At 45.3% G+C, this 69,045-nt stretch overlaps 2 protein-coding genes across 3 annotated transcripts; both read right to left on the reverse strand.

Annotated features, from left to right (window-relative positions):
• Positions 1–10,844: 10,844 nt before the first annotated feature.
• On the reverse strand, positions 10,845–39,601 carry mmp14b (matrix metallopeptidase 14b (membrane-inserted)). The gene is made up of 10 exons (XM_024009756.2): positions 39,019–39,601; positions 19,947–20,095; positions 19,641–19,763; positions 19,096–19,403; positions 18,513–18,674; positions 18,173–18,339; positions 16,129–16,267; positions 15,464–15,614; positions 12,733–12,848; positions 10,845–12,544 (listed from the first exon to the last, which is right to left on the reverse strand). The coding sequence occupies exons 1-10, from the start codon at positions 39,115–39,117 to the stop codon at positions 12,165–12,167; spliced, it is 1,794 nt and encodes a 597-aa protein (XP_023865524.1). The 5' UTR covers positions 39,118–39,601; the 3' UTR covers positions 10,845–12,164.
• A 3,395-nt stretch (positions 39,602–42,996) lies between these two features.
• Positions 42,997–59,928, reverse strand: LOC111979286 (sal-like protein 2). 2 transcript variants are annotated; one of them, XM_070449065.1, is made up of 3 exons: positions 59,862–59,928; positions 44,833–48,581; positions 42,997–44,446 (listed from the first exon to the last, which is right to left on the reverse strand). In XM_070449065.1, exons 2-3 carry the CDS (start codon positions 48,250–48,252, stop codon positions 44,099–44,101), a joined length of 3,768 nt encoding a protein of 1,255 aa, XP_070305166.1. In that variant the 5' UTR covers positions 48,253–48,581; positions 59,862–59,928; the 3' UTR covers positions 42,997–44,098. The 2 variants fall into 2 exon arrangements, with proteins under 2 accessions (XP_070305166.1, XP_023865489.1); XM_024009721.2 differs by lacking the exon at positions 59,862–59,928 and adding an exon at positions 53,791–54,032.
• Between the last annotated feature and the right edge of the window lie 9,117 nt (positions 59,929–69,045).

The following is a 69,045-nucleotide window of genomic DNA, read 5'->3' on the forward strand; positions in this document are numbered from 1 at the left end:
TGCAATTAATTGCAATTCATCTGATCACTCTTCATAACATTCTGGAGTATATGCAAATTGCCATCATACAAACTGAGGCAGCAGACTTTGTGAAAATTAATATTTGTGTCATTCTCAAAACTTTTGACCACGACTGTATTATCCTACAGGTCAATCTCGTCAGTAAAAGGACACGAAGAAAGTGAAAGAGAGAGGTTAAGGTTGAGAGGAAGTTCTGAGCGAGCAGCCACATCAGAGGAGCCAGGGGCTCCTGTCAGTTTTATGTTCCTGTGGAAACAACATCTCCACTTCACTGATCCTCAACACTGGGGCCCCACAATGGTGCATGCTCAGCCGCCTCCTGTACTCCCTGTTCACCCATGACTGTGTGGCCATGCACGCCTCCAACTCAATCATCAAGTTTGCTGACGACACAACAGTAGTGGGCTTGATTAATAACAACGACGAGACAGCCTACAGGGAGGAGGTGAGGGCACTCGGAGTGTGGTGTCAGGAAAACAACCTCTCGCTCAACGTCAACAAAACAAGGGAGATAATCGTGGACTTCAGGAAACAGCAGAGGGAGCACCCTCCTATCCACATCGACAGGACCGCAGTGGAGAAGGTGGAAAGTTTTAAGATCCTCGGCGTACACATCACAGCCAAACTGAAATGGTCCACCCACACAGACAGTGTGGTGCAGAAGGCGCAACAGCGCCTCTTCAACCTCAGGAGGCTAAATAAATTTGGCTTGTCACCTAAAACCCTCACAAACATTTCCAGATGCACAATTGAGAGCATCCAGTCGGGCTGTATCACCGCCTGATATGGCAACTACACCGACCTCAACCGCAAGGCTCTCCAGAGGGTGGTGCGGTCTGCACAACGCATCACCGGGGGCAGACTACCTGCCCTCCAAGACACCTACAGCACCTGATGTCACAGGAAGGCCATAAAGATCAAAGGACAACAACCACCCGAGCCACTGCCTGTTCACCCCGCTACCATCCAGAAGGCGAGGTCAGTACAGGTGCATCAAAGCAGGGACCGAGAGACTGAAAAACAGCTTCTATCTCAAGGCCATCAGACTGTTAAACAGACATCACTAACAGAGGCTTCCTACATACAGACTCAATCATTGGCCACTTTAAAAAAACTGATCACTAGTCACTTTAATGTTTACATATCTTACATTACTCATCTCATATGTATATAATGTATTTTAAACCATCTATTGCATCTTGCCTATGCCGCTCGGCCATCGCTCATCCATATGTATCCGTTTGTATGACGGCAATTTGCATATACTCCAGAATGTTGGGGCGGTATGCAACCTGAAGTACGTCTAGGGTGGCAAGTAAGTTGGAGGTGATTTGATCCTTGACTATTCTCTCAAAGCACTTCATGATGACAGAAGTGAGTGCTACGGGGCAATAGTCATTTCGTTCAGTTATCTTTGCCTTCTTTGGTACAGGAACAATGGTGGCCATCTTGAAGCATGTGGGGACAGCAGCTGGGATTGGGAGCGATTGAATATGTTCGTATAGGGCTCTGGAGTGAATTAGATGAAGATAGGCTGATGAAGGTGAGTAATGAAAAGGGAATAGTAATGGAAAGGTTTTCTGGCGTAAATGTGCCTTTTACTTTTTTACTGAACGCAAAAAGCTCTATATGAGAAATGTCATTGTGAGTCAATTGAGAGGCTGCTATGGAAACTTATGTCAATCTCTCCCTTACTCACACCCAATTCCCTCTATCTCTATCCCACCCTTCCTCTTTGTCTTTAGTGCATCGTGAAGTGCCAATCCTCGCGACTTCTTTCAGGCCTTGACGTTCTTCCTACTGAGCTCAGCAGAGCTCCTCTATAATTACAGCTCTCTGGTCGCTGAGCGGAAAATTTTTGTGCCCTGATGCAACTCTGTGCCGGGCGGCTCAAGTGAACTGGGCCGACCCTCCTGTCTCCGGCACCCCGGCCCAGCCGGCACACTCTATGAAGAAACCCACTTTAGAAATTAGAGAATTGTGTTTGACACATCTTTAAAAGAAGTAGTTACCTAAAGGAACAGTGTTTACCTCGATTAACAACCCTGCCTTGTGTGTTCATTTATGTGTGAAGACTAAAGGGTGTACATAATTACCAATATTAGCAGATGAGTGTATTTGAAAGTAGCAGTAGAGAAAGAGTTGACATTGTGTGTGTCTGAGTAATGCATTGTGGGTGTTGACAATTTGTAGTTGTTTTGACTAGAACGAATACAGATTTTGTCCGATTTGACTTCGTAACAGGTTAGGAGAATTAAGATAGCTGKTTAGGATAATTAGGTTAAGGTTAGCTAAAATGCAAAATAAAAATCAACTTATGACTTTAATTTGACAAAAGCTGTATCCCTTCTATCCATGACATGTGCCTGGAGCCTGTTGTATGAGACAGTAGTTACAGTGAGCCCGGGAGAGTTTGGCAAAGTAAACCTCTTTGTGGAGAGAGGGAGTGAAGAGGACAAGGAAATAGTTCCGCTGGCCAAGTAGGCTAAGTGCTACAGGATAGAGCGCCGGCCGGCCTCGAGGACGAAATGGATACTTGGCTATTTTCGCTCTGTGGGTTGCCAGTAGGCTCACTCGGTTTAGTTCCCTGAGCACAGCAACTTTCTGGTGTGGGAAGAAGGAGCTCAAATGCATGGCTCTCTGGTTGTAGCTAGGTCTAGCAGAACCTCTGCCCACCTCTGTCTGGGGTATACTCTGGTTAGTACAGGCCCCTCCAGTCCTCCCTGGAGACTGAGCTGAGCCAGGTCAGTCCATGCTGATGACTGGGCAGTAAAAACACAGTTTAGGCTCTGTAAGCAGCCTACCCGGCTCAATGAAACCACATGGCCCTTTGTGTTCAGACCAGCTCTCACAGGAACATAAAACTGACAGGAGCCCCTGGCTCCTCTGATGTGGCTGCTCAGAACTTCCTCTCAACCTCAACCAATCTCTTTCGCTTTCTCCGTGTCCTCTTACTGAYGAGATTGACCTGTAGGACAATACAGTCGTGGCCAAAAGTTTTGAGAATGACAAATATTAATTTTCACAAAGTCTGCTGCCTCAGTTTGTATGATGGCAATTTGCATATACTCCAGAATGTTATGAAGAGTGATCAGATGAATGGCAATTAATTGCAAAGTCCCTCTTTGCCATGCAAATGAACTGAATCCCCCAAAAAACATTTGCACTGCATTTCAGCCCTGCCACAAAAGGACCAGCTGACATCATGTCAGTGATTCTCTCGTTAACACAGGTGTGAGTGTTGACGAGGACAAGGCTGGAGATCACTCTGTCATGCTGATTGAGTTCGAATAACAGACTGGAAGCTTCAAAAGGAGGGTGGTGCTTGGAATCATTGTTCTTCCTCTGTCATCCATGGTTACCTGCAAGGAAACACGTGCCATCATCATTGCTTTGCACTAAAGGGCTTCACAAGCAAGGATATTGCTGCCAGTAAGATTGCACCTAAATCAACCATTTATCGTATCATCAAGAACTTCAAGGAGAGCGGTTCAATTGTGAAGAAGGCTTCAGGGCGCCAAAGAAAGTCCAGCAAGCGCCACGACCATCTCCTAAAGTTGATTCAGCTGCGGGATCGGGGCACCACCAGTACAGTTCTTGCTCAGGAATGGCAGCAGGCAGGTGTGAGTGCATCTGCATGCACAGTGAGGCGAAGACKTTTGGAGGATGGCCTTGTATCAAGAAGGGCCGCAAAGAAGCCACTTCTCTCCAGGGAAAACATCAGGGACAGACTGATATTCTGCAAAAGGTACAGGGATTGGACTGCTGAGGACTGGGGTGAAGTAATTTTCTCTGATGAATCCCCTTTCCGATTGTTTGGGGCATCCGGAAAAAAGCTTGTCCGGAGAAGACATGGTGAGCGCTACCATCAGTCCTGTGTCATGCCAACATTAAAGCATCCTGAGACCATTCATGTGTGGGGTTGCTTCTCAGCCAAGGGAGTGGACTCACTCACAATTTTGCCTAAGAACACAGCCATGAATACAGAATGGTACCAACACATCCTCCGAGAGCAACTTCTCCCAACCATCCAGGAACAGTTTGGTGACGAACAATGCCTTTTCCAGCATGATGGAGCACCTTGCTATAAGGCAAAAGTGATAACTAAGTTGCTCGGGGAACAAAACATCGATATTTTGGGTCCATGGCCAGGAAACTCCCCAGACCTTAATCCCATTGAGAACTTGTGGTCAACCCTCAAGAGGTGGGTGGAAAAACAAAAMCCCACAAATTCTGACAAACTGTAAGAATKGGCTGCCATCAGTCAGGATGTGKCCCAGAAGTTAATTGACAGCATGCCAGGGCGGATTGCAGAGGTCTTGAAAAAGAAGGGTCAACACTGCTAATATTGACTCTTTGCATCAACTTCATGTAATTGTCAATAAAAGCCTTTGACACTTATGAAATGCTTGTAATTATACTTAATTATTCCATAGTAACATCTGACAAAAATATCTAAAGACACTGAGGCAGCAGACTTTGTGAAAAGTAATATTTGTTTAATTCTCAAAACTTATGGCCACGACTGTACAGAGATAAGGAGCAGACAACTTGAAAGACAGTGATATCTGGGTAATCGGTTGTCTTTGCCATATATGCACAAGAGATCTAATGCACAAAAACGACATTTTCACTGTGTGTATGCACTCACTCTATACCTATTACCCTCTCGGCCTCCTGTTCTTTGTCTCTCCCCCACAACTTAGTGATGAGAACCAGATGTAGGCTATTGCATTAAAGTGGAGGTGGAGGAGACAGAATAACTGACTGAGCACAAGGTTGTAGGGCAGTTCGTTAACTAACGAGAGCGAGTGAGAGAGSTGGAAGGGTGGTAGAAACAGCATGAGGTGAAAAGGGGTCTCTCTGCCCTCTCATATGGTCTAGACTAACATTGTGTGTATATTTAGCTGCCAGGTTCAAAGTGCCAGTCGTCCAGACCAGGCCCAGATTGAAGCAGGGGGGTTTCCTAACGGATGTGACTTGGTCAGAACGAAGGTGGCTGGGGTTTGGGGGAGGAGGGAAGGAGAGAGAGTCTGATTCAGCAGCTCCTGATGGGAAGTCTCTTCCTGCCTAGTTTGGGGGGAAAAGCACAATGAGGTTATRAGAGTAGAACCTGTAGAATAACCTGTATTATTTGTACACTATACTTTTGGCTATGAAAGATCTCAACACACACTAGTCAAAGTGCAGACAGACTTACATAGCATAGCACATTAATGCAGCTGTTTCACCCATACCAAGATAGCTGTGTGCAGATTCAGCACTGGTGGGAGAGAGACATACTGTACCACAAAGGAAGACAGAGAAACTATTAGAAATAAAACAGTTGGTAAGGAGATATGAAGTTCTTGAGTTGGAGGAAAAAAAGGAAGATTAGCACATCTGCAAGAGCACATAACATAACAGTACATACATAAAATGATAGGCCACAACACACACACATACATACATAAAATGTAGGCCTCACACACATACATACCATACATAAATTGTAGGCCACACACACACACATACATACATAACATAAAATGTAGGCCACACACACACACATACATACATAAAATGTAGGCCTCCACCACACATACATACATAACATAAAATGTAGGCCACACACACACACACATACATACATAAATGTAGGCCACACACACACACACATACATACATACAATGTAGGCCACAACACACACAACATAACATACATACAATGTAGGCCACACACACACACACACATACATACATACAATGTAGGCCACACACACACACATACATACATACAAATGTAGGCCACAACACACACACATACATACATACAGATGTAGCACAACACACACACATACATACATACATAAAATGTAGGCCCACACACACACATACATACATACAATGTAGGCCACACACACACACACACATACATACACATACAATGTAGGCCACACACAACACACAAACATACATACAAATGTAGGCCACACACACACACACACATACATACATACAATGTAGGACACACACACATACATACATAACATGTAGGCCACACAACACCACATAATACATACAATGTAGGCCACACACACATACATACATAAAATGTAGCCACACACACATCATACATACATAAAATGTAGGCCACACACACACACATACATACATAAATGTAGGCCACACACACATACATACATAAAATGTAGGCCACACACACACACATACATACATAAATGTAGGCCACACCACACACACATACATACATAAAATGTAGGCCACAACACACATACATACATACATAAAAATGTAGGCCACACACACACACATACATACATAAAATGTAGGCCCACAGACACATACATACATACATAAAATGTAGGCCACACACACAATACATACATACATAAAATGTAGGCCACACACACACACACATACATACATAAAATGTAGGCCACACACACACACATACATACATAAAATGTTAGGCCTCTTAGCGAGCGAAAGAGTACAATTTTTCACAAGTTATATTTCCAGTGAAACTAATAGAATACTTAATAGAAGAATTGGAAGAGAAATGAAGCGAGACAAAAGGAGTGAATATTAGACATCTCATCTGTCTTTCCCCTCCTCTTTCCACCCTTTTTCTTTTCCATTGAATCCAGCTACACACCACCATACAACACTGTATGAGCACCGAGAAAATGCCATACAAACAAGTGTAGGTGTCTTTGTTTCTGTATGTACAMGCGTATTTGTGTCAGTGTGTCTGTGTGTGAATGAATTTGTGTGGTGTTGGAGTGTGATAAAGTTTCTTTGGTGTATTAGAGCTTGTGCAGGATATGACTTGGCTATTTGAAATTGAAGCCATATGTAGCCTATATACTTACTCACTACCAAGGGATTTTGCCCTGTGTAAGTACTGGAATACATTGAATAAGTAAAATGGTTGGGGGTACTGGAGGAGAGGTTTGGAATACACTGTAAAACAGTAAATTCTATGAGTTATATCTTAGCATCGTTTACAGTAATGCAGGGCTACTGAAGTACTATTTGAGAAGRTTTGGTCACACACATTTCCAAGGTRSCAAAGGTCAGAATGGATATTGTCATTTATCGGCGTAGTAACAAAGCCCCACCTCACAACCCAAACTGCCCACTGGGAACACACTGGTTGAATCAATGTTTCAATGAAATTACGTTGAACTGACATCTGTGCCCAGTGGGTGTTCAAACTGTTCACACCCCTTTTGTTGGCGGAGAGAAAATGTTGCCGTTTTAAAGCTAATTTCCTGCAATTCTACACATTTTGCCATGTCTTATTTGTGTTCATATCATACCATGGATCGAAGCCCGTCTGAGTTCCTAAAAAAATAAAAATGTATTATTATTGTTTGTTTTTTTGTAGGGACCGACGGTCCATATTGACCCGGGTTTGGATCCAGACCGTGGTCCGCCTGTTGAGTATTGCTGCGGTAATGGTTCATGAGTAGGGCCTTGAGTTTTCCTGACCAATTGACTTGACCAAAACAACTTCAGTTCCTAGCTGTAGTCTACAACTCGGGCCTGAGTTTTTCCTGGTCCAGTCTTGTGGTCAGCAAAAACTCTGTGTCCTATTCATGTTTTGTCTGGCCAGACTGTGATGTCACACTGTGGGCAGACAGAGTGTGACTTCCTCATCACCAAGGTCCATTAATTAGCAGGTCAGTTGCACGGCAACTAAAACAGCCACAGGAAGTCTCTCCTGGAGAGATAGAGAGACTGGGAAAATAGAGGGGAAGCAAAATTAAAGGGACAGCAGAGGGGGTGCATATGATATGGGTTGGTGTTGGACTGCAAGAAATGTAGGCTCCATAGAGAAGGAAGAGTATGTTTTCATCTGTTCATCATCAAATTGGAAAGAGGTGAAGAGAGAGATGAGAGATGGATGAGGAACGAGGGGCTGGGAGTGAAGGAGGCATTGAGCGGAGTGGTCTTTGTTAAGACTTGTGAATAAAGTGAGTCATTTGGCAGAGAGGAAAGAAACTGTCTCCAGTTACACAGAGGAAGAGAGACAGAGGTAGAAGAAGAGAGAGAGAGAGKGGGAGTTGTGGGGAGGAATATGCTGAGGTTGTTTTTCATTCTGCAGAATTAGCTGGGAGAAGAGAATGTGCACGCATACACACACACACACACACAAACACACACACACAAATGCATGAACACACACGTCTGACAAGTTAGCAAAGCATGAAGGACCAGACACATACTGTGTTTTATGTGTTTTATATCCTCCATGCCTTGCTACCTTGTCAGACGTGTGTGCATGCATTTGTGTGTGTGTGTGTTTGTGTGTGTGTGTATGCATGCACATTCTCTTTTCTCAGCTCATTCTGCAGTTAGTATAGCAAGACACAGTCATAAACTGAACACACACAATGGAAATCCCCCCTCCAATCCCCCATCCTGTTGTCCTGCTGAGTGTCTGGCAGTTCAGATGCAGTCGGAATTCCAGATGTCGTGACTTAACCCTCCCTCCCCCTCCCAACCGCCTCGTGACTTAACCCTCCCTCCCTCCTCCCAACCGCTCGTGACTTAACCCTCCCTCCCCCTCCAACCGCCTCGTGACTAACACCTCCCTCCCTCCCAACCCGCCTCGTGACTTAACCCTCCCTCCCCCTCCCAACCGCCTCGTGACTTTAACCCTCCTCCCCCTCCCAACCGCTCGTGACTTAACCCCCCCCTCCCTCCCAACCGCCTCCGTGACTTAACCCCCCTCCCTCCCAACCGATGAGCCTCGTGACTTCCTCCCTAACGATGCTCGTACTACCCTCCCTCCCTCCCAACCGAGTGAGCCTCGTGACTTAACCTCTCCCCCTCCCAACGCCTCGTGACTACCCTCCCCCCCTCCAACCGGCTCGTGACTTAACCCTCCCTCCCCTCCAACCGCCTCGTGACTTAACCCTCCCTCCCCTCCACACGCGCCTCGTGACTTAACCCTCCCTCCCCCTCCCAACCGCCTCGTGACTTAACCCTCCTCCCCCTCCCAACCGCCTCGTGATTAACCCTCCTCCCCCTCCAACCGCGTGAGCTCGTGACTTAACCCTCCTCCCCCTCCCAACCGAGTGAGTCGTGACTTAACCCCCCCTCCCCTCCCAACCGAGTGAGCCTCGTGACTTAACCCTCCCTCCCCCTCCCAACCGAGTGAGCCTCGTGACTTCCCCCTCCCCCTCCCAACCGAGTGAGCCTCGTGACTTAACCCTCCCTCCCCCTCCCAACCGAGTGAGCCTCGTGACTTAACACCTCCCTCCCCCCCCAACCGAGTGAGCCTCGTGATCTAACCCTCCCTCCCTCCCAACCGAGTGAGCCTCGTGACTTAACCCTCCTCCCCCTCCCAACCGAGTGAGCCTCGTGACTTAACCCTCCCTCCCCCTCCCAACCGAGTGAGCCTCGTGACTTAACCCCCTCCCCCTCCCAACCGAGTGAGCCTCGTGACTTAACCCTCCCTCCCCTCCCAACCGAGTGAGCCTCGTGACTTAACCTCCCTCCCCCTCCCAACCGAGTGAGCCTCGTGACTTAACCCTCCCTCCCCCTCCCAACCGAGTGAGCCTCGTCTGACTTAACCCTCCCTCCCCCTCCCAACCGAGTGAGCCTCGTGACTTAACCCTCCTCCCCCTCCCAACCGAGTGAGCCTCGTGACTTAACCCTCCTCCCCCTCCAACCGAGTGGCCTGTGACTTAACCCTCCCTCCCCTCCCAACCGAGTGAGCCTCGTGACTTAACCCTCCCTCCCCCTCCCAACCGAGTGAGCCTCGTGACTTAACCCTCCCCCCCCTCCAACCGAGTGAGCCTCGTGACTTAACCCTCCCTCCCCCTCCCAACCGAGTGAGCCTCGTGACTTAACCTCCCTCCCCTCCCAACCGAGTGAGCCTCGTGACTTAACCCTCCCTCCCCTCCCAACCGAGTGAGCCTCGTGACTTAACTCCTCCCCTCCCAACCGAGTGAGCCTCGTGACTTAACCCTCCCTCCCCTCCCAACGAGTGAGCCTCGTACTTAACCCTCCCTCCCCATCCCACCGAGTGAGCCTCGTTGAACTCTCTCCAGGCCAAAACTCAACTTCACAACATACTGTAGCAGATGGAAAGGCTGGTCAACCTAAATCGTTTTAACACAATAGGAAAATACAGTACCTCATCAGTGTAATTGCGCCATTCTTTAAGCATAAGAATATCTTATGTCAACTAGTCATTTCCTCTGTCTTTCTGCCCTCTCCCATGCACCTCAGCTGTTTGTCAAAGGCCCATTAGCTGAGAGGAAACGCCTTAGCCTGTTGCTTTGAGATTTGATTACTTGCTTTATTGGCTCATATAACACACGTATAACACACACACACACACACACACACACACACACACACACACACACACACACACACACACACAAGCCAACATGTTTTTCTGCTGTGAATGCCAAAGGGTTTACACAATCCTCTTCATTCCTGGTTTCACTTAATCCTTGGACGTCGCCTTTATTTTCCAACCCAGTCTCAGGCCTGCCAGTTTCCAAGCACCAATGGAGCTTTTGGGGAGCAAGAACCCTGGAGGTAAAGGAAGAGTGAGTATGGGACCAGTTGCGGTATGATAATAAGGCGGATAAGGAAGTGCTATGTGGACAGTTTGTTAAGAGGTAATTGGTGAATGCAATACCAAGGTGATAATGAGCTTCAGTTAAGATTTTGCTTGTGTATGTTTTTACAAAGTCATTTGTTAAAGTGCCTCTGAGTGTGAGTGTGCGTGCATGTGCATGCCTGTGACTGACCACTTAGCGCTGAAAACCAAAATAAATAACAGATATAGCTAGAACTTTTCAAAACATTTTATTTGAAAGAAAAGTATAAAAGTGAAAAAGACAGGCACAATCTTATTCAAATAGTTCCGATAGTTATCATTATTATCATAAAAATTAATATAATTATTATTGTTTTAACTACTAGTAAACCCTCTCATCCCTGAAAAAAAAACAGCACCATGAATTGAGAACTGTAAACAAGTGCATTGACAAAAAGGAGTCATTTCCATATCTTCAATTTATTGCATTGAGACGGAAAAACAAGCAAGTTTCAAAAATAATATCCCCATCCCATTCACTTTCCCCTAAAATGAATATAAAATTAAGGCCACTTTCAAAATGCAGTTCCCTGTCCAGCAGGACATTTAATGACAATGTACACAGACACATTCTATACATGGAGAACAACAATAACAACAGTAATAGACATAATAATAATGACAACATCCTCGATAATAATAATCATAATAATAATCATTAAAACACTGCAAGACATAAAGGAATATTAATGACACGGACAAATTGCTCAGCTTTCAAATTAGTGTTATATATGCTTCCAATGGACACTGTTAGTTTATCATTTCCCTTTTTTATGTTCAATACTGGCTCTCTGAAATCGAGATATCAAATTGTGGTAAGGATGGACTGGGGGCACACATTGACTGCAGCACTTTTTGTGTTTCATTAAATGTTTAGTGAATAGACTTATCTGATATATACCCYCTCTCTTTAGACAGTTCATAGTTCATGTGATATAACTGAGATATAGCAGACAACGCTTAATGGGTAGAAGGCTTTGACAGAATCTAGCGTCATGTACTATCATGGAGCAGAACATTACATGACATGAAATGATGCTGATTGCATTCTTTAACACAATAGACACTAAAATGGGCAGATGGAGGCACTGAACGTAATTATGTTCAAAGCTGAAATTCGCAAGGACACAAACACTGACGACATCCACTAAAAAAAGGACATTTAAAAAGGCTAAACAAACAGCGATGAGCTGGAGTCAACAACCACAGAGAGAAYGAGAGAGAAAGGAGGGAAGAGCAGAGGGGGCAGAAATGGAAGAAAAGAGTGGGAGTGGAAGAGCAAAAGGAATCTCTTCCATGTTTAAGTTGGTAGTGGTAGGAATATTTTAGCTATAGCTAACAAGTATATCTTGCTCTGGCTAACCCTCATTCACGGTCCACAGACTTTAATTCTCTCTCTTTTTATCTCCACTAGCATTACTCTCTATTTGCTCTCTTCTCTCCCCTACAGTCCCTCTCAACTCATCAACCTCCTCTCTCTCCTCCCTTTCTCTCCTCTCCCTCTCCTCCCCTTCTACACCTTGTCCAGTAGGGAGCGTTGGCAGTACAGGAGACGGCGTGGGGTGCCATACCTGCGGAAGAASAGCAGTGCCCCCAGAGTGAGAATCACACACACCAACAGCATGAGGGGAACCACCACTGCCGCCGCACCCGCCCCTCCACCAGATCCTCCTTCCTCCTCCACCTCGATGATGATTACTTCTGTCTCATCTCTATCCTCCTCTCTGTCTTCCCGGTCATGTCCTCCACCCCCCCTTCCTCCGTCGGTCTTGGGGTCYTCCTCTGGACAGCCCATCCAGTCTTTAAGAGCAGACTTGGGGAATCCAGGCTCAACACGAAGCTTCTGGTTGTTGAACTTCCAATACTTATTGGCTTTGTAGAAGTAGGTGTGTCCTGAGAGCCAAAAACAGTGGCGAGATAAAGATGTCAAATAAGAAATACAAACTTGGGATAACTTTATCCATTGAAAAAAAAMACACAAAAAAACACCATTGGTTTTCTTTAGATTAGGACATAAAAAAAGACACACTGCACGCTTGCATGCACCCATGCACAGACACAAAAACACACGGGATGGTTACCTTGGTCTCTGCTCATGAAGCCAGCTTTAATATTGTCTGGGACGCCCTGCCACACATTGATTGGTTTGGGGTATTCAGGGTCCACAGAGCGTGAGTCCTCATTGTAACGATAGTACCTAACATGGGGAGAGACAGACATGTTTCAGTTTAACATGAGTGCATCTGCATATCTCCAAACCTCTGGTCTGTGTTGACACACACCTACAGGTCTATTGTTCATCCAAAGATGGGGCTGCTCAGCTGGTATGGTCTGAGTTATGAGATGTAAGCTAGGTGGGCCAATGAAAGACAAAGCCTCCCGGACACAGAATTATGTTATGTTTCTTTTAGCTAAGCCTCTTAATTAACTGAGTTCAGCAGGATAACCATGTGCAATGGATAGTATAATTGTAGCATTTCTGTGTTTCTCAACTCAATGTCAGAGACCTCTTACAAGCAAAGGTGGCAGTATTTATTTGGGGAATTAGCAAGCATCTTTTGGCCAAATAGCAATTCATGACAGAGAAATATGATGTTCCCTTTCAGTCAGTCAACTTCAGTACAACATACTATGGGGAGTCGCATGCTCGCGACTTCGGTTGAAGGATCCACAATCACACCTGACAATGAAATGCATGCCTCGCTGGAAGCCCCGCCTTGGTCAGGTGATAAGCGTGAGGCTCGGATTCATTCCTTCAATTATTTYGCTCTTCCCCTCAGTGTGAACAGGAACGATTCACGCAACTAAAACAAACAATGGGAAAACGAGACTATCTGACGTTGAACCAACTAAACTGTCCCATAGGGGTAGAGCGTGCTCAACCCGTGGACGTTGGGTGGAGAAGTTCGTACTTGTTCTCACAAGTTTCCTAATCAAAAACAAATAGTTATTCTTCAATTTGCTATCGCAATGAGTAAGATGGATAAGAAAGCAACCGAGGCAACGATGGCTAAGCCGGGTTCGGGGTTGAGATCATGCCCCCAGGCATACGGTTATAGTATTTCTCTAAAAGATACTAGGATTACCGATGGCGACTTTCCTTTCCCAAATGCTGGTACCTCGGCTGGGACCAAGGTGCAGGAAGCAGAGAGAGACTTGGGGCTGTGGTCAGAACAGGTGGAACTAGCATCCCACAGGGAGATAGTGACATTGCTGCTTACATATATGGCCCATGTTCAGATGATGACTTGGTGTCTCTGGACGGCTCCAGGGATCTCGCGGGTGACAAAGAGGACTTCGTTCTGGGACAGCCAACTCCTCACGCTACGGGAGTAGCGGTGGAAAACTTAGTATACAGCGCATCGTTCATAGAACTGTGCCGCAGGGCGCCTATACGTTTGGAGGTGAAGTGGGCGTGTTCACCCCCGCAGCAGAAGTCATGAAGGTTCGGTGGGAAGCACCACCTATCCCTTTTTCTGGATTTCATCGAAGAATTGACAACAACCTAGTCCAACCCGCATTCAGCTAAGCTGATGCTGCATGGGTGTGCCCCCTTCATGGATCTGGAAGGGCTGGAGGGGACAGGGCTGGTGCACACGCCTCAGGTGGATGGCAAGCTAGCTGGCTAACCTATCCCCATTGACTAACTAGGTCGTGGCTAATGCAAATCCTACGCTCCCTAACAAGCACTGTAGCTTTTCGGCTGCTCAGCTGGAGAAGGTGTATAGGAGAGAGGGGGTGGCTGCCCGTTCACTGTTGTCTATTACTATGCTGCAGGTCTACCAGGCCGAGATGCTGGAGGAGCGGGGCATGGCTTTGGCCCCAGGTGAGTCCCACGCAGAGCTCCTGGATGATATCCGTGTTACGGTCTACTTCATTCTGCACGTGTCCCGGAGCACCGTTCTAGCGCCCGGGAAGAGAATGGGAGCTACTGTGGTGGCACATTGTCATCTTTGGCTGACGTTCTCGCAGGTGCCGGAGAGGGACAGACAGATGTACCTCAATGAGCTGATTTCTCCTACAGGGTTGTTCGGTTCGGCCCTAGAGGATATGCAGGCCCGGTTCGAGGCCAAAAATAAGCAGGAAGAGTGCCAGTCTGCCTGACACAAGCGCCGCCCCACTTCCAGAGGCGAGGTAAGAGATGGTCCTGCTGGAAGGTGATAGCCCCCATGCACCTAGCTTGGGGATGGCACGAGATCGGGTCCTCACTTACCAGCCTCCCCAAAAACCTGTGGTCACAAGAGTACCACTAAGTGGCACTGCCAATTTGGGTACGTCACGGATGGACGAAGCCCTCGAAGCCAGAGTCGACCGGGCTTCAGGCAAATGTTTGCAGCTAAACACATTTTTTCAACCCCATTGTTTTTGGGTTTGATGTGTGTTGTGTATTCCACATGTGAGTTCAATAAAACATGTCCCTCCTCCACATTCAGACACAAGGTTGTCAAGAGTGGTGGAGATAAAAGAAAATATTWAAAAAATAACCTATTTCTCCAAGTCCACGCTTTATGGGAGACTCGCTGCCTCCTCCGACTAATGGCGCTCATGCGCAGTGTCGCCCTGGGTAATGTGAACAATGATGTCGGAGTACAGGCTATACAGGCTATAACTCACATGATTGTAGATTCTTCAACCAAATTTGCGAGAGTGCAAATGCTATATCTCGTTTCCCTTCTTCAGGGAACAGTAGTTAATGTCATAATGTTACATTTTCAACGTTCTTTGGTTTAGTGTATACATTCCCACTCCACTCAGTCATGTCATGTTGATGTATTCAAACACACAGAGACATTCAGATGTAAAGAGACTTACTTGTTTCCTCTGAAGAAGTATGTCTTGCCAGTGGGGGTGTAGAAGAGGGCGGCATCTATTTTGTCTTTGGGTAGACCACTGCCCATCTCCTTTAGAGACTTGGGATAACCATCCTCAAGAATAGACTCCTTGAAAACCCAGTGCCTGTCTCCTACACAGAGAGAGAAAGAATCTGAATGAGTGGTTTTCCTCAGTCAGAATTACAATGTCTTCTATATATCCATATATCTTCTTCATGGACACTCTTACTGACAGTTGTGGCTGCTTCACGTGATGTATTGTTGTCTCTACCTTCTTGCCTTTGCTGTTGTCTGTGCACAATAATGTTTGTACCATGTTTTGTGCTTCTACCATGTTGTGCTGCTGCCATGTTGTGTTGCGACCATGTTGTTGTCATGTGGTGTTGCTATCATGCTGTGTTGTCATGTGTTGCTGCCATGCTATTTTGATGCCCATCATGATGTGGGTTTTGTCCTATATATGTTTTTTTAAATCCCAGCCCCCGTCCCCGCAGGAGGCCTTTTGCCTTTTGGTAGGCTGTCATTGTAAATAAGAATTTGTTCTTAACTGACATGCCTAGTTAAATAAATGTTAAATAAAATAAAGGTCTATAGAATAGTATTATGCAGGGGTGGTAATAGAGTAAAGAGTAAGGACAGATTTACCCTTGAAAAATACAAAGTTCCCATCATCCCTTTCATAAGCAGCATTGATGTTTGATGGCAGGCCTCTCCAGAAATGGCCTATTGGCATTGGGTATCCGTCCAGAACTGCGTTGTTACGGACTCTCCAGAACCACTTATCCTAGAGGAGAGAGAGACATGGATAATACCTGTACAAACTAAATATACAGTACCAGTCAAAAGTTTGGAAAGGGTTTTTCTTAATTTTTACAATTTTCTACATTGTAGAATAATAGTGAAGACATCCAAACTATGAAATAACACATGGAATCATGTAGTAACCAAAAAAAGTGTTAAACAAATCAAAATATATTTTATATTCTTCAAAGATGCCACCATTTGCCTTGATGACAGCTTTGCACACTCTTGGCATTCTCTCAACCAGCTTCACCTGGAATGCTTTTCCAACAGTCTTGAAGGAGTTCCCACATATGCTGAGCACTTGTTGACTGCTTTTCTTTCACTTCCCACTCATCCCAAACCATCTCAATTGGGTTGAGGTCGGGTGATTGTGGAGGCCATGACATCTCATGCAGCCCTCCATCACTCTCCTTCTTGGTCAAATAGCCCTTACACAGCCTGGAGGTGTGTTGTGTCATTGTCCTGTTGAAAAACAAATGATAGTCCCACTAAACGCAAACTAGATGGGATGGCGTATCGCTGCAGAATGCTGTGGTAGCCATGCTGGTTAAGTGTGCCTTGAATTCTAAATAAATCACCGACAGTGTCACCAGCAAAGCACCCCCACACCATCACACCTCCTCCTCCAAGCTTAATGGTGGGAACCACGCATCCGTTCACCTACTCTGCGTCTCACAAAGATACAGTGGTTGGAACCAAAAATCTCAAATTTGGACTCATCAGACCAAAGGACAGATTTCCACTGGTCTAATGTCCATTGCTCGTGTTTCTTGGCCCAAGCAAGTCTCTTCTTCTAATTGGAGTCCTTTAGTAGTGGTTTCTTTGCAGCAATTCGACCATGAAGGCCTGATTCACGCAGTCCCCTCTAAACAGTTGATGTTGAGATGTGTCTGTTACTTGAACTCTGTGAAGCATTTATTTGGGCTGCAATTTCTGAGGCTGGTAACTCTAATGAACTTATCCTCTGCGGCAGAGGTAACTCTGGGTCTTCCTTTCTTGTGGCGGTCCTCATAAGAGCCAGTTTCATCACAGCTCTTGATGGTTTTTGCGACTGCACTTGAAGAAACTTTGAAAGTTCTTGAAATGTTCCGCATTGACTGACCTTCTTGTCTTAAAGTAATGATGGACTGTCGTTTCTCTTTGATTATTTGAGCTGCTCTTGTCTAATATGATCTTGGTCTTTTACCAAATAGGGCTATCTTCTGTATACCACCCCTACCTTGTAACAACACAACTGATTGGGTCAAACACATTAAGAAGGAAAGAAATTCCACAAATTAACTTTTAACAATGCACACCTGTTAATTTAAATGCATTCCAGGTGACTACCTCATGACGCTGGTTGAGAGAATGTCAAGAGTGTGCAAAGCTGTCAAGGCAAAGGGTGGCTATTTGAAGAATCTCAAATATAAAATATATGATGATTTGTTAAACACTTTTTTGGTTACTACATGATGTTATTTCATAGTGTTGATGTCTTCACTATTATTATACAATGTATAAAATATTAAAAATAAAGAAAAACCCTGGAATGAGTAGGTGTGTCCAAACTTTTGACTGGTACTGTATATTTAGGCAATAAGGCCAGAGGGGGTGTGGTATATGAAAGATATACCACGGCTAAGGGTTGTTCTTATGTACGACGCAACACGGAGTGCCTGGACACAGCCCTTAGCCGTGGTATATTGGCAATATACCACAAACCTCCGAGGTGCCTTATTGTAATTATAAACTGCTTACCAATGTAATTAGAACAGTAAAAATAAATGTTTTGTCATACCCGTGGCTGTAAGCCAATCATCATTCAGGGCTCGAACCACCCAGTTTATAAATATACATACAATGATAAAGCTCATTTCAGCTATACATATCTGTAATGAAGTACCTTGAAGACAAACATTTCTCCTCGGAGGATGGCGATGGTGTCAAAGTGTCCCTCACAGATGTCAGGGCCAAAGCGAGGGTTGTATGGGGTGTGAGTGGGTTTGGGTGGGTGGTGAGGGGAGCGTGGGGTCGGTGGGGGAGGGCGGGGGCCACCACCTGATCTACCCCCTGCACGGTAGAGGGAGAGAGAAATACATGTAATCCTCTACTACTATCAATAACTAGGCCCTTCATTTTTTTTTGTGATCTGACTCAAATGAACTTTGCGCCCTAGTTATTGCCTAGATACAGTATAACAACTAACAGTAATTATAATTCATTTCCCTTTAGCCTGTGTTTACCATAAATTTGCTGTATTCCCCTGAGGTCATCTTCAGGCAGCTGGAAGTTCTCTGTCTCCATCCACTGGTAAAATGGAGCCATGATGGCGGAGGGGTCGTTGGAGTGCTCCAGTCCCAGGGCATGACCCAACTCATGTACCGACACCAGGAACACGTCATTACCTAAGACCAACAGAACTATGTCATCACCATCACATTAAATTGTCCCATTAAATTCAAGCTTGTTACAACAATGGTATGTGTGCATGTATAGCAAAAGCACTATTCAAATTGAACTGGCTGGAAACTTCTAAAGTATTGACAAGATATCCCTGTGGTAAATAGCAGGCCTCTATCTCACCATCAAAACGAAAAGAAGAAAAAACTGTATATTATGCATTTTCCCCACACAAACACGCCCTGGGGATAAGTTCAAAACACACACGTCGGGGCCTGCTCATGATGTGTTTTTGTGGCCTGCCGCTCACAACTGCCCGGGGAGCATGGTAACTCCCAACAGGTTAAACTGGTTTTCCTGACATCGGGAATCAAACATGAATTTCTCGTCATAACGTTCCTCTTCCAAACACTCAAGGTCACTCACCTGACAGATCACTGTTGCCGACCGTCCAAGGCTCTGCAGAGTCAAAGTGTGTGTCTCCCCCTATGCCGTTACCGGGGAAGTAGGCGTGTGCCAAGAAACCCCCCTCGCCGTCGAAGGGACTGGAGTCGCCATGGAAACCCTCACCAAAGAAGAGCATGATGTCTGCAAAGTCCTCTACCTTGTCCCGTATGTGACTGTAGGGGATCTCCCGGAAGCGTAGAGGGGTCACACTTTCCCACACCTGGAAGGCTTTCCTGATAGCCTCATGGGTCTCATACTCCCCCACCTTAGGGGTGTAGTTCTGTATACTAAGAGGGAGAGAGGGAGCCCCGTTAGAGAGAGAAGAGCACAGTTTGTGACAGAAAAATATAGAAATGGAGGGAGTAAGGAGAAGACGGGGAAAACAGTGATTATCTTTACGGCATAATAAATCACTGGGAAATTTCAGAAAATCTGTCTAAGATTAGTATGACTTTACATGACTTCACCATATGGGTTGTGGCTGTTCTTTTCATTCTTACCCTACAGTTGGAGGGATAACTTACCAGAAGGTGAGATCAGTCTTATCCCATTTCAGGCCCTGGATAGCGTAGCGCTTCTTTCTCAGGTTACTCTTCAGCTCAGTCCCGAACTTGTCTGGAACTCCACAGCGTGGCCGCTGCATTGCCCTGACAAACACAAGTCAGGGACTAGTCACACAAACCGGCCTTTGTTTACAATAACCCTGAATCAGTGATTTCACACAAGTAAGGCCATTTGTTTTTAATGGCCAAGTTATAAGCTCCTGGTCCTACAAACAGGGTAATATGGTCCTGAACTTGCAACAGTTGTTTAGCGTGAGAGGCACTCACTCTACAGTTTTGGGGTCAATGGAGCCGGTGATGGTCAGGCCGTAGAACCTCTGCATGGCTGCGATGGCCGTGGTGATGGAGTGAGGGGAACGGGCAGCGTGTGTCCGCAGGTCACCTGGGGGTAGGTAGCCATACTGCTGCAGCCACACCTAAAACATGGAAGAGGCTGTAATGTTAAAATGTCCTGAATGGTTGAAGAATGAATACACCACAGATAAGTCAGAAATACTGTATCCAGTAAAGTACATGGATTCTGCTTCTATCTTTGCATCTGTAGGATATGAATGTTGGCAAATAAGGCAGAGTAGACTTGATATACATTCCACAATGACTTAAAGAACAAATTACAGTTGAAGTCGGAAGTTTACATACACCTTAGCCAACTACATTTAAACTCAGTTTTTCACAATTCCTGACACTTAATCCTAGTAAAAATTCCCTCTCTTAGATCAGTTTGGATCACCACTTTATTTTAAGAATGTGAAATGTCAGAATAATAGTAGAGAGAATGATTTATTGCAGCTTTTATTTCTTTCATCACAATACCAGGGTCATAAGTTTACATACACTCAATTAGTACTTGGTAGCAATGCCTTTAAATTGTTTAACTTGGGTCAAACGTTTTGGGTAGCCTTCCACAAGCTTCCCACAATAAGTTGGGTGAATTATGGCCCATTCCTCCTGACAGAGCTGGTGTAACTGAGTCAGGTTTGTAGGCCTCCTTGCTTGCACACGCTTTTTCAGTTCTGCCCACAAATTGTCTATAGAATTGAGGTCAGGGCTTTGTGATGGCCACTCCAATACCTTGACTTTGTTGTCCTTAAGCCATTTTGCCACAACTTTGGAAGTATGCTTGGGGTCATTGTCCATTTGGAAGACCCATTTGCGACCAAGCTTTAACTTCCTGACTTCCTGATGTCTTGAGATGTTGCTTCAATATATCCACATACTTTTCCTCCCTCATGATGCCATCGATTTTGTGAAGGGCACCAGTCCCTCCTACAGCAAAGCACCCCCACAACATGATGCTGCCACCCCCGTGCTTCACGGTTGGGATGGTGCTCTTCAGCTTGCAAGCCTCCCCCTTTTTCCTCCAAACATAAAGATAGTCATTATGGCCAAACATTTCTATTTTTGTTTCATCAGACCAGAGGACATTTCTCCAAAAAGTACGATCTTTGAAAACCGTAGTCTGGCTTTTTTATGGCGGTTTTGGAGCAGTTGCTTCTTCCTTGCTGAGCGGCCTTTCAGGTTATGTCGATATAGGACTCGTTTTACTGTGGATATAGATGCTTTTGTACCTGTTTCCTCCAGCATCTTCACAAGGTCTTTTGCTGTTGTTCTGGGATTGATTTGCACTTTTCGCACCAAAGTACGTTCATCTCTAGGAGACAGAACGCGTCTCTTCCTGAGCGGTATGATGGCTGCGTTGTCCCATGGTGTTTATATTTGCGTACTATTGTTTGTCAGATGAACGTGGTACCTTCAGGCATTTGGAAATTGCTCCCAAGGATGAACCAGACTTGTGGAGGTCTACCATTTTTTTCTGAGTGCTTGGCTGATTTCTTTTGATTTCTTCCTCTATGTCAAGCAAAGAGGCACTGAGTTTGAAGTTGACCTTGAAATACATCCACAGGTACACCTCCAATAGACTCCAATATGTCAGTCCTTGACAATCTTTTTGGCCTTCCTGTGACATCGGGTGGTGTAGGTGTCCTGGAGGGCAGGTAGTTTGCCCCCGGTGTAGCGTTGTGCAGACCTCACTACCCTCTGGAGAGCCTTACGGTTGTGGGCGGAGCAGTTGCCGTATCAGGCTGTGATACAGCCTGATTGTGCATCTGTAAAAGTTTGTGAGTGTTTTTGGTGACAAGCCGGATTTCTTCAGCCTCCTGAGGTTGAAGAGGCGCTGCTGCACCTTCTTCACCACGCTGTCTGTGTGGGTGGACCATTTCAGTTTGTCCGTGATGTGTACACCGAGGAACTTAAAACTTTCCACCTTCTCCACTACTGTCCCGTTGATGTGGATAGGGGGGTGCTCCCTCTGCTGTTTACTGAAGTCCACGATCATCTCCTTTGTTTTGTTGTGTCATGCACAAAGTAGATGTCCTAACCGACTTGCCAAAACTTCAGTTTGTTAACAAGAAATTTGTGGAGTGGTTGTTAAACGAGTTTTAATGACTCAAACCTAAGTGTATGTAAACTTCCCGACTTCAACTGTATCTTCCAATTTATGTTTTCATATGTTTTGGCTTGCGTGAGAAGCACAAGGTCCACAGACAGGCAATGGCAATTCCAATGAGTAACTATAAAAGTATTCAAACATAAACAGTACTCTTCAGTGGCTGTGTCCAGACGGATGAAACTAAGGCCAATTTGACCGAAACTGACACACTGAAACCAAACCAGGACAAAATGGCACCATACAAAGACAGCTCAGATTTCACTCAAGCCCTTGTAGGGAAAAGCCCAAATCTTGGTAGACAAAGCTTAACAGTGAAACTAAAAACCTTCTGTAGGTAAAAGATTAACCTACATCACTATAGATCTAGACTGGCCTCGCTTTCCAKGCTTCTTTTTGTGAGATTACAGTGTCTGGGGCTACACTAGAGAAGGGGCTGGATGATTACAGTATATATTTGACATTGCATTTCCCTGGAAGCTCATCAAACTCTGGTGCCTCCCTCTCTTTATCTGTGGCAGAACCATTGACTGGGTTCCAAACCTCTCCCATACATTTTCAGCTCTGCCCTTTCTATCCCCCACCCCCAAAACAGGAGTTGGAAACAACATTGTGGCTAATGTGAGGTAGGTAAACCTGAGACCCACCTATCTGATATTCTCTACTGAACACACCCTGACTTGAACATTGTCAATAAGCTAGCAATAAGTTAGCACACACCCAGGAAGTGTTTTTCACAACTTTAAAATATGGATTGTTTGGCTGCATGTTTGACCTTCAACTATTCAGCTCTTTTGTTGCATTAACAATGTCAGCGTATTGTGAAACAGCACAGTCAGTCATTTTACTGAGAATTTCTCTGTGATCCCATACAAACCAAAGTCAAACCCCCTCCCCCACATTCCCGTCTCCCTGTCGTCTTCTCTCCACACTCCTCCTCCCACTCTCCCTCTCTTTTATCTTACGGAAAACCCAGAGGCCTGAGGGTAAATAATTGTGAACAACCACACCCAGTGCACAGTCAGTACATCGTTAGTGTACAGTAACTGCCTGGTAGGTTATTGTACATGTTCCAGGAGCACAATGAATATATGAACAAAAACAACACTTTTAATTAACTAGTAATTATGTAATTTCAGCATTTTCTTTGTATCAAACTGTACTCCAGTTATATGTCAGCAGTTTCATTATACTTTGTGTGTGGGTGGGGGGAACTCACTGTATTACAGTATTGTAAATCCGTATGAAGGAGTGAGGTGGAGAGAGGTAGATGAGCATCATGAAAGAGAGGGGGATGGCGAAGTGTGTAATTAATGGGTTATGATGGTTTAAATATAATGGAGGTGGGAGGACATGTCTAGAGGAAGAGTTTGTTTCAGGACAAGTTTCAATTCTATGCATGGTATAAGGCCACAGCAGCTCTTTCTCAGGCCACTATACCTTTTGTTCGTCTTTTATCTGGGTCTTTCATAGTGTATGTTGTTAGACTGTATTTAAAATGGATGTACGTGCAAAAGAGCCATTCAGTAACACTGAACATTTCTTTCAACCATAAGCCTAGTGAGTCCCACTCCTCCCATATATGGTCCCATTGGTGGGTCCATAAAAAACGTCTTTAAGTGTTATTCACTGTACGTGTACGCAACTTCTGACTGTAACAGTTTTGATCACCGAAGCCTAAAAGAGTGGGCAGTTATAGTGGTCCCTTTATTTACTTTAGTTGAGTGAGTCAGACCTAGTATTTAGACTTTTACATGAACAAAGTAACAAACTAATAGGCCTACACATTTTAGAGGTAAGGATGTTCCCTGGCCTTAAAAATGAGAGTTCGAAGGATGTGTGTGTGTGTGTGTGTGTGTGTGTGTGTGTGTGTGTGTGTGTGTGTGTGTGTGTGTGTGTGTGTGTTGTGTGGTTGTGTGTGTGTGTGTGTGGTGTGGTGTGTGTGCATGTGTGTGTGTGTGTGCGTGTGCACTCACGCCCCTGCATAGAAATAGAGAAAGATGACTGAATTACATTTCAAAGAAGAAGAAAAAACGAAGTCAGTTGTTCCGTTTGCTCTGGGCCAATGGAAATAAAACTCTGGTCGACAGTGAAGGCGCCTTACAGGGAATATGTCTCAGTGCTCCAGATCACTGATCAACTTAGTGTGCCCCAATGACTACACACAAACATAACAACTGATCATGAGAAAGAAGGCTCATAGCTCATAGCTATATACACAATATACTGGCACAATGCTCTGGCCCATACAAGACACTTGGTTTAGGAGCTACAGAACACACTACTACAAATCAGAACACACACAAACACACACACACACACAAACACACATCATCAGAGTCATTAATCCTAAATGTGTGTTTCTGGGTGGTGTTGCAACATTATGTGGATGTTATTGATAAACCTCCCTGACCTCTGACTCTTCTCTACCTAAGTGTGTATGGAATTGCCAGCGGCTGCCTAAGCAAACAGTCCTCTAGCTAGCCAACGTCAACAAGATTGAGCAACAGATGAAGTCAAATCTGAAAAACATCCCACTGTTGCCAAAGTCCTTTCAGCATTAGCCAATCTATTTGCATATCTGTACTTCGTCATAACAGAGAATGCTCTGCTCAAATGCAAAAACAAGAAAATGGAGGAGATGGTCAAAGTTTAATCTCCTTCAATATCGTATCATTAATAACAATTTGGGCCAGAGTTTTTTTTAATGAATAGATGACTTGACCTATCATAAGATTATAACTAAGATCCTGAGTATTTCCTGTTCAGGTCATATGGTCAGGAAACTTTCCTGGTCACTGGGATGTAGGCTGGTGGCCATGTTTGTACCCAGCAGTCCTGCTTGCGGAAGTGTACTATTCATTTGTGACCTATGATTAACATCCTGTCCCACTGGGTATGGCCTAATTGCACCATTCATAAACCTAAACTGTTGTGTTCCCAAATTGCATTATCACAATTACTTATTTTCTCTTCCTTCTTGTGGGTATGACCTCCTTCCCTCTAATTCTCTCTCTCCTTCCTGTTGTATTCCGTCATTTCCCACTCATTCACATTTCCATCAGACTGGTTCCCTCTTCGTACTGGCTGACCCTCCGCCTTCCTCCCCCTTCCTGTGTCATTCGCTTTGTGTATTGTCATTGTCAGGCTGCAGGCGTATTGCCGCAGTGAGACCAATACAAGGTGTTTTCACCTTGTAGCAAAGAGGAAATCCTCTGCCCACTTTCTCGCTTTCCCTGAGGCCACAATATATGACACACCTACCTTCCACTGGTACTATGGTCTTCAAACAGCTGCATTGAGCCCAGTCTAATTGGCTATTACACAGACCTGCAGATCTTGATTTACTGTTCATTTAGGGTTTATCTCTCTCTCAATACTAGTGAGCGTTCTGGTGCAAAGATTATGGCCAAACGTCGCTCAAATTACCGGTAATATTATATTTGGTTTGTTGGAGAGTTACCCCAAATGTAGAACAGAAACAGTGAAAAGATGTCAATTGGAACTGAGTTATAGCATTCCAAAGGTCTGATGGCACTGGCGCCCAAATAACAYATGGCCCATATCCGTGGACATTTTAGGTCATACCGGTAGGCTATATACCAGACTAKCTTAATTGCCAATTTCTCAGCCTCTGTGTATCACCGAAACCCTTAAAATGAATAGCACACAAATGTTTATAATAAAGTCGCTATGAGCGATATTTATAAAAAAATATCTGTCCAAACATTAAAAAAAATAGATTTTGAAACATCAATTTTGACTATAAATGTGCGGCCAGCTCTAGTATGAGTCTTGGTGGTTACAAAMTTCTAACATTTAAGAATGATGGAGGCCACTGTGTTCTTGGGGACCTTCAATGCTGCAGAAATGTTTTGGTACCCTTTATCACATCTGGGTCTCGACACAATCCGGTCTCGGAGCTCTATGGACAATTTCTTCAACCTCATGGCTTGGTTATGGCTCTGAGATGCACTGTCAACTGTGGGACCTTATAGACAGGTGTGTGCCTTTCAAAATCATGTCCAATCAATTGAATTTACCACAGACGGACTCTAATCAAGTTGTAGAAACATCTCAAAGATGATCAATGGAAACAGGATGCACCTGAGCTCAATTTCGAGTCTCATAGCAAAGAGTCTGAATACTTAGGTAAATAAGGTATTTCTGGGTTTTTTAAATCTAAAATATCAACAAACAAAAAAATAATAACGTTGTCATTATGGGGATTGTGTGTAGATTGATGAGGATTTTTATTTTATTTAATACATTTTAGAATAAGGCTGTAACGTAACAAAATGTGGAAAAAGGGAAGGGGCCTGAATACTTTCCGAATGCACTGTAGGCAATCAACGTTCAAATTCATCCCAAAGGTGTTCGATGGCGTTGAGGTCAGGGCTCTGTACAGGCCAGTCAAGTTCTTCCACACCAATCTCGACAAACCATTTCTGTATGGACCTCACTTTTTGCACGGGRGCATTGTCATACTGAAAAAGGACTGTTACAAAGTTGGAAGCACAGAATCATCTAGAATGTCATTGTATGCTGTAGCGGTAAGATTTTCCTTCACTGGAAATAAGGGGCTTGGCCCTGTTGGAATCGGCTAATAGCCCGAACCATGAAAACAGCCCCAGACCAATATTCCTCCTCCACCAAACTTTACAGTTGGCACTATGCATTCGGGCAGGTAGTGTTTTCCTGGCATCCACCAAACCCATATTCATCCGTTGTACTGCCAGACGGTGAAGCGTGATTCATCACTCCAGAGAACCCGTTTCCACTGCTCCAGAGTCCAATGGCGGCAAGCTTTACACAACTCCAGCTGACGCTTGGCATTGCGCRTGGTGATTTCATGAAGCTCCCGACGAACAGTTCTTGTGCTGACGTTGCTTCCAGAAGCAGTTTGGAAAGGTGGCATCCTATGATGGTGCCACATTGAAAGTCACTGAGCTCTTCAGTAAGGCCATTCAGTTGTGTGACAAGGTAGGTGTGGTATACAGAAGATAGCCCTATTTGGTAAAAGACCAAGTCCATATTATGGCAAGAACAGCTCAAATAAGCAAAGAGAAACGACAGTCCATCGTTACTTTAAGACATGAAGGTCAGTCAATGCGGAACATTTCAAGAACTTTCAAAGTTTCTTCAAGTGCAGTTGCAAAAACCATCAAGTGCTATGATGAAACTGGCTCTCATGAGGACCGCCAAAGGAAAGGAAGACCCAGAGTTACCTCTGCTGCAGAGGATAAGTTCATTAGAGTTACCAGCCTCAGAAATTGCAGCCCAAATAAATGCTTCACAGAGTTCAAGTAACAGACACATCTCAACATCAACTGTTCAGAGGAGAATGCGTGAATCAGGCCTTCATGGTCGAATTGCTGCAAAGAAACCACTACTAAAGGACACCAATAATAAGAAGAGACTTGCTTGGGCCAAGAAACATGAGCAATGGACATTAGACCAGTGGAAATCTGTCCTTTGGTCTGAAGAGTTCAAATTCGAGATTTTTGGTTCCAACCGCCGTGTCTTTGTGAGACGCAGAGTAGGCAAACGGATGATCGCTGCATGCGTGGTTCCCACCATGAAGCATGGAGGAGGAAGTGTGATAGTGTGGGGGTGCTTTGCTGGTGAAACTGTCTGTGATTTATTTAGAATTCAAGGCACACTTAACCAGCATGGCTACCATAGCATTCTGCAGTGACACGCCATCCCATCTGGTATGTGCTTAGTGGGACTATCATTTGTTTTTCAACAGGACAATGACCCACATCACACCTCCTGGCTGTGTAAGGGCTATTTGACCAAGAAGGAGAGTGATGGAGTTCTGCATGAGATGACATGGCCTCCACAATCACCCAATCTCAAACCAATTAAGATGGTTTGGGATGAGTTGGACCGCAGAGTGAAGGAAAATCAGCCAACATGTGCTCAGCATATGTGGGAACTCCTTCAAGACTGTTGGAAAATCATTCATCATGAAGCTGGTTGAGAGAAGGCCAAGAGTTTGCAAAGCTGTCATCAAGGCAAATGGTGGCTACTTTGAAGAGTCTAAAATTACTACTACATGATTTCATATGTGTTATTTCATAGTTTTGATGTTTTCAMTATTATTCTACAATGTAGAAAATAGTAAAACAAAGAAAAATCCTTGAATGAGTAGGTGTGTCCAAACTTTTGACTGGTACTGTATAGTGTATATGCTTATTTTGCGGAATGTAAACCATTTGACTGTTACAAAAATAAGTGTTAATGGTTGACAGACATTGTCTCTACAATCATTACCAATTTGGCACTTTAAAGCTAAAAATATTGTATGTTATTTGCACTTTTAAGGTTAACAGTAGGGCCTATTGCTTTATATCATGTAAGAGCATCGCAATGCATAGTTTCAGAGGATATTGCCCCTCTAACTATTCAAACATGGATTGCTGTGTTCAAATGGGCAGCAGGTGGCTTATCGATTAGAGAGTTGTGCTAGTAATCTGAAAGGTTACAAGTTCAATTCTGGGAGGTGAAAAATATGTCGATGTGCCCTTGAGCAAGGCACATAACCCCAATCGCTCCAGGGTAGCCATTAACTCTGATGAATCTGGCAATAAGCCAACAATCTCTGTTATTTCTCTTCGAGTGACCTCCCAAGAGTTGTGTGCGGCGCCTTGCACACTCAGGTCCCATGCCAGCATGAGCAACAGCAGTCAGGCATTCCCTCTATCCGGAGTGCCATTCCTCGACCATGACACCCGCAAAGTAAAGAAACGCCTGGGTAGTAAAGGCCCGGTTAAAAAAATATATATCATTGTTTAAAGAGCCATTTTCATTGATGAAAGCGGCGCATTCTTTACTTGCTTCTAAAGTAAAAAACTGATTTATCTGTCTAAATGGCAAACTTGTTGACTGACATGATTGTTCCGCGGAGTGGAACAGGGAAGCCCAAGACCAGACACAGACAAGAAGACAGGAATGCTATTTATTGAAACACAGGGGGAAGATGGAGTGCAGGCCAGGGGAAGCTCGGGCGGGTTGCAGGAAACCAGGTGCGGAGGCTGAGACTGGAGCGAGAGGGGTTGGGACAGGGTTGGGACGGAGGGGAATCCAAGGGAGCAGTAGAGTGGGGAATCCAGGGCAGAGTAGCAGGATGAGGAGACGTGGAACTGGAGATAGGGACCAGAGTCAGAGCGGGCAGAACGGTAGCGGAGATGAAAACCGTGTCAGGCAAGGAAAACAGGATCTAAATAGTAACAAACGGCTAGAAACGTAGACTGACTGAGCAGAGATTACGATCTGGCAGTGTGGAAGTGGCAGGACTGAGTATTTGTAGAGGTCTTAATTATGGAACAGGTTGCAGCTGGTGGGGATGTGCTCTGACTCCAGCACACCTGTCTCCGCCCACACAATCGCATACACAGAGAGAGAGAGAGGGAGAGGGAGAGAGCACTGGGGGAGTGGCGGCGGGTCAAGGAGACACAGGATGAGCAGTAGAGGGTGTGGCAGGAGCAGATGTAACAATTATCAGTGCTTCAGTTCCCTCTGAGAGACCTAACAGCCTACTTTCTGCTAAATTGACAGTCTAATCTAGGTCAGGGAGGGGCAACTTTGATGGAGGTGGGGGCCACAAAAAAATCTGAACTCATCATGAGGGGCCGCAGTGACTTACGGGTCTGCATACCCACATCCATACCCACACATGCAGTCTGAGTTGGCCCTAGCCTTTTTTGGGGCCCTAAGCAAAATTTTGTTCTGGTTCAGGTATGTTAATCCCCATTTCGTTTCTTTTGCATCCGTTTAAGAAACGTTTTAACAGAATTGGCGCAATGAATACACCCCTGATCACATACAGTTCACTTTCATAGCAGCCACATTCAAACAGCTTGTTGTATATACAATTCCTTCTAGCATCAATCTACGCGCTCTCCTCCTCTCACTTTTTCCCTTTGCTTGTGGACTTCATTGCACAACACATCAGCTGTTTGTGACAACTCAAAAAAGCATTTCCCAGCGCTAGCTGTGCCACCAGAGTCCCAGGCTCTGTCGCAGCCGGCCGCGACCGGGGGGTCCGTGGGGCGACGCACAATTGGCCTAGCGTCGTCCGGGTTAGGGAGGGTTTGGCCGGTAGGGATATCCTTGTCTCATCGCGCTCCAGCGACTCCTGTGGCGGGCCGGGCACAGTGCGCGCTAACCAAGGGGGGCGGGTGCACGGTGTTTCCTCCGACACATTGGTGCGGCTGGCTTCCGGGTTGGAGGCGCGCTGTGTTAAGAAGCAGTGCGGCTTGGTTGGGTTGTGCTTCGGAGGACGTATGACTTTCGACCTTCATCTCTCCCGAGCCCGTACGGCTCCCGAGCCCGCGATGAGACAAGATAGTAATTACTAGCGATTGGATATCACGAAAATTGGGGAGAAAAGGGGGTAAAAAAAGAAAAAAGAAAAAAGAATTTCCAAGCCAAACCTTCCTATCATGACCGCTAACCGCTACACACAGCCTACATCGTTGTCATGTCATAGTCAACATAGTTACTAGAACTAACGTGCTAGTAAACCCACTACAATCATGCAGCACAGTGTACAGTCAGCAACAAGCAGTTTAGCAGTTACACCGATGGGCCCCGGTGGCAATACATTTATAAAACCAAAAGCTTACCTTGCCTTGGAAGAGTTCCAGTGTTGAACAGCCATAGTCAGCTAGCTAACATAGCATCCCTCTCTATTTGAGCCAAGTGTTTGAGTAGACCAAACTAGCTAGCTAAGTAACTGAACGTGAGAAAAATATACACTACGAAATATAGATAGCTCTCTCTCTCTCTCTCCTGATTGTCCTTAATTTTGGAATAAATTAATTTGTTCAGAACTGTTCAACTATTGTCTTTCTCTCTCTTTGAGTCAGCTACTCACCACATTTTATACACTTCAATGCAAGCTAGCTGTAGCTTATGCTTTCAGTACTAGATTCATTCTCTGACCCTTCGATTTGGTGGACAACATATCAGTTCATGCTTCCAAAAGCTCTGAAAGGTTGGAGGACATCCTCCGGAAGATGTCATAATTACTGTGTAAGTCTATGGAARAGGGTGAGAACCATGAGCCTCCTAGGATTTGTATTGAAGTCAACGTACCCAGAGGAGCACAGTCTTCTGACTACAGCATGGTGCTACCCTACAGAGTGCTGCTGAGGCTACTAGACCTTCATTGCAAAACAGTGTGTTTTAATCAATTATTTGGTGACGTGAATATATTTAGTATAGTTTTATTTAAAAAKGACTTTTTTAATGTTTCACTATTTGTATTTTTCTGAAATTCACTGAGGAGGATGGTCCTCCCCTTTCTCCTCTGAGGAGCCTGCACTGGTCTCTTAGTACATTTAACAAGCTAACTAGCCAGCTAACTAGCGATTAGCATTAGCGGCTAACAACATTTATTTTAGTCACAACTTGCTAAGAAAAGACAAACTAGCAGAGAGTAATATAGGTCTAATAGAGTAATTGTAGAACACTTGTGGGAATCAGAATTATTTTCACCAACATCTTGTTGCATCTACCTGACCATGCAAACTGCAGTGAACAGCAAGAAAGTGTTTGTGACTCAGAGCAACTGCTCTCACCTTGAGTGACAGGGAGCAGGGATTGGTGTGGGAAGCGACATGCAGAAGGAGGGAGAAAGACGACACAACTAGCAAACGGAGTAAACTATAAAAACTGACATTACACCCTCCTGAGTTGCGTATCMYATTTAACAAACCAGAAATGTCAATACGGTTAACGTAAAGTAAAAACCCAAACTGGTCCATGTATCAATACCGATATATAGTAAAATACGATAAACACCCAGCCCAAGGCGAGAGAAAAAAAAAATGTAACAGCTAATTTCACGCAATTCTACAAATTATGCCAGGTGGAGAGGGGTGGAGAGAAATGTTTGCGGTTTTTAATATGATATCTGAGTGACAATGACTAACAAAATCAATGGGGCCCCCCCTGTCGGTAATTCGACCATGATTACTACAAGTTTAGATAGCTGGCCGCTAGACTAATTTACCATTCTGAAACATTTCAGCTGACATGGGCTAATTGAGTGACTGTCAGTGACTAATATAACAAGAGAAAAACAGCTGATGCACAATTTCAAAATTGCACCTTGTGTATTCTACTATTGTCACGACTTCCGCAAAGTTGTTCCCTCTCCTTGTTCGGGTGGTGTTCGGCGGTCGACGTCACCAAATTCTAGCCATCGCTGATCCTTTTTCGTTTTGTCTTGTCTTCCATCACACCTGGTTCCAATCCTATCAATTACATGTTGTGTATTTAACCCTCTGTTTCCCCTCATGTCCTTGTCGCTGATTGTTTATTGTAAGTGTATGTGTACATCTGTACTGGTGTGCGTCGGGTTATGTTACCCATTGATTTTTATTGTTATGTTTTCCTGTGGGTTTTTTTGTGAATAAACTGCGCCGTTGGAAACACAGTTTATTTCTCTCCTGCGTATGACTTCTCTGCCGCCAGTTAAACACCTTTACAGAATCTCCGACCTAACTATGGAGTCAGCAGGAAACGGTACCCCGGGTCATAGGAGTGGAGGAGCACGTCCAGGAGCATGCAGCAATACTACACCATCTTGGCACCACCATGGACCACGTTGTTCAGACAATGGACCGCTGGAAGAGACAGGGAGTTCTTCCAGTGCCTCCACCAACACAACCGGGGTCTCCCCTGAGCGCCCCTTTCCCGCCTGAACCCAGTGGGATTCGTCTCTCCTTGTCCCAGGAGTACGACGGGAGGGATGCGAACTGCCAGGGGTTCCTGTTATAATTAGACCTCTACCTGGTCACCGTCCACCCGGCTCCATCGTGTAGTGAGAGGGTGTCTCCCTCGTCTCGTGCCTCACCGGGAAAACCCTGGAGTGGGCCAACGCTGTGTGGAGAGAGGGAGATGCGGCGTTGGACCAGTTTGAGGGTTCACCCGCCGTTCCTCGGGCAGTCTTTGACCACACGCCCGAGGGTAGAGGGGTGGGTGAACGCCTCTACCATCCGAGGCAGGAGACGAGGCGCGTCCAGGAGTTCGCCCTGGAGTTTAGGACCCTGGTTGCCGGCGCGGGATGGAACAAAAGGGCCCTGATTGACAATTACCGCTGCAGTCTGCACGAGGATCGTCATCGGGAGCTGGCCTGCAGAGACAACCCTCACGTTCGACCAGCTGGTGGACCTGTCCATCCGGCTGGACAACCTGCTGGCTACTCGCAGACGTTTAGATCGGGGTCTGGTGGTTCCATCCTCCCGCACCCTCTCCGATACCCATGGAGCTGGGAGGGACGGTGCGCAGGGAGACCGGAGGGGGTTCCCGCTCGTGCACCATCTGTGGCCGCAGAGGTCACACTGCGTTGGTGCCGGGTTGGTTTCTTCTGGGAATCGAGGCAGCAGGCAGGGCGCTCTGGCGTCACCCAGGTGAGCCGGCACCATTCTCACCCAGAGCCCTCTGTTGCACATATGTTTGTGTCTGTCACTTTTCCTGAGTATTCCCTTCATTCCCAGCATAAGGGCTCGTAGATTCAGGCGCGGCTGGGAATTTCATTGATAGAGCGTTAGCTCATAGTTTAGGGACCCCATTGTTCCCGTGGATGTGCCCTCCCCCGTTCACACCTTATATAGTCGACCATTAGGGTCAGGGTTAATTAGGGAGGTCACTGCTCCTTTGGACATGGTGACGCAGGGAGGTCACACGGAGAGAATAAGTATTTTCCTTATTGACTCTCCTGCGTTTCCCGTGGTGCTGTGCCTACCCCGATTAGCTTGTCTTAACCCTACTGTTTCTTGGCCACAGAGGGCTCTCACAGGGTGGTCTCGAGAGTGCTCAGGTAGGTGTTTAGGGGTTTCCGTTGGTGCTACTACGGTGGAGAGTTCAGAACAGGTCTCCACCGTGCGCATTCCCCTGAATATGCCGATTTGGCTCTCGCCTTCTCCAAAAAGAAGGCGACTCAATTACCACCTCATCGACAGGGCGATTGTGTGACAGATCTCCTGCAAGACGCTGCACTTCCCAGGAGTCACGTGTATCCCCTCTCACAGGTGGAGACGGAGGCTATGGAACATATGTCTCTGAATCCTGCGTCAGGGGTACATTCAGTCCTCCACTTCACCAGCCTCCTCGAGTTTATTTTTTGTGAAGAAAAAGGAGGGAGGTCTGCGCCCGTGTATTGACTATCGGGGTCTGAATCAGATCACTGTTAGGTATAGTTACCGCTACGCGCTCATAGGCACAGCGATAGAGTCAATGCACGGGGTGCGCTTCTTCACTAAACTAGATCTCAGGAGCGCTTACAACCTGGTGCGTATCCGAGAGGGAGACGAGTGCAAGACGGCTTGTAGTACCACCTCGGGTTACTATGAGTACCTCGTCATGCCGTACGGGTTGATGAATGCGCCATCAGTCTTCCAAGCCTTTGTAGATGAGATTTTCAGGGACCTACACGGGCAGGGTGTGGTGGTGTATATTGATGACATTTTGAATATACTCCGCTACACGCGCCGAGTATGTGTCCCTGGTGCGCAAAGTGCTTGGTTGCCTGTTGGAGCATGACCTGTATGTCAAGGCTGAGAAATGCCTGTTCTTTCAACAGTCCGTCTCCTTCCTAGGGTATCGCATTTCCACCTCAGGGGTGGAGATGGAGAGTGACCGCATTGCAGCCTTGCGTAATTGGCCGACTCCCACCACGGTAAAGGAGGTGCAGCGGTTCTTAGGGTTTGCCAACTACTACCGGAGGTTTATCCGGGGTTTTGGTCAGGTAGCGGCTCCCATTACCTCACTGCTGAAGGGGTGCCCGGTGCGCTTGCAGTGGACAGCTGAGGCGGACAGGGCTTTTAGTCACCTGAGGGCTCTGTTTACCTCGGCTCCCGTGCTGGCCCATCCGGATCCCTCTTTGGCGTTCTGAGTGGAGGTGGACGCATCCAAGGCTGGGATAGGAGCTGTGCTCTCACAGCGCTCGGTACGCCACTGAAGCTCCGCCCCCTGTGCCTTCTTCTCAAAGAAGCTCAGCCCGGCGGAGCGAAACTATGACGTGGGGGACCAGGAGCTGTTGGCTGTCGTAAATGCCTTGAAGGCGTGGAAACACTGGCTTGAGGGGGCTAGACACCCTTTTCTCATCTGGTCTGACCACCGTAATCTGGAGTACGTCCGGGCAGCGAGGAGACTGAACCCTCGCCAGGCAAGGTGGGTCATGTTTTTCACCCGTTTTGTGTTTACTCTGTCCTACAGACCAGGCTCCCAGAATGTGAAGGCAGACGCATTGTCCCGGCTGTATGACACAGAGGAGCGGCCCATGGATCCCACTCCCATACTCCCCGCCTCCTGTCTGGTGGCGCCGGTAGTGTGGGAGCTGGACACGGACATTGAGCAGGCGTTACGTGCAGAGCCCGCTCCCGTCCAGTGTACCGCTGGGCGTCTGTACGTCCCGTCTGCTGTTCGTGACCGGTTGATCGATTGGGCCACACGTCACCCTCCTCTGGTCATCCTGGGATCGGTCGGACAGTGTGCTGTTTGAGCGGGAGGTACTGGTGGCCTACCTTGGCTAAGGACGTGAAGGTTTATGTTTCCTCCTGCTCGGTGTGCGCCAGTGTAAGGCTCCTAGGCACCTGCCCAGAGGTAAGTTTACACCCCTTACCCGTTCCACAGCGGCCTTGGTCGCACCTGTCGGTGGATTTTCTAACTGATCTTCCACTTTCACAGGGTAACACCGCAATCCTGGTCGTTGTGGATCGTTTCTCTAAGTCTGTCGTCTTCTTCCTCTGCCCGGTCTCCCTACGGCCCTACAGACTGCGGAAGCCCTGTTTACACATGTCTTCCAGCACTACGGGGTGCCTGAGGATTAGTGTCTGATCGGGGTCCCCAGTTCACGTCTAGGGTCTGGAAGGCGTTCATGGAGCATCTGGGGATCAGCCTTACTTCAGGTTTCATCCCGAGAGTAATGGGCAGGTGGAGAGAGTGAACAGGATGTGGGTAGGTTTCTGCGGTCCTATTGCCAGGACCAGCCGGGGGAGTGGGCGGCGTACGTGCCCTGGGCCGAGATGGCACAGAACTCACTCCGTCACTCCTACACTAACCTCTCTCCCTTCCAGTGCGTACTGGGGTACCAGCCGGTTCTGGCACCTTGGCATCAGGGTCAGACGAGGTTCCTGTGGTGGACGACTGGTTCAGGCTCGCGGAGGAGACATGGGAAGCCATCCGTGTCTCCCTTCAGCAGGCCGCGACGCGCCAAAAGAAGAACGCAGATGCCACCGCAGTGAGACCGGGTCTGGCTCTTGACCCGAAACGTGCCCCTCGCCCTGCCCTGCCGGAAGCTGGGCCTGCAGTTTGTGGGGCCATTTAAAGTCCTGAGGAGAGTGAAACGAGGTTTTCTATAAGTTACAGCTCCCCCGATTACCGTATTAACCCCTCGTTCCATGTGTCTCTCCTCAGGCGGTGGTGTCTGGCCCGCTCCAGGAGTCTGAGGTGCGGGAGGTTCCTCCACACCCTCTGGACATCGGGGGCCCCGGCGTACTCCGTTCGCTCCATACTGGATTCGAGGCGTCGGACGAGGGCCTTCAGTATCTCGTGGAGTGGGAGGGGTACGGTCCGGAGGAGAGGTGCTAGGTTCCGGTCGAGGACGTGTTGGACCCTTCTATGCTGCAGGAGTTCCACCGTCTTCGTGCGGATCACCCTGCGCCTCGCCCTCCGGGTCGTCCAGAGGCCGGTGTCGACGCGCTGCTGGAGCCGCATGTCAGGGGGTGGTACTGTCCTACTTCCGCCGAAGTCGGTCCCTCTCCTTGTTCGGGCGGCGTTCGGCGGTCGACGTTACCGACCTTCTAGCCATCGCCGATCCACTTTTCATTTTCCATTGGTTTTGTCTTTTCTTCCATCACACCTGGTTCCAATTCCATCAATTACATGTTGTGTATTTAAACCCTCTGTTCCCCCCCATGTCCTTGTCCGCAATTGTTTGTTGTCAGTGCTTGTGCACGTTATGTTCTGGTGTGCGTTGGGTTTTGTACCCATTTATTGTATTGTTCTGTATCCGGTGGGTTTTTATTATTAAACTGAGCTGTTGGAAACACAGTTTTGCTCTCCTGCGTCTGACTTCTCTGCTGCCAGTACGCTCCCCTGACACTGAGTTCCAAAATATTTTCGATTTGTTTTATTTGGAAATTGTTCCGCGTGCCTACAATAGTCTGTTTCCCATCCCTAATGTAGATAAATTATTCTTTCCATTTGCACAGCTGGAATTGCAATTCAGGCCCCTACAGTATGCTCAGATTACAGTTCATGCGCCAGCAGTCAGATTAAAAACATCAAAAGGACATTTGACATCTACAGTGATCTAGTCAGAGCTTCATGTGACATGATTTAGCTGACTGTTTTCATAAATGATCTAGCTAGCCGACTGYGTTTTCCTAAATGATATATGTCTGTCAGTAGGAGTATGGGGTGCGTGGGGGTTTAACATGATGGTGACTTCCTGTAGTCGAAACAAAGGAACTTCATATCTCTCTGACTAGGGATACTGACCGCTGGTGAGTCCTCCTCCACTGCTGACCATCAGACTATCATCTCTTCAGACACAGCCCTTCTCTCTGTAAAACTCCCTTCCCCCAGTTCAACCCTAACTCAGGACAGATGTCAACAATTATATTTCCGCATGTCTTTGAAGTTGGGTCCTACCCGCAACTCCAAATCCCCTATCCTTTCAGAAAGTGCCTCTGTACCTGACCACAATACAGAGACCATGGTATTTCTCCCCATTTGCCTTCTTCTTCTCTTTTTCTTTGATTTTGCCTCCTCAGCATTTCTAAATGTTGTCATGTGAGCCATCATCATTGTGGTCTGCGTCCTTTAGCTGAGGTCAGATGCATCCCACATCCCCCCAGTTCTACTGACAGTCTGACATCCCAGACCTGGGAAATTATTTATTTGCTTTTGGGGTACAACTTTTTAACCCTAAAAACGCCAACAAGGGTACATTTCTCACCCCATAAGGTCGATGTATGTACCCTGAAAAGATATAGGCATGGAGCCACCCCAGATTTAGCCCCTGGGGAACATGGCAGCCACTATAACTCAAAAATAACTCTTAAATGTAAATACATATTTAGCTTCCAGTCAATGTCTCTATACCAAGTGGAGAGTGTGATGTTTCACACTTAACTGAGTTGATAGACTATAGCGTTCCAAAAGTCTGATCGCATATCGCCCATATAGGTTTGACATCTTAGGTCATACCGTTAGGCTATAAAAGTTAAATAATACAAATAGAAAAATATCAGATTAGCTCAATTTCCAATTTTTTCAGCTCTGGGTATGACAGAAACACAACACTTTAAATGAATAATACACAAATGTTTATAACAATTGGCTATGGGTGAAATTGATCAAAATATCTGTTCAACACGTCTATTTTGAATCATCAATTTTGACTATAAATGTGTGAACAGTTTAAAATATATGCTTATTTTGCAGATTTTAAACCAGATGTTAAACCAAATGAGAAGTCTTACTGCTTGACAGACAGTGTCTCTCTCTGCAATCATTACCAATTTGGCTCTTTTAAGATAAGAATAAGTTATTTGCGCTTTTAAGGTTAACAGTAGGGCCCATTGCTATATATCAGGTTAAAACATCACGATGCATATATTCTTTTTTTACATAGTTTAAGATAGGATATTGCCAAGTGGTTAGCCTATCGTTGTGCCAGTAATCTGAAATGCTGCGGGTTCGATTCCGGGAGCCGACAGGGTGAAAAATATGTYGCTGTGCCCTTGAGCAAGGCACATAACCCCAATCGCTCCAGGGTAGCCGTTAACTCTGAGGAATCTGGCAACAAACTATCAATCCCTGTTATTTACTTTCGAGTGACCTCCCAAGAGCAGGCTATTACTCACTCACCTCTGGTTTTTGATACTGTGGCGCCGCTCCTTGCACGCTCAGGTCCAATGCCAACACGAGCAACAGCAATTGGGCATATGCCTCTACCCGGAATGCCATTCCTCGACCRCGACACCGGCAAAAAACTACCAAATAGGCCCTGTTTTCCCTGTATAACTTTTCTTTGATTCTTGAAGTATCTACACCGGTAGGAAGAGCGCTTCCAAATGCAGAATTATGGATCAAAAATAAAATTGTTTAAACAGCAATTTGCGCTGATGAAAGCCGGACATTCTTTACTTGTTCTAAAATCAAAACCAGATGTATTTGTAAATATAAACTGAGGAGTAACTTGATTAAAGAGCTGCGAGAGGTTGCTTCAATAATTTGGCATCCAACGTTTCAACAGCTCACATTCCACAATAATTATAAACGACGACCTTGTTTCTCTTTGTCGCAGTCTCAGTGTTTTAGGCCTATATATTTATTTGCAGCTTCCCCTAAATGTTCCTTGTGTCGGGATGGTCGGGATGTTTTGATTCTTCTTTCTTCACCCCCTCTCTCTCTGCCACACAGCAACTGCTAGTTTGACAGTCCCGCGAGGCCTTTGCTAGAAAATAGTAAAACCTCCCCCTTCAACATTGGCCCTTCCCTTCTGCTTTTGCATGAAGGGGTATGGTCAACTTTTTAGCTCATGACCTTGGCAGAGATGTATGGCTGTCTTCTGCTAGGGAAAATGGTGCCCAGTCAGCCTCTGTAAGCCTACCTCTGAGTAATTGCTTTATAAAGGAGTTATTACGAGTTAGTAAGCTTATCACCAACACTGTCTACAGTCACACATCAGGTCATTCCATAAAAGTATCAATACATGAGATAAATGTTTATGTATTTCAAGTATTATGCAAATAGGTATATCGATGAATATATCACATTCTTTCTGAAATGTTGAACGGTAGCCTAGTCTGGGGACATGCTCAAATGTTCTGTGATAGAAGATCGTTTCTCCCAGATAAATGACACAGTTATCATCAGGCAGGCATATGCAATGGTAGGTAGTATGGGCCGTTGATATTTGTTAATGAAAGAGGTTAGAGGGGTCACCTCAGCCTCACCCTCATTGGGGTCGAAACAACCAGATGCATCCGGGTTTTAGGAGAAATGGAAAGAGAGCCTGCAACAAGATTTCCACTTTTGGACGTTAAAAAGATTCTCCAGTAATGTTATATACTTATTCGCTAGTAGTTCTGAATGTAGCACTCACAAGTCAAAAGCGGTCCCCGAAAATTGAAAACTAAGTCACATATGTTCAGATATGTGCACCATGTCATTGATCTTTCTCTCTCTCTCTCTCTCTCTCTCTCTCTCTCTCTTTCTCTGCTCTGTGTGCATTTTGCTAGCTGTTACTCAAATGGCGAGGGGCTGTACCTCCTTGGCTGGAACTAGAATTGTGTGGGAGGAAAATGTAGGGAAAATGGTGCTGCACAGATTCCAGTAAACAGTCGCTGTCAAACTAGGGATTTCGTGGCTAATTGAGGTCAAACAGAATTGCTCATAGATTATGCATGTATGAACTACATATTGACACACCCAGCCCAAAGCGGGAGGTTTAAAAAATACTTACTAGTTGCCAAAGTTCCAGAGCACGCCTGTAGCCGTTTACACTTGTACCCGTATACGGCTTGATAATCGTAGATTTGGGCACTAACAAGCACCTAAATTGGAAATGGCTGTACAGTAATATGCTATACATGATGTCAGAGCTCTGGCTCTGCGCTTCAAAGTGCTGTATGGGTTTTGACTGACAGACGTTCTGCACTTGAGCACTGCTCACGACAATACATTTCCTCCGTCCCTCCAGCTAATTGGGCAACTTTTGCTAAATGTTTGTTGTCTGAGTGAGGGAAATGTTGTAAAATTAAGATGACTATGTGTTTTGAAAGATGATATGTTGAGGATTATAATAAATACTGCTTTGATGTCATACGAGCAAGCCAAACACCTGTGAGTCCAAATGTACACTTCACATTTCCACATCATAAAACTCATGTCATATACAGCGTCAACGTTCATGATCATTATGTTTGATGTACAATTCCAAGATGACATTGCGTCATATCCTGGGTTGTTCTGAACAGAATGAGCCTATGTTTGTTTATTGAAAAGAACATTCGCAGCAGCAGACGCGCCTGACTCCTTTCTATGCGCACAACATTTTTATAACTTAGCTAGTCATGTTGGCAATAGAACAAGCTTTCAAATCATGCCCACCTTTATAATGGGTTGTTTTTGGATTGCGTAAACAACAAGAGTAATTGTTCGATGGCGGGGGTGTTCCAAACAAAACATCTACAAGTTTGTACTTGCTGTAGTTCCTGAAACAGCACAGCTAGGAGATTTTTTTTAAAGTACCTTATAATAAAAAATATTTGAGTCATAAAAGTGCATTGAACTTGCTTAGGAACTGTGCACACTTTTGAGAGGTGTATGGCCACTTGGATACACCCGTTTTTGTCTTATGTTGCACCTACCCCACTTTTCCAGGAATAGTCTTATCATGTTACTGAATGTATGCAGAGTACTTTCAGATTTCGTTATCAACAAATGCGGCGAAAAGTACAGTAAATGTAAAATGCTAATAAATTCAACAGTGTAGTGTTTGGATTCAGTCTTGTGTCAGGTGAACTGTTGTGTCCTCACCTTTGGTCTAATAATTGTCCCACTATCTCCCAACTGTTCCCTTTCAATTTCTATAAAGGTTATGCATTTTCCTATTTCATCTGTAAGAAACATTTCAATTTAGCCCTATCCAAATAGGCCAATTCCCATGAGTGTAAAGGGTTAACAAGGCAACACGCCATGTTAACTCCTCCTCCACATTTACTGGATTGGTTCAACAATTCAGAAGAAAACCTTCCCAGACAGTTTTTTTGTCGTCAGGACCAGAAAGAGAGAAAAACTGCTAGTTAGGTTACCTCAGCCCAAATGGGTCAGTTAGTTCAGTTGGACAATCCAACAAGTTCTCATGTTGAAGGCCTAACACTGTCACCTGGTGGCTTTAACTAGTACTATATTATTTAACGTATCTAACTACATTTAAAAAATCCTGAAGGTTGTGTACAGCACTGTATATCAAGTCTTTTTTTTTTCCGCCCAAACTCTCGAAGTTAAGTGACACATTACAATAATGCCTTGACAGTCATACTTGAGGGTATTCTATGGGCTGTTCTGTCCACCACTTCCACTCCTCCTTTCACCTCTTTGTCTGGAGTCTGGACCTGCATCTGAAACTGTGCACACTGCCACCTGCTGTACAGACATACTAATCTTTCCTACTTAGTATATTTGTCATGCATGTGGTGATCAGTTGTATGCCACATGCACCAATGCTCTTTTGTAAGTGGTTAGATGAATTGGCACTAGCTAAATAGATCCACACAGACACCAAACCCACAGAATATTCAGTACCTGGTGCATCTGTGTGTGTTTAGTTGCACTCACACTCTCGAACTGTAATGCTTACACCTTGGCTATCCTTGCAACCCTCAATAGCCTGGGATCACTGTCTGAGCCGTCAGCCCCCTCCTGACCTTTCACACAGAGATTCAGGTTTCATTCACAATGCACGTGCACACACACACACACACACACACACACACACACGCGCGCGCACACACACACACGCACACACACACACACACACACACACACACACACACACAGGGACTCTGCATGGCTGCTCTGGTTGTCATGGCTGAAGAGATTAGGGGCTGAAGTGGGGACAGCTGGCCTCTTTCCCCTCTCTTCCTTTCGGTTGATGTGACAGACACAGAAGAAGGCAGAGGAGTTGAATTGTGTTGAAAGAGAGCAGGAATTAGTGACGCCTGTGTGTCAGGAAACCTGCCAAGATGAAGGCAGTTAGGGTCTACTACACAGTGCTGTGCCAACACGCACGCACGGTCACACACTTGCACAAAGAAATGCCCACACGCACACACTATGTTCTTGCGTGCATGTAGCCATTTATTTGATGTCACTAACGGCAGTGTGTGCCGCACACATATTTATGTCACAAATCAACAAAACACACAGCTCTACAGCAGAATGTAGAACAGGCACGATAGGCGTCCAAAACACAGGGACATCGTCATCCGTCCCAGTTGTTGTTTCTTTATCGGTTTCTTTTTTTTAATCAATCTTAATTCTCTGGCATACACTGAAAGTACAACTCACAACAATATCAGACGTACACCTCTGATTCTTTTCTCTTTTGTAGTAAAGACACAACACGAACCGAAGACAACGAGTTACAGAAAACGGACATCACTGTGGGACCAAACAACAATCAGCTTACTCATAAGATCCAAAGGACAGGGTCACACAGGAAACTGTCTCGTTCTGTACCTGGCAGACCACAACCTCCTCTACTCTGCGCTTCTCTGCCCATTAGTTGGAAGAAGAGTCTGGAGTAATCTAGAGTTATTCACCATGACATAAAAGATTAGGTTTTGTACAGTAGTAGGTTGAGGAGGAGAGACTGCATCTCCATAGACTGTCAGGGTTGAAGCTACTGTACAAGTTTAGTTTAGTGACCCCTCACAATCTGTTCCACCTACCTTACCCTTTTATGTTTGAATGAAGGAATTGTTTATGTGTGAACAGTGTTACTTCCTCTCTACCTTGCCTCCTTTTCCAATACATGTCTTCATTAGAGATTCTATCTATCAAATAAACATTGAGTCAGACTCTGTTCAGGAAAATGACCTTTAAAACTTGCTAAAGAAGAGCTCTGTCTAACAGAACTCTCATTCTAGAAACCAGCTCCAACTCTCATCGTCTTGACAGTGACTTCTGGCCTCCTCAAGCTCTCAATCCTGGAGTCATGTAATCTTTTTGCATCCTTCAGCTTCCTCCTCTTTTAAAACAAAAGGCCAGGATGGCCAACTTACAGTTTTCACAAACTAACTAAGCAATTTACTCAGGGACTACCAAACCGACAGACTACTCAAATTATTTTGGAAGCAATACAATACAAAAGCCCATACGATTTGACCCAAAGGAACAGTGAATGTCCATTGAGAGCACCAGAGCATCACAGAGCCAATCACATTGACTCTAGAGTAGGCCCTTCATCAGACCCCTCCCCTGAGCCCCTCCCAGTGGTCGGCTCCTTTGACAGTTGGGATCTAACAGGAGATTCAGCCAATCGGGGCATCTCCCCATCCTCTCCTTGGCTGCCACTGGTCGGGCCTTGTGCTGGGTCGTCTGCCGGGTCGTTGCTGGTGTTGAGGAAGGCTTGGTACTGGTTCCAGAAGCCCACGTTGCTCCTGGTGGCTGGCGGGGTGGAGGACGTTGTAGGTGTGTTAGCAGGAAGTCGCTCAGACGCTGAGCGACCGCTCCGTACAGGGGGACGTATTGCCTTGACAACCCCTCCATGATGCTTCATGTGTCCCTGTGGATGAACATGAAAATAACAGATTTCATAAGTGCCACTCCGACCAACCACTGAGTCACCCTGGCTGGATATAACGTTTATACCACAAACATTTAGCTTGACTGATTCACCTCAGTCTGGACGGAGCCTTCTCATCAGTGAATGTTTCAGTTCAATGTAACCTGAAAACCAACTATCGGATCAAACTAGTTTTAGAAGTAATGTCAGGTTCATAGGTTGCAATGTTTTGGACATCGAATGTACAATTCCACAGATGAATAAACCACTTCAAAGCAGCTATAAACATGTAGTCCATTAAACATGTAGTCCATAAGAGCGGGCCAAGTTTTTTACCAACCCCACACCAATCTATACCCACATCATTCTCTCCCCCATTCTCTTACCTTCAGTCCACTGCGGCTGGCATACTCTTTCCCACACTCGACACAGCTGTAGGTCTTCTTCTCAGGGCGAGACATGGGAGGGGGGAGAGTGGGAGCCAGACTGATTGGAACAGGGCCTTCCAGTCGGTCTCTGACACCACCCATCCCATCCTCCTTCCCATGGGAGCTGAGGTACGCCCCCAGCCTCGTCTCCCTGGTGTAGGCGACAGCTTTCTGGGGAACATCCCCAGCCTCAGTGTTGCCTGTCTCTGTAGTCTCTGACAGTGTTGCCATTCTGTGGTCCATATCAAGCACAGGGGCTTGCTTTGGTGCTGCAGGTGGGGAGGTTTCAACCCCGTCTTCCTCTGTGGGCTCTGGGGTGTTGGGTTTAGTAGGCTGTTCAGGGTCTAGTGTGGGTGCTAGGTAGGTTTTAGGGTACTCTGGGCTAAGGACAGAGGTAAAGGAGGGGGCTGGGCTAGGGTGTGCTACTGGGGCACCAAGTGTTGGAGTGCTCAGTAGATCTTCCAGGTTTGATCTTGGGCCAGGGAAGAAGACATCGAGAGGAAGGGAATTCTCACCCAATAGACAGTCTGACATCATGAGACTGGACAAGGGGGTGGTTTTGAGAACACTGGAGGAAGTGTGAGCAGGGCTTGTCTTACTGGCTGGAGTATCAATGGTTGTATCAAGGAGTTCCGCATGTTTGCCATCACTGACTGGGGAGCTTGAGTCGCCCAGGGCTGGAGGTGGGGAGGGCACGCTGACACACAGGACCGGGGGGTCGGCGCTGCCAGGCGGAGGGGTATGTGAGGTGGGGTTTAGGAAAGGGTCAGGGCTGAGGTCAGAGGGCGGGATCAGGTCGGGGCTGGAGGAGTGAGATCTGCTTGGCTCCCCGACACACGCTGGTGATGTCACACTGACGGATATGGGGGCAGAGCCTCCTACTAGGGTTTGAATGTGGGTGGACGCTGCTGAGCTCTTTGACTGGCTGCCTGAGGCTGCAGTGAAGCTCTCAGTAGAAACATTGAAGGTGTCATTGGGCTGGGGCTGGGACTGGAATATAGCGTCTGGCTCTGCTATTGGCTCTGACAGAGACTCCGGAGCGCCCTCCGGTGGCAGCTGCCCTCCCAGGTGCATGCGGATGTGGTGTTGCAGCACCAGTGCATTGGTGAACTTGCGCTGGCACAGTGGGCAGGAGTTTTGGGCGCGGGAGTTGGGCGGGCGGGCACGGTGGGTGGCCAGGTGGGACCGCAGGCTGCCCTTGGTGGAGAAGGAGCGTCCACACAGTTTACAGGGGAAGGGGCGCTCACCCAGGTGGGTGGCCTGGTGCAGACGCAGTGCCCTGGGGCAGCTCAGCACACGTAGACATACCCCACACTGGTTGGAGGCCAGGGAGCCAGTGCTCATGATGCCCAGGCCGGGGAGAATGGCGCCTGCCAGAGCGCTGCCCCCGTTGGCACTCATGCCCAGAGCGGCCACCATCTCTCTGGTGAAGTTGGAGACAGAGGTGGGGACGTGGGTGGAGGATGATGGTGAGGCCATCACGTAGGTGCTGGAGGTACTAGCACCCATGAGGCCGCTGCTGAACAACCCAGCGGAGGCCATGCTGCTGTGAGAGGTCTCCCCTGAGGAGGAGGCCCAGGGAGAGGAGGTGGGAGGCTCCTTCTCCAGCTTTTCCACCAGCCGCTGCAGCTTGGAGGTGTCTGAGGAAGGAGTGGAGGAGGAGGTGGAGGTGGTGAAGGCCTGGGCTTTGGGGTAGTGGGAGAAGGGGAAGGAGAGCTGAGAGTGGGTGGAGGAGAGGTGGGACGAGCCTGGAGCAGGGGGTGGAGGGCGGAGTAGGCCCAAGGCAGGGTGATGGTGGGGGGAACCAGAGGGGAAGAGGAGTTTAGGGAGGTGGGCCAGCTGGGAGTAAGCAGAGTGAGACATCATGGGAAGGTGAGGGGGCGTGTTCTCATCAAAGCACTGCTGCTTGGCCCCTTTAAAGAACCCAGCAATGGCGGAGGCGGCCGAGGAGGGAACAGAGAGGTGAGAGGAGGCGAGGGAGGAGGACGCAGAGGAGGAAGAAGAGGATGTGAGTGAGGAAGCAGCAGAGGATATGGAGGCAGCGGCAGCTGCAGCAGCGGCTTGGTTGAGCCGCAGGAGGGAGTGGGCGGTGGAGATGAGGGCCAGGTCCACACTGGGGGGCAGGGGAAGTGAAGAGGGGGGAGCACTGGTGGACACCCCCAGAGAAAAGCCCCCGCCGGCACCATCCACCTCCATACCGTCTCCATACGGGTCATCCTCAGCTCGCCGTTTACGACGCCTCTGAGCCTGCGCTGCGCTTACGCTCAGACCAGTGCTGCTCATTGGCTGACCCTGGGGCTCAGACCCCCCCACTGGTCCCATACCCATTCCAAATAGGGAGGGGGGGAGGAGGGAGAGCGAGAGCTCTGGGTTCTGCTCGCGGTGGCGGAGGAAGTGCACCTTGAGGTTGCCGCGGGTGGTGAAGCGGCTGAGGCAGACAGGGCACTGGTAGGGCCTCTCACCCGTGTGGGAGCGCAGGTGGATCTGCAGGGACGAGTCACTGCTGAACAGCTTCCCACAGAACCGACAGGCATGCTGCAGACGCCCCAGGGAGGAGGACGAGGACCCCGCTGAGGAGACAGACAGGTGGGGCTCCTGAGAGGAGGGAGGTGCCATAGAGGCAGTGGTGGGCAGGGGCGGGGTGAGGAAGGACAGACCACTGTGGCCACTGGTTAAGGTGGTGTTGGGGGATTTCTCATGGAGGAAACGAGTGGGCAAGGCCAGGGAGAGGGCCAGGGGGTAGTTGGAGGAAGCCATGGTGGAGATGGCAGACGAGGCAGAGGAGGAAGAGGAGGAGGAGGAAGGGCGGACACTGGTCCCAGGGTAAAGATAAGACCCTGTAGCCCCTCCTGCACCCTCCATCTGAGGCTTGTGTGGACGCAGGACATGGGACAGGCTGTGGCTGGGCTTGGAGGGCTTGGAGGCAGGCTGGGGAGGGAGCAGGGTGGAGAAGCAGGCCAGGAGAGGGGCTACAGTGTTAGGAGGCTGAGTGGGTGTAGGCTGGGGAGGACTGGAGGTCCTCTCACTGCCCTCTAGACAGAGCTGGGGCAGAGGAGGCAGGAGGATCTGGGGCACCTCCAGGGCACAGGAGGCCCCACCCAGCCGCAGCACCTGCCTGCAGATCTCCTCCGTCATCTGCATCTGGTGGATTTGCCTCTGCTGCAGCACCCGCAGCTCTTCCAGGATCACTGCAATGCTAAGGTGGGCACGGGGTGGAGGGGCAGAGGCAGTGCCCGGGCTTGGGGAGGGCGTCACGGGGCTGGGGGGGCCCTCTGGAACGGGGCTAGGGCTGCCAGGGTGGGGCGGGGGGCAGAGGGAGGCTGATGAAGAGGAGGAGGAGGTGGTAGTGGCTGACACGCCTAGCTTGGGAGAGGCCATGAGAGAGCGGGGAGGGTGGGTCTGACTGGAAGGTGACGTGGAGGTGAGGTCGGGGAGGCTCAGGACTGTCTGGGAGGAGTGGGAGGGATCGGGGAAGTCAGGGGAGAGGGAGGACTGGGGGTCTGCAAAGGAGATGGGGCAGGGAGTGGGCTGGCAGGGGGAGCGGGAGAGGGGGGAGCCCTCGCTTGGTAGAGAGGGGGTGTGAAGCCCCCCGAAGTTGGGACCTTGAGCCAGTGGGGGGTGGTAGCTCTGAGGAGAGAAGGAAGATGAAGAGGAGGAGGAGTCTGTGGTCAAAGGAAAGGAAAATGACTTCACTGCCAACTGGTCATCTGAAAAAAGTAGAGAAAGAAGACAAGAGAGAAAGTTGACTTAGTTATTGTAATATTGAGCAAGACAGAGCTTTGAATCTACTTAACACACTTTTGCTACTTTCAGTTCATAAAACTCAGTGAAATCTATTTGAGCACTGCTCAGAACGCTCTCTTGAGAGTGTTTTCCACCAGTCAACCTTATCTGACAGTGAGTGTTGACACGCAAATGATGATCAGTGGATAGCAAAGAATAGCAACTGACGCAAATCCATCATACAGGTAACAACTACGAGTAAATGAAATGCCTCTGTCCCTCTGAGAATTGTGATTTTGCAAGTAGTAGCAGATAGGACTGAAGCCCTCAGATAACATCTATACATTCGGAGACCATGCTGTCAGGTGAACACCAGATCAAGGCCCAGTTTGCCTCTTTATTCTCTTCTCCACCACCTCATCATCCAAACTCCCCCTCTCTTCCCTCTTTACTTCACTCTTTATTGTCTCTGTCCTTGTCAACTCTGCCCCCCCACACCCAAATTCCCCTGGCTTGCAAGACTACACCAGCCACACTGAGCAGCCTACCTCGTTTCCACGGCAACACAGGACAGAGGACAATGGTCCCTAAAACCTCTTACAACCCTGACCTCTGAAAAAGACACGCATATATAGACATGCACTCTATCACACTCTCTCTTTATCTCTCTCTCTCTCTCTCTCTCTCTCTCTCTCTCTCTCTCTCTCTCCATTTGTTCTGTCTTTCATCTCTTGGTGCACCCTTCCCCCATAACCCAATAGGGTGTCAGGGACAGGCAGTCTGTGGGTACTGGACAGTGGCTGTGTTTGGCAGGCAGACTTGACCTTAAGAACACTGGGGTCACACATTCCTTCTAGTTCTGGGCAGGCAGAGGAAGAGGTGGGGTCAAAAGAAAACAAACAGGCTACCAGACTCGATGACTCACAGACCATCAACGACCACACTTCACTACCAAAACACACACACACAAATACATACACACACCCACATCTACAATAACAAACACAATATTACTACACCATATCACTACAATGTTAATACACTATTAGACCCAACTATACTGGTTGCAGACCTACAAATGCACATAAACACATACAGTGCATTCAGAAAGTATTCAGACCCCTTGACTTTTTCCACATTTTGTTACGTTACAGCCTTRTTCTAAAATTGATAAAATATTTTTTTCCCCTCATCAATCTACACACAATACCCCAAAATGACAAAGCAAAAACAGGTTTTTATACATTTCTGCAAATGTATAAAACATCTAAAAGTGAAATATCACATTTAGTTAAGTATTCAGACCCTTCACTCAGTATTTTGTTGAGGTACCTTTGGCAGCAATTACAGCCTTGAGTCTTCTTGGGTAGGACACTACAAGCTTGGCACACCTGTATTTGGGGAGTTTCTCCCATTCTTCTCCGCAGATCTCAGATCCTCTCAAGCTCTGTCAGGTTGGATAGGGAACAAGTATTTTCAGAGATGTTTGATTGGTTTCAAGTCCAGGCTCTGGCTGGGCCACTCAAGGACATTCAGAGTCTTGTCCAGAAGCCACTCCTGATTGTCTTGGCTGTGTGCTTAGGGTGGTTGTCCTATTGGAAGGTGAACCTTCGCCCCCAGTCTGAGGACGTGAGCGCTAGGGAGCAGATTTTCATCAAGGATCTCGCTGTACTTTGCTCCGTTCATCTTTCCCTCGATCCTGATTAGTCTCCCAGTCCTTGCCGCTGAAAAACATCCCCACAGCATGATGTTGCCACCACCATGCTTCACCGTAGGGATGGTACCAGGTTTCCTCCAGACGTGACGCTTGGCATTCAGTCCAAAGAGTTCAATCTTGGTTTCATCAGACCAGAGAATCTTGTTTTTCATGGTCTGAGAGTCCTTTAGTTGCCTTTTGGCAAACTCCAAGCAGGCTGTCATGAGCCTTTTATTGAGGAGTGGTTTCCGTCTGGTCACTCTACCATAAAGGCCTAATTGGTGGAGTGTTGCAGAGATGGTTGTCCTTCTGGAAGGTTCTTCCATCTCCACAGAGGAACTCTGGAGCTCTGTCAGAGTGAACATCAGGTTCTTGGTCACCTCCCAGACCAAGGCCCTTGACCCCAATTGCTCAGTTTGGCCAGGCAGCAAGCTCTAGGAAGAGTCTTGGTGATTCCAAACTTCTTCCATTTAAGAATGATGGAGACCACTGTGTTCTTGGGGACCTTCAATGCTGCAGGCATTTTTTAGTACCCTTCCCCAGATCTGTGCCTCGACACAATCCTGTCTTGGAACTCTTCGGACAATTCCTTTGACATCATGGCTTGGTTTTTGCTCTGAGATGCACTGTCAACTGTGGAACCTTATAAAGACAGGTGTGTGCCTTTCCACATCATGTCCAATCAATTGAATTTACCACAGGTGGACTCAATCAAGTTGTAGAAAAATCTAAAGGATGATCAATGGAGACAGGATGTACCTGAGCTCAATTTCGAATCTCATAGCAAAGGGTCTGAATATTTATGTAAATAAGGTATTTCTGTTTTTTATTTTTAATACATTTGCAAACATTTCTAAAAACCTGTTTTCACTCTGTCATTATGGGGTATTGTGTGTAGATTGATGATGATTTTTAAAAATGGAATCCATTTTAGAATAATGCTGTAACGTAACAAAATGTGGAAAAGGTAAAGGGGTCTGAATACTTTCTGAATGCACTGTATAGCAAGGATCATCAACTAGATTCACCCACCAGCCAATTTATTTATTGAGTGGCTGGTCAGAGGGCTTAATAAAACAAATATTTTTAGATTGCAAATTGACTGCAAGAAGCCTAAACACATATAATATTTTACTAAAATAGAATATTTTCAAACCTTGATTACATTTGGGGACATTGCCTGGCGTAGTGTGCCGTCTTTCGGATGGGACGATAAAATTAGTGTCCTGACTCTCTGTGGTCATTCAAAATCCAATGGAACATGTTGTAAAAGTAGGGGTGTTCACCCCGATGTGATGGCTAAATTCCCAACCTGGCTACATTCCATCATGGCCACCTAATCAACCTCCTCATTCCTAATTGGCATATATCACTCTTCACCTCTCTACCTGATAGCTGATGCGTGGTGAGCGTTCTGGCACAAAAATGGTCGCCGTGCATCACTGAGGTGGGTGCTACACATTGATGGTGAATGAGGTGAGTTTCCCCATACTATGTAAACAGTGGTGTAAAGTACGTAAGTAAAAATACTTGAAAGTAAGTCATTTTTGGGGGTATCTGTACTTTACTTTACTATTTATATTTTTGCCAACTTTGAATTTTACTTCACTACATTCTTAAAGAAAATAATGTACCTTTTACTCCATACATTTTCCCTGACACACAAAAGTACTTGTTGCATTTTGAATGCTTAGTAGGACAGGAAAATTGTCCAATTCACTCACTTATCAAGAGAACATCCCTGGTCATCCCTACTGCCTCTGATCTGGCAGACTCACTAAACACATGCTTAATTTGTAAATTATGTCAGTGTTGGATTTGAAATATTTCTTGGGGGAAAATGGTGCCGTCTGGTGTGCTTAATATAAGGAATTTGAAATGATTTATACTTTTACTTTTAAAACATAAGTATATTTTAGCAATTACATTTACTTATGATACGTAAGTATATTTAAAACCAAATACTTTTAGATTTTTACTCAAGTAGTATTTAACTGGGTGACTTTTACTTTTACTTGAGTAATTTTCTGTTAAGGTATTTTTACTTTTACTCAAGTATGCCAATTGGGTACTTTTCCCACCACTGTATGTAAAATGCTTTGAGTACCTCAGTTGGTAGAAAAGTGCTATATAAATCCATCATTTATTATTTGTATACGATCATGTCTCTCTATTATTCGTGGGAATACTTGGGAACATATTTCCAAAATTATAATCGCTTGGATCTGATTTCCTGGTGTTTTTACAGTCTCATGTCAAACAATAAAAATTCAACAACAACAAAAAAATATTAATATACACCCTATATATATTTATTTATTTTGCTCAGAAAACTTGGTGGCCAAATAAAACCGCCGTGGGCCGGCAGTTGGGGAATCCTGACATATACACACACACATTATAGCACCACACCACTAACCACAAACACAACAACCACACACACACACACACACACACACACACACACACACACACACACACACACACACACACACACACACACACACACACACACACACACACACACACACACACACACACACCACACACAACACACACAATATTACTAAAACCTACCACCACAATGTTACTAAACTATTACACCTAATTAGCCCTCTGTGACTGGTCGTAGACCTGCAAACGCATATAAAACACATATAGACACACACACACCACTAGTTCTTAGGTATGTTCATGCCTCACTGCTCAACGACAAAGCCCTAGAGGGACAATGGGATTGCATGTTATTGCAGTTACAACACCTTATAAAGCACCTCTCGCGTTCATCAGTCCTCTACCATCTCCCTCTCATCTCCTAAACGGCGTTCCAAATCGAAAAAACATGCATATTTGGAACGATAGAGTTTATAAGACTGTTCAGTGTAACACTGTAACATTCTCTCTATACTCTATTGCCTCTACGTTTTCCTCTTTCCTCCTCTTTATATGCCCACCAACTGGGTGTCTTGTGTCTTTCAATCTGACAATACAAGGAGGGTTGGTGAAGGCAGTGAGAAGGAAAGAAACACATACACTAATACATAGGATCAGAAAGAAGAAAACAAGACTCCTAAGACACAATAATTGCAATAATATCACACCATTGCTGACATATTAAAAGAGCATCATAGCATCCCCACAACTTTAGATTCTGAACTGACAGAGATAGGGTCAACGTTTTCAATAAAACTCTCGCCAAAACTTTCCAGGTGACAGGTACTATATACTGTCGCTTAAGAGTCTCGTTAAACATGTGCCACTACACAAGCACTGTTCTGTGGAGGAAATCAAGTTATTAACTACCCAGAAAAATATATTTCAAAAAACAACATAACAACTTGGCCTATTTATTTGAAAATCGTGTCAAGCTATATTTTGAAAAACACAAATGGAGAAAAAAAAACATTTGACAACACAACATAAAAAGTTTGATTATTCATACTAATAGCTACTGTATTCAGTGTTGACTTGCATATCAATAATAGTCCATTTCTCACCATGCTCTAGTATTGGAGAGGCGGCAGGGAGCGGGCTCATGAGCTGCTGGGGTCGTTTCTGTTTCCGACGAGACATGCTTCAGCAGGACGCGACTGATGCAGCGTACATGGGCCAACAGAATGCTTAGATTTTTTCTCCCTGCACACTGAAAAAGTGGTTAACTAAATTACGCGAATTAGAAGAGAAGCACAGGTGAATTTCCCACAAATGTCCAACTCCGTTGGTGGCATCGTGGTGCAAAAGTGAAAAACTTGTAAGACTACAGGCATGTGTTTCAATTTTTTCTCTCAACAAGTCTTTCTTTTCTCAAACTCACCGTTAGACCCCCCCCCCCCCCCCCCCCTCTCTCACAAAACACACACACACACACACTAGTCCTCTGTTCAACCACTACATTTGCATTCAAATGGCGAATGAACACCACTTCTTTTGAGCCATGACTCCCTCCTCACTCCTCTTGCCTCCACCTCACCCACAAAAGCCCATCACGTTCTGTCATTCAGACAAACACAATCATGTGGACCCAAAAAAGTGCTGTCCATTGATTTAAATACTAAATCATCCCCATGACGCAAATAAAACTTCAAAACTGCACTACATTTCATCTTAGTCCGTATAGCCTACATTTGATGAAGAACAGTAGGTCAATTCATTTACACCTCTCACTTGATTTGATTTCTCTCTTTGTATCAGTGTACACGTTTTACTATACTTGTGAGTACCAGAAGTCCTCAAAAGAATAGTAAACCAACTAAAATTCAGAGAAGTGAGGACATTTTTCCGGTCCTCACTTTTAAAAAGGCTATTTTAGGGGTTAGGTTTAGGGTTGAGGTTAGAATTAGGGGTTAGTGGTTAGTGGTTAGGTTTAGGATTAAGGATTAGGGAAAATAGGATTTTGAATCGGAATCAATTGTTGGTCCCCAAAAAGTCCTCACAAGTATAGTAAGACATAGCTGTGTGTGTGTGTGGGGGGGGTAGATCCAGTAAAAAAAAATCATTTAAAAAAATCTCTCACTCTGGCTGCCCCTCATTTTCATTACCTCTCCACGTGGTAAGCAGTAGAGCCGGATGTTGAAAAGGAAGCATTGTGCTTCGCGTCAGTGGTCCTGTGTATTCGAGAGGCTCACGGAGGGTGATGCTCACTCAGCTGTGTCCTAGCGCCATTGTCGCAAATTCCTGTTCATTCAGTGGCCTGTTAATGGAGCTTTTGCATCGGGAACGCTGGAAGGGAGGTAGATGGAATTCCAAGTTGGGGTTCCACCAATAGATTGGTTGGACACCGCTGCTCACCGTCCGTCAATCATCCATTACAAAGAGTTGACTGGACTCACCTCTTTGAATAGTATATCTATAATCAAGGGAGGATGCTATTTTGTGGGTAGGCCAACCTGTACCCAAACATGCACGCACATGCTCACACAACCACACAGACATACACACACACACATGTTTGTTTTACTATCCTTGTGGGGACCAAACAATTGATTCCCACTCAAAATCTTATTTTCCCTAACCCCTAACCCTTAACCCTAAACCTTTAACTGAACCCTAGCCTTGACTCTAAACCCCAAACACTCAACCTAACCTTAACTCCTAACCCTAACCCCTAACCCTAAACCTGACCCCTAAGCCTAAAATAGCCTYTTTCCTTGTAGGGACAGGCGAAATGCCCCCACTCGTCCGAATTGTCCTTGTTTTACTATCTTTGTGAGGACTTCTGGTCCCCACAAGGATAGTAAAACTAAACACACACACACACAAATACACCTTGTCTTATTTTTCCAATGGGGTTTACAAGCTTCTGAACCTGGCAGGTAAATGGTGCCAGGAGATGGTGATGTTTCAAAGCACTATCACTAGCTATCTAGTCTAGACGGGTTGCCTCCCACAATGTAACAATGTTCCAGCCTTAGAGATGTATAGAGTTCGCAATGTTGTATCTGTCCCATTATGGTGTTTATTTCCTCGTCCCCAGGCCCAAATTGCTGGTGCATAGAGCCTGGTAACAGTGTGGGACTGTTCGGGACTGTTTGGGGTGTGGACTTACTGGGTGACATGATAATCAATTCAAATATTGCTGTTCATGCTAATACATAGCTAGCCAGCGTAACTCTGCTAGCCGTTCTGTAACATGATTGAATCCATTCAGTTGTGCAACTGACTAGGTATCCTCTTTTCCTTCCCTTCAAATAGAAAAGGCGGCGTAGTTGTGCGGAACACTATCCCCAATAAAAAGTAAAAAACACAATCTTTTCCGTACCAATGGCAATGATGCAGAACGCTAAGACTACTTTAAAGCACTGGAGGAAATTGTTGGACACACCTCTGTGGGAGATGGCTTGCCACAGACAGTTTGCGAAGTGTCAAACTCTTCTTAAAACTCTTCTTAGAGGATACTACAAACGTATCTTTGAATTGGCGAGAATAGGCAGTTTATTTTGAGAAAAAGAATATCCATATTGCGCGAACTAACCAAGTTCTCTTTGTTGCACACAAACACAAAAACAATACTGGCCCCTGGATGCAGCACACTTCAGGGGAGGTTCTAAGGGTTGCACTAGATGATGATGGACTGAGAGATTAAAACCAGTGTTTTTTTTGTCCGCTCCCGCCATAGGCTTCAAGGTTACTCCCGATCTGAGGCGCTTGGAAACCAGATGGTTCAACAGAGGCTGGTGGGCGAGATTATGGTGTCTGTGAGCGCATGGGCAGCACCATTGAGGCCATCTCCATTTTGAAGTAGTCTATTTTCTTCTTCTACTACTTCTATAAGTTGGTAAACAAACTGAAAGGGTGCATACTACCACCTGTTGTTTGAACAAGTATAAAGCCAAGGTTGGCAATTTACTGCCACCTGCAGTTATGGAATGTTTGCTCACAAGTATAATTCATTGGTTGATCCCTTCTGGGCCCGCCATTGAGGTTATCTCCATTTTAAAGTAGTCCATTTTCTTCTTGTTTTTATGTTTGAAAAAAGTGTCAAGCTAATTTTGGTGACTAACCTCCACCTGCAGTGCTGGAGTCTGCGTAATTTATTTATTGTGCCCACTAGATGGCGGTCATGTAGCTTAAAGCCATTTACAAACTAGGCAAACCAATTTGAAGAAGAAGACAATGCTCTGATCACTGGCTGATCAATCCAACCCATAGGAATCCCCACCCAGTTGCCTACTTTAAAATTGTGGAAGAACGTGTTATTTCCATGTAATGATCTCTATACATCTCTATGGAACAGGGAAGCACGTCACTGGCTTATCTAGTGACATCACAGCCTTATCAACTTGTTGCCCTAGCATCAACATCCCCATCGGACACAAATTAGTTAGCGAGATGGAAAAAGATGAGCTTATTTTTAATGAGTGCATTTTGCAAGTGGCTAGTTTGCATCATCGACCATCACTAAAACCACTGCAAAGGTTTTGCCCCTTCCCAGATTTTTCTTCGAAATGTCCAAGAGAATCTGATATCTTCCACATACCTAGAGCTGTTGCTCTAGACCTGGGATTTCCGAGACTACTAGCTATCACTAGCTAACAGGGGAGAAATACAACCTACACCACATAAATGGTTCCTAGCCTCCCATGCATATGCTTCTTTCTGTCCCTAAGTGTTAGGAACTCCACTCTCCATCCCCCACGACCAGATCCTGAGAGTCTAGGAGGTAACCTAAACCTGCCTCTCAAACTGTCTCTGACCTGTGTCGTGATAGGTTGCTAGGGAGTTTACTAGGGGGCCAGACATCTGCCCATCCTCTTGATTATACAGGTCACAAAATACTTGGAAGTCTCCCTCAGGCAGTGGCAGAGAGCAACATCTCTGTCTCTGCCCATCAACAACTGGACTCATTTATATCTCTGGACTTGTGGGATGGTGTGTGCCCAAAGTGAGTTGTGTGACATTTGTATATTGTTCTTCATAGTTAGTTACTACTATTGCCTATTGTATGTTGCCCCTCTGAGTTTACTGTGTTGTGTAATACTCTGCAGGTGGCATATGCAATCTATACAGTCCTTACTGCTATATTCTGTAAGATTCAGTATCTGTGCCCTGGTGTATTCATGTTGTATGTGTGTATTCATTACCTTTGTCTCTGTCCATTACAGAACCACTACCTTTCCTACTTTTCATCCCCATTTACATCTCAAGCGTGTGTAAATAAAGTTATTGTGTGTATCAACTCTGGGCATGTCTTATTCCCCTCTAACCAGGGGCAGGATAAGTGGGTCACAAACCAGTAGAATACTCTCTTTTACTAACACTAAAACGGAAACTAAATAATGTAAACACGAAATAGGAATGTTTTTATCAAACTAAAACCTAATAAAAAATAGTAAATCAAGTCGGGAAACTAAGTGAAACTAAACTGAATTTAAAATAAAATCGAAAAACGAATAAAAATAAAAACGAATATAAAAACTGCAAACTATAATAAACTTTAATCACATACTAATCCACCTAGTCGTGTTTTCAACTATTTTACGATTATAAACCTTGAGTTGCTACTGCTGGGTGGAGAGCCCTTACCGTACCACACACACATTTTACATTAAGGCCATAATTGCATACGCACAGCTACATTGCAGGCCTACCACACAATCGATTCGCATGACAAGTTAACACAAAACAAACAGAGAACGCTACAGAAGGCTTAAAGAAATGAAAGGCCTTATGACGCACGTTTAGCCTCCTATATAGCTGTAGTGCCCACAAAGCCGGGCAGCTTGCTCTTCATTTATTTTATAGGATACTTAGTTCCCTGTGTTGCACTTGCACTTACATCACATTATGGCCAACATGAAACCCTTTCAGAAATGTACAGTATGCTATAGTGCATCATATCATGTGTGAACATGATTGTGCACAATTGTGTAATTTTTTGCGCAAAATGCACATTTCTTTGCCCTGATTTTGACCGTATCCTCCTGTTCTACATAGGCCCGCACATCTGGTACGCACATCACCACCCCAAACACACACACACACACACACATACACTTAACCCTCTGCTGTTTCCCCAAACCTGTTTTAAAGAACCATTAAAAATCGATTGATATAAACATAAATCTTGTAAATATCAAGCAATTTAAATATAATTTGGTATTGTGGATTGTAGGCCTACAAATATCTGAACATTAAAATAAAAAAGACAGTTATTCACCAAGCCTATTTTGGGTTACCTCTAAAATAGGTTTCCCATTCACAGTTGGCACCATGGGTAGGACTATTCTATTTGGGGGCTATGCTTTGAGTCAATAACAATGTATTCGTCATAATACAGTTGTCATCCTTGCCTCCCATAATTTGGACATTGAATGTATAGCTTAATGTGTTGGGATCAACGTGTCTGCTGCCAGACAGTGATGTATAGGCCTATCCTGATTTGACTGTTTGATGTGGCCTACACGTATACATTTTAGAATTCGCTTTTCAGAGACGTACGATATATTTATACAACCTTTCATCACTAGAAACAGTGTTTTATAGTTGAAAAAAAAACGAAGAATAAATCAAAAACGTTGTTCGTGTATCGCAAACTATTTAATTATATTTAAGCATAGCCTATTGTGCCAACAAAGCATTTGTGTTTTTCGTAGCATCGCACAATGACATTTAAATCGACGATCTAACATTTTAAAAACGCTTGAGAACAGCGCTATAACTTCTGCTGTCCCGCTACTGTACCGGCGACCTGTTGCATGCGTGCGCGCGCACTGATCATAACAAGTTATGATTTCATAAATTATTATGACTGCCCTAAAATATCGCTAGAAATTGCTCATGTCCCTCGTTTGCGTCGTCGACATAAATAAAATAACGGAAATTACTCACCATGTTAGAATCGATGATATTTGACAGTGGTTTACAAAATTATCAAATTTGTTGGGCAATAGGCTAAGTCTCCCAGTCGGGACATCGACATAGCCTTTTCCGGCATTCAGCCACAAAGATGCGCAGTCGTCCCTTAGACAGACGGGCGGAACACCGCATTGGCAAATTATTTATTTATATCGTCGCAGTGTAGAGGGACTATTTGGTATCTTAAATGTATCAATTCATTGTTTTTACTGACCCAGAGAAAGAGGCGGGGGAGGGTGAAGATAGGCTAGCCTACTATGCGGTAATGAAAGGGAATTGGATTAGTATTCCTGTCATCCTCCTCCCCTTCCCTTTTCAATCCTCTTTGTAGGCTATTTGGCGAGGGCGGCCTGCTTCTCGGTCTGTGTCTGTGGTTTCTGCGGCAGTGGCGGCTGTCTGTTCATCGGTCTGTTCGTCCTATCCGGACACTGTCCCACTATAATTAATGACATTCATCGCCACCATGACTTGTCCTATAGGACACAGCCTGACCACGACTAGACTAGTCTACCAACTGAACATTGTTTTACCGACTCGCATATCTTCCCCGTATTAAATCCATGGGGGCATTGTGCAAATCTCGTGTAGGCCTAACACCTAGGAACTATTTGAATAGGTCCTAACCTAGAAGTTCCAATGCAGGACTTATTTTTCCACCTGGCTATCATTTTTGTCAACTACTAGACTATAACATTATAATGTCTCTTAGAACAAACCCCATTCTATTCCTATTCTATTCATAGAGGAAATTCATTAGGGACCATGGAAAGAATGCATAGGCCTTTAGCAAAATATACAGCACATAAATGGCACATGACATGAAGAATGTTTACAACAATCAGTGACACATTTTAGCAGTCAAAATGTCACCCCAAATATCACACACAGGTCTATAAAAATGATAATGCTCATCATCACTCTTTTGTCAGGCGTGTAGGCCTACTGAACTCCCCACCAATGCAACTGTTATCAGGCTGTGTATGTGTTCTTATCAGACCCAGCGTATATAGTCTCTCATTGTGTTTTAGACAGTAGTCACACTTCAAGGCACATAAGAGATAGCAAGGGTATGTTTTAGGTGAGTGTATATTGGTCTGACCCAGCCAGCACTGATGACAACCAACGGCCTCGTGCAACAAGTTATAAAATCTGACATACTGTACCTTCGTGAAGATGTAGAGGAATGAGTCCACTAGGGGGCTCACTAATACCAAAAACAAGGTTGTGTGGTAGGCCAGTGAATGCATTTGCTTTAGCTCGCCAGGTTGCCGACTCTAGTTGGGCATATACAATGAGTGTACAAAACATTAAGAACACCTTCCTAATATTGAGTTGCACTCAGAACAGCCTCAATTCGTCTGGGCATGGACTCTACAAGGTGTCGAAAGCGTTCCACAGGAATGCTGGCCCATGTTGACTCCAATGCTTCCCATAGTTGTGTCAAGTTGGCTGGATGTCCTTTGGGTGGTGGACCATTCTTGATACGCATGGGAAACTGTTGAGAGTGAAAAACCCAGCAGCGTTTCAGTTCTTGACACAAACCGGTGCGCCTGGCAGCTACTACCATACCTTGTTCAAAAGCACCTTGTGAATGGCATGCATACACAATCCATGTCTCAATTGTTTCAAGTCTAAAAAGTCCCTCTTTAACCTGTCTCCTCCTTTCATCTACACTGATTGAAGTGGATTTAACAAGTGAAATCAATAAGGGATCATATTTTTCACCTGGATTCACCTGGTCAGTCTGTGTCATGGAAAGAGCAGATGTTCTTAATGTTTTGCACACTCAGCGTATACATTTTCAAAACATTTGGAAATCAGTTCATCCACCATCACTAACACAATGGAAAAATCGAATGATTTGTTATTGAAATAGCATGGGTGACTGAGAAAAACAAATGAGTAAAATATAAGGCCATGTGGCTATTTATAATGCAGGCACTAGGGATGGGGGTGTGAGCATGCGGTTCTGGGCAAAGGAGATGTAGTCGTTGTTTGTGTGCATCTGTAAGTTGTTGTTAGTATGTTTATGTTTGTATTTGGTGTGAAGAAAAAGGGAGAAAAAAAATCAGAAAAAAAATACACAATGCAGTGATGGAGAACCATACAGACACTTTGCATTAACAACTTTATCTATCTATAGCCTACTATACAGTACTTGAGTATGCCAATACTTTCTGTTTCAACTGAGTCTATGTTATTAATATCAATATCTCTACAATGCTCAACAAATGATGTGCATCTTCCCACATAAAATTGTTGTAAATTATTCATGGCACCGACCCTGTTATATAGCTCACAATCTCATGTTTCTCTTATTTCTCATGTGTTTATTTACATTATATTATTTTCAAGAAGATTTAAGTCAAAACTGTAATTCGGCTACTTAGGAACATTCACTGTCTTCTTGGTAAGCAACTCCAGTGTATATTTGGCCTTGTGATTTAGGTTATTGTCCTGCTGAAAGGTGAATTAATCTCCCAGTGTCCGTTGGAAAGCCGACTGAACCAGGTTTTCCTCTAGGATTTTGCCTGTGCTTAGCTCCATTCCGTTTATTTTTTATCCTGAAAATCTCCCCAGTCCTTAATGATTACAATCATACCCATAACATGATGCAGCCACCACTATGCTTGAAAATAAGTGGTGGTACTCAGTAATGGGCTGTATTGAATTAGCCCCAAACATAACAAAAATCAGAAAAAAATCAGAAAAAAAATACACAATGCAGTGATGGAGAACCATACAGACACTTTGCATTAACAACTTTATCTATCTATAGCCTACTATACAGTACTTGAGTATGCCAATACTTTCTGTTTCAACTGAGTCTATGTTATTAATATCAATATCTCTACAATGCTCAACAAATGATGTGCATCTTCCCACATAAAATTGTTGTAAATTATTCATGGCACCGACCCTGTTATATAGCTCACAATCTCATGTTTCTCTTATTTCTCATGTGTTTATTTACATTATATTATTTTCAAGAAGATTTAAGTCAAAACTGTAATTCGGCTACTTAGGAACATTCACTGTCTTCTTGGTAAGCAACTCCAGTGTATATTTGGCCTTGTGATTTAGGTTATTGTCCTGCTGAAAGGTGAATTAATCTCCCAGTGTCCGTTGGAAAGCCGACTGAACCAGGTTTTCCTCTAGGATTTTGCCTGTGCTTAGCTCCATTCCGTTTATTTTTTATCCTGAAAATCTCCCCAGTCCTTAATGATTACAATCATACCCATAACATGATGCAGCCACCACTATGCTTGAAAATAAGTGGTGGTACTCAGTAATGGGCTGTATTGAATTAGCCCCAAACATAACAATTTGTATTCAGGACAAAAAGTGAATTGCTTTGACACATTTTTTGCAGTATTTCTTTAGTGCCTTGTTGCAAACAGAATGCATGTTTTGGAATATTTGTATTTTGTACAGGCTTCCTTCTTTTCCCTCTGTCAATTAGGTTCGTTTTGTGGAGTAACTACAATGTTGTTGATCCATCCTCAGTTTTCTCTTATCATAGCCATTTTAAAGTCACCATTGGCCTCATAGTGAAATCCCTGAGCGGTTTCCTTCCTCTCTGGCAACTGAGTTAGGAAGGACACCTGTATCTTTGTAGTGACTGGGTGCATTGATACACCATCTAAAGTGTAATTAATAACTTGACCATGCTCAAAATGATATTCAATGTCTGCTTTGTTTTACCCATCTACAAATACCTTCTTTGCAAGGCATTAGAAAACCTCCCTTGTCTTTGTGGTTTAATCTGTGTTTGAAATTCACTTCTCGACTGAGGGACCTTACAGAGAATTGTATGTGTGAGGTACAAAGATGAGGTAGTCATTAAAAAATCATGTTAAACACTATTAATAAGTCCATGCATCTTATTATGTGACAGTTTTACTCCTGAACTTAGATAGGCGTACCATAACAAAGGGGTTGAATCACCTAAGCGGTTCTGGGGGCAGGGGGGGGGGGGGGCAGTGCCCCTGTGACAACAATTTTGACCCCCTTGTGGCCCCTAAATGTGAGTATGAAATAATTTTTACATAACTAATTTTTGCTATCGTTCTTTTTACATCCGTTATTAGACAGTGGCAACGCGGAACATTAATTTAACCCACACATTTCTAGAGGGACGGCTTTAGGCGGAACACAACAGTATCGTACCACATGCATCTGCAAGTTTGCCTGCAATGCAGTGAAGAAAACGATATGACAACAATAACGTCTAATGTAACTGGCCCCTCTAACAGTACAACTGGCCCCAGCTTGCCCCCCAGTTGAAATGGTCTAGAACCGCCACTGGGTTGAATACTAAGACATTTCAGCATTTCATTTGTAATTCATTTGTGAAAATTTCAATAAAGATAATCCACTTTGACATGTAGGGGTATTTTGTGTAGGCCAGTGACACAAATCTATATTTAATCAATTTTAAATTCAGGCTGTAACACACAAAAAAAAGTTGAAAAATGGTCAAAGGTGTGAATACTTATAAGGCACAGTACACTTTGAAACTTGAAACAAGTATAATGAAATTTTAATGTTTTGGCTTTTCTTATTACTAATTTCTGTGTTCAATTCATGTGCTGTTCTAATAAACCAATTTCTGTGTTGATGCAAGTGACTGACTGAACGAATCCTCACTATCAGTAGCTGCAATTTGGCAGTGCGCCCAGACCTTGTTTTGAGAACGAAGGATATCTCAGTTTCAAGGTCTCAGCTTAGAGAGAAGAACCCTCATTGTCCTCACATATTATAAACCAGTATTGGTCAGTCACATGAATGAAACAAAATTGTAATGATGAATAATTATGTTAAATCATGCAAATATAACTTGTCTGTGTTTAGCCGTATATAAGACAACTGCTGGGACTGCCCAGGGAGAGCTCCTGATTAGGTCATATGATTGAGTGTAGTCTGGCCCAGGAGTGTGAAGGTGAACGGAAAGGCTCTGGAGCAACGAACCGCCCTTGCTGTCTCTGCCTGGCTGGTTCCCCTCTCTCCACTGGGATTCTCTGCCTCTAACCCTATTACAGGGGCTGAGTCACTGCTTACTGGTGCTCTTTCATGCCGTCCCTGGGGGGGTGCGTCACTTGTGGGTTGAGTTACTGACGTGATCTCCTGTCTGGGTTGCGCCCCCCCTTGGTTTGTGCTGTGTGGAGATCTTTGTGGCTATACTCGGCCTTGTCTCAGGATTGTAAGTTGGTGGTTGAAGATATCCTCTAGTGGTGTGGGGGCTGTGCTTCGGCAAAGTAGTGGGTTATATCCTTCCTGTTGGCCCTGTCCGGGGTTTCTTCTGATGGGCCGCAGTGTCTCCTGACCCCTCCTGTCTCAGCCTCCAGTATTTATGCTGCAGTAGTATGTTGTCGGGGGCTAGGGTCAGTTGGTTATACCTGGAGTACTTCTCCTATCTTATCCAGTGTCCTGTGTAAATTAAGTATGCTCTCTCTAATTCTCTCGTTCTCTTTTCTTTTCTTCTCTCTCGAGAAACCTGAGCCCTAGGACCATACGTCACGGCAAACCGGGCATGATGACTCCTTGCTGTCCCAAGTCCGCCTGGCCTTGCTGCTATTCCAGTTTCAACTGTTCTGCCTGCGGTTATGAACCCCTACCTGTCCCAGAACCTGCTGTTTCAACTCTTAATATCGGCTATGAAAAGCCAACTGACTTATTCCTGATTATATATTTGACCATGCTTGTCATTTATGAACATTTTGAAAATCTTGGCTCTCTCTAATTCTCTCCTTCTCTCTTTCTTTCTCTCTTTCGGAGGACCTGAGCCCTAGGACCATACGTCAGGACTACCGGGCATGATGACTCCTTGCTGCTCCCCAGTCCCCTGGCCTTGCTGCTATCCAGTTCAACTGTTCTGCCTGGCGGTTATGGAACCGCCACCTGTCCCAGACCTGCTATTTTCAACTCTTAATGATCGGCTATGAAAAGCCAACTGAAAATTATTCATGATTATTATTTGACCATGCTTGTCACTTATGAACATTTTGAACATCTTGGCATAGTTCTGTATAATCTCCCCGGCACAGCCAGAAGAGGACTGGCCACCCCTCATAGCCGGTTCCTCTCTAGGTTCTTCCTAGTTTTGCCTTTCTAGGGATTTTTCCTAGCCACCGTGCTTCTACACCTGCATTGCTTGCTGTTTGGGGTTTTAGGCTGGGTTTCTGTACAGCACTTCGAGATATTAGCTGATGTACGAAGGGCTATATAAAATAAACTGATTTGATTTTGATGATTTGATTGACATGTGTACTATAGTGCATTTAGTTGGTTGGAACCTCTCCACGGGCCTGACAAATAAAGGATGATTCATTAAAGATTGACTTCGAGTGTCCCTGTGTAAGAATTTCCACGACACGACACAAGCAAGCCACGTCATCTCAGTACATGTAGAAACAACATTAGGCAATTTCACACACAAAAAATAGGCCACATTACATACAGTCAGCTTTTGTTTTTTGTCAAACTAGCTAAATAAATGTACATGGTCTAAACATGTGGATACCAAGTTTCACTTTCAAGATTAAAAAACGTTTATTTTCCCCTAGTAAAATGTTACTTGTTGTCCTAGGTCTCTGGTTCACTGGACTCGCTGGTCTCATATTCACTGGTCTCATATTCACTGGTCTTCTATTCACTGGGTCTTTCATATCCACTGGTCTCATATTCACTGGTCTCAATCCACTGGTCTCATATTCACTGGTCTATATTCACTGGTCTCAATCCACTGGTCTCATATTCACTGGTCTCATATCCACTGGTCTCATATCCACTGGTCTCAATATCACTGGTTTCATATCACTGGTCTTCATAATCCACATGTCTCATATTCCACTGGTTTCATATCCACTGGTCTCATATTCACTGGTTCTTCATATTCCACTGTTCATATCCACTGGTCTTCATATCACTGGTTTCCTTCTCATATTCACTGGTCTCATATTCACTGGTCTCATATTCCACTGGTCTCATATTCACTGGTCTCATATTCACTTTTTCTTCATAGGTTCCACTGGTCTCATATTTTCCACTGGTCTCATATTCACTGGTCTCATATCCACTGCTCTCATATTCACTGGTCCTCATATTCCACTGGTCTCATATTCACTGGTCTCATATCCACTGTCTCATATTCACTGGTCTCATATCCACTGGTCTCATATTTCACTGGTCTCATATTCCACTGGTCTCAGATCTCCACTGGTCTCATAATTTCACTGGTCTCATATCCACTGGTCTCATAATCTCACTGGTCTCATATCACTGGGTCTCATATCCACTGGTCTCATATTCACGGGTCTTCATATTCACTGGTCTCATATCCACTGGTCTCATATTCACTGGTCTCATATTCACTGGTCTCATATCTACTAGTCTCATATCCACTGGTCTCATATTCACTGGTCTCATACCACTGGTCTCATATTCACTGGTCTCATATCCACTGGTCTCATATTCACTGGTCTCATATCTACTGGTCTCATATCCACTGGTCTCATATTCACTGGTCTCATATCCACTGGTCTCATATTCGGAAACATCTTCAGCATTCCTAGACGTCCCCTCTCTCAGCCAGTCAGACACCCTCTCGTGTTCAGCCGAGCTCACTGGTAACACAGCACAAGAGAATTCACTCATTGAGAATTCACACAGAAAATGTTTGCGTTTACATTTGGCCATTCACTCAACATGACACATTCTATAAATGTAATAAGGAATGTATAATTGGACATATATTTTGTTTAGAATTATAATATATGGATACTCACTGTATGACGGTTCAGTTAAGCTGTTTACTTTCTTTGGCTTGAACAGCAACCTCCTGATGTCTTCAAGAAACTTTCTCTCTCTCCCACAGCACACCTCGTCAAACATCTCAATAAGTGAATCCCTAGTCCCTCCGCGACTCCTCTATGGTCTCCTCCCCCTCCCATTTCTCTGCCTCACCAGACTGCTCCTCTGTGGTCCTAGCACTCCATTCGCTTTTACCATCAGCTCAATCCTCTCCAAAAGCTCTGTGACCTGAGTGACATCACTCCTGTTTTTGATGTTGAGGATGTGGTATCTGTTGTCACACTTCTTGAGGAGCTACTGGAGGGCTCTCCCCTCTCTCAATTAACTGCCCTATGGTGGTGTCCCCCAGCGAGTAACACCAGCTTAACATCACCAGGGCATGTCTCCACGCATCAGTACCCAGAAGCTTGATGTGCTCCTTTACCAACCTCAGGTGGACTTTTGAAGGCAATAACAGCAGAAATGACCAGGAGTACAGCATGGTGTCCAGGGGGACACAATAACATGGATTTCACTATCCCTTGCTTTACCATCTCTGGGGTGTCACGAAGTGAGGCGTATTGCCACCAGGCTGGTGTGTCCACCACCATGACCTTCCATTCGTCTACCTGGCCACGACTCTTCACACTCAGACTGGTTCTCCTCCTCTCCTCTGTGTCTCCATCGCTACCCATGATGAAGTCTGCCACCTTCGTCTACCAAGTCAGCATCCAACCCAGTAGCACAATTCCCAGTTCTGATAGGTGATGGGCCTCGCCTATCAAACAGATAGTGAGCAACAGATAGTCCTCTAGACAGGCAGACAGACAGACAGATTGACCTGCTGGCACGTAAATTACCGTCACGTAAATTACCTACCTACCTATAAAGCGTTCTCCGACATAAGCAGCAGACACAACCACATCCATTTTTGATATTGCTTTCTGTAGACTAGCACAAGGAACTGAATCCCATGTGGTTATTAGCCATAGTTCAACCTAATAATCTGTTCCAGGACAGGGGGCCCCTCAAGGGGATATTGAGACAGACACAGCTAGCTGTACATTGCTTAATAAAATAAGCAACACCAGCTCAGACCAATTGCAGGATTTACTGAAATCATATTATATATCATATTATATACACATTTTGCCATGTTTTATAGTGTTAAATAATGTTTTTTCTTTGGTTTTTGGTACATCATCATTGAATATGTATTTTTTTAATCACACTCTATCTCCGCTTCTGCCCTGAGGTGATGCAACCGGTTTGTTCCCATTCCATACTTCCTTAGATGAACATCCCAGCCACTAACGCTCAGAATTCAAAAGTATTACTGCATTACAACTTGGATATTACTGTATCTCAAAATCTAAAAGTGCAGGTAGATACCACTGAATAACTTACCACACACATGTTCATACCTTCCTGTGTCCATCACTTTCTTTCCCAATGCCTGTCTGAAAATGCACAACGTGGAGCTATTATGAAAAACGAATCCTTTTGTTCACAGTAACCGTACACTTCCAATAAAAAGGTAGCTGTTTTGTGACTTTGATTGTAGTCTCCAGTGAATTATTCCAATGATGGTGTCTCAGTGTAAGGTT

This window comes from Salvelinus sp. IW2-2015, linkage group LG19 (assembly GCF_002910315.2).
Source record: "Salvelinus sp. IW2-2015 linkage group LG19, ASM291031v2, whole genome shotgun sequence".
NCBI lineage: Eukaryota > Metazoa > Chordata > Actinopteri > Salmoniformes > Salmonidae > Salvelinus > Salvelinus sp. IW2-2015.

Coding starts and splice junctions, on each gene's coding strand:
- LOC111979286 (XM_024009721.2), bottom strand. CDS start 53,866: ATGTCTCGTCGGAAACAGAAACGACCCCAGCAGCTCATGAGCCCGCTC. Junction 48,582..53,790: donor CTCTCCAATACTAGAGCATG/GTGAGAAATGGA, acceptor TACTTTTTTCAG/ATGACCAGTTGGCAGTGAAG. Junction 44,447..44,832: donor CCAGCCGCAGTGGACTGAAG/GTAAGAGAATGG, acceptor GTTCATCCACAG/GGACACATGAAGCATCATGG.